Source organism: Coptis chinensis, chromosome 5 (genome assembly GCF_015680905.1).
Source record: "Coptis chinensis isolate HL-2020 chromosome 5, ASM1568090v1, whole genome shotgun sequence".
Classification (NCBI taxonomy): domain Eukaryota; kingdom Viridiplantae; phylum Streptophyta; class Magnoliopsida; order Ranunculales; family Ranunculaceae; genus Coptis; species Coptis chinensis.
In genome coordinates this window covers 65,276,624-65,348,410 of record NC_141460.1, presented here as the reverse complement: position 1 = coordinate 65,348,410, position 71,787 = coordinate 65,276,624, and the positions used below count along the sequence as shown (strand labels likewise).

The following is a 71,787-nucleotide window of genomic DNA, read 5'->3' as shown; positions in this document are numbered from 1 at the left end:
ATAGTAGCCAATGTCTAGAAAATAAGTTCGTAACGTTAGGATGGAAACCATATTTCCCAAAGCATATAGAGAAGGTTATATGACAGGGACACAGGTGAGACAAGAACTGTGAATGCGTAAAAGAAAGATTGCATCCATACTATTACAACGGGTATAAAGGGCTTTACAATCCATTCTCGCAGGGAAGTGGTTTCACCTTATTTGATCAAACTTCGCTGATGAAATCAATAGGATACTAGAAAATGCTTCATTCTTTATTATTTTTGACATCTCTCTCTCGTCATCCAGTTTTCCATCCAAGTTCTCTATTCGTTGGGTCAAATGTCTCTTAGCTGCCTGAGCAACAGATAGAAAATTATGAGATGCAACAGAAATTCCAAAAATACTATTACATATTTGTAAAGGAGTGTTTTGGTTTCCTTTACATACAGGAGAGGAAGGAGAATGGAATTGGATTTAGGTAAAGGTTTAGACTGAGTTTGTTGTTGAGCGAACTGCCTACGTATCTTCTCTTGATTCTGGGGGGAGAGAAGAATTAGGTCTCACGTAGTTCATATAAGTGGTATTTATAGGCATTGGAAGGTCCAGATCTCCGAGACACGTGCACATATGTAGGGCGGAGATTGAGTATGAGTGTTAGGTTGGTTTTGGTTGAAATTGTGTGATGATTGGGAGTGGGTGCAATAGTTCATATATCACGGTGATTGGAAGTACAGGTATGGCTACTGTGATGATTGCACCTGGATAAGGGATGGTGTCCTTATTCGAAGCGTTCTGCTTTAGGTCGCTCATTCGCCTTGAGGTATTCTTGAGCGAGCTGAAGTGTACCACCTACATGAAGCGAGCTGCTCACGAATCGATCTTGAAGGTTGGTGTCATGAGTTCGCTACGATCTCTGCTTATGCTTAACGCGTGCTTAATATTCTTTAATGAGAATATTACTCCCTTACACAGCCCCCTCTCAGTAGATTGTGTTGTACATTAAAGCGATTTGCTGAGAGAAAACAGCCGTACGTGTTGAGTATGAGTGGAAGAGCGGGCTGGCGTGAAGGGAGCTGACTGCTTTGCCATAAGGGTCGAGTCGTGTTGTATAACGAGTTAATGTGAACATGGAGGTTGGCATGCGGTTGGCACGTGACAGAATCATAGCAGTTAACAAGGAAACGTGTGCGGGCTAGGGTGTAGGTTGTAATCATAACCTCTTGGGAACTGAACAGGCGGTTGCACAAAATCAAAATTGGGGGAACTTAAAAGTTATTTTCTGTTTTCTTCTTCAGCAAAACTGCAAGCTAGGGTTTCTCAGGTGAGTGTTTCTGCTACCGCTGCCTTTCCATTTTCAGTTTTCTTTCTTCTTGTTCAAGTGCAATGTGTTTATTAGGTAGGTCGGTGTTAGGTTTTATTGTTTAAACTTGGGTATTTGATAAAAAGAAAACGTAAAAAATGTCTGACTCTGATGATACTCGATTTGAAGAGGTCGAGAGGTCTCTTTAAGTTGTGGTGTGTATGAGGAAGATAAGGAAGAGTTGGTGAGTCTTGGCAGTCGGTCTGAGCATGGTGAGGTTGAAATTAGGGAAGATGAAGGTAGTATACGATCTGGCTCTGTTGGTGCTGTGGCTAGCACGTCAGGTCGTGATGAGGGGTCGTCTTCGAGTGGGTTGCCCCCTAGGACGGTGGACCGGCTCGCGGCAGGTGCGTTCCCCGAACTGAGGGCAGCTTACGGGATAAATGTACCCGACCTGGAGATATAAGAACCAGGGCAGCATGAAAATGTGCGGAGTGAGGAATATAACCCTCCAAACGGTAGGACTATAATCTACGAGGGTCAGCTGAGAGCGCATATGCAAATACCGTTCTCGAAGCTAGTTTGTGATTTTTTTAGCTGAATGTTGGAAATCCCCTTGTCAGTTTGTTTGTAACACTTGGCGGCTGTTCAAGGTGTTCGACCTACTGAATGCGATTGGTGAATACCACATAGGAGTATCTGACATTACTGAGCACTTCGTTGTAAGGCGATTTGGTAATTTCAATTTCAGCTTGCAAACTATGATGAAGCGTTCCAGTGTGATAAACGGTGTAAGCAATGAGGCTTGGAAAAAAAGGCCATTGCTGCTAGTTGGCAATTACTGTGCTAGCAGATGTAGGTTACAAACTAGGATTTGCAATATCTCCGATGGGTGGGAACGTTTTGCTCATGTTGCTTTAATGGGTGGTCTATTGTTATTTTAGCTGACCCGTACTTTTATGTTGTTTGTAGATTTCTCTGTAAAGACATGAACAAATCGGCAGGAGATAGAGAGGTTCGCACGGTTGACTCGAGCGCAAAAACGAGCGAAGCTGCATGAAGTAGCTCATTTCTTTGTAGAAAAGGGGGGTCCAACAATCAGAGAGAAAAGAAGAGTTCAGAAGGACCGGGCTCGAGGTCATGCTAGGGGAGGAGTGATGGAGAAACGGACAAGCGACTTGGTAACCTGGGAGGATAGAAACCGAGGTCGTGGTAATTCTAGATGACCCTCCGGAGGTGCTGGTGCCTCGGGGGTTAGTGGGTCGAGCTGGCGACTTGAAGGGGTCGATGGACGCGCCTGTAGAGCTGGAGAGGGTGGTCTTCAACCCTCGCGCGCGAAGCAGTTCGATGAAGAGGAAAGCAGACATGTCCGAGCAAGATGTTGCAAAGGCTGCCAAAGCTGCGAAGCATGCGCTTGGGGACAACTCTAGCATGGGGGGCGGTTCTGGTTGTGGTCGAAGTTGGCAGTACAGCCACTCGCAGTACTCGGTCGAGGTCGGAACAAGTTTTGGACCTGGCAACTTTTGGGGCTAGACCGAGCTCGTCCCCTCTGTTGCGGGAGCCTAGCCCGCTGGCGAAGGGTCAAAGTAAGGATAGTGGGAAGTCGCCTGTGACTACTAATGACTTGGAGTCGCAGCTAGTGTACTTGGATGACCAGGGGGTGCAGCGGACTGTAAGGCGAACTGATTGCAGCTTCAGGTCGAGTAAGGTATATGCTTGTTTAGTTGAACATATAGCTCTGGATGGCAACCATAAGGAGCTGGATGCTAAGGGGCTGGCTGATAACCTGAAGCGAATGGAGATCGCGCAATGTCTAGTACGTGAAATTGTCCAGGTTTGGTTTACTTGTTCGCTTATGAAAATTGCTGCGAACTGATTGTTAATATATGTGTGCGATTGTAGCTTGTGAGTGGATTTTAGAAGTTGAAGGAGATTGCACAGTTCACTGAGTCAGATAGAGAGACTATGGTGAATTTGACAGACGAGCTAAAGAATGTTCAAGACGCCGCTAGTATGGAACACGAGGAGCTTGAGGAGCTGAAGAAGACGCATCAAGCTCTTAGTTTGGCGAAACTGTTGAAGGATATTGAGGCGGACGAACCGAAGTTGAAACTACAGGCTGCTGAAGAGAACGTTCATACGGCTACTTTGGAAATTCGTAGATTGAATGAGTACGCCCTGCACTGCAAAGGGGTTGCTCAGGATGCTATGAAAGCTTATGACGTTCTGGATGCTGAGTTTGTTGATCTGGAGGCCGCTTACAATGCCTTGAAAGAGGAGCATGAACACGGGGCTCCTTGTACCTCAGTGGTACAGGTATAGGGAGGTACGAGTGATGTTCCTACTTCTGCGGTCGTTGCCCAAAAGGTTGTTGCACCTCAAACTGAAGCTGATATGTCTGATGTACTTGTGAGTCTAGATGTGGATGGTGTGTCCATTGTGGTCGAGGGGAGGGATGCTGAAGTTGAAGACTCGCTGGTGGCTGGAGATTTGGTTGTCCTTCCTAGAGCTGGCGAGTTGTGAGATTAGTTTGTTGATTTTAAGGTTTGTAAGTTGTGATACAATAGAGCTGGTTTCCCGGGGTGACCTGGGCAGTTCGTTTTTCTTGTTTCTGTTTATTAACACGTTGAACGTCTTGGCGCCTCGTATTGGTCTGGGTGCCAATATGATGATGAATGGTGGTTAGCCGAGCTGGATTTCCTAAGTAGACTCAACAACTCGGATAAAATGCGAACTGTGGTCTGGGTTTGTCCGAATAGTTCGTCTTTTCCTTATATGTTATGTTTACTACTTGCTTCTCTGCTTTGTATAACTCTTGCATGGTTGAATGTATGAATGGCGATATTGCTATATCTGTGTGGTTGCGTAGACGACTCCTTGTGAAAATAGTTGACTTTAAGTAACCTGCGGTCTTGAGTGAGCGTCCTGTCTTTAATGTGGCCTTAGCATTATGGGTCGCATGTAACGAGGGTTAGTGACCCATTACGAACTTGCGTATATAGTAGGACGCATGCTGTGCTCTTTAATCTGGAGGGCTGGAGTATTTCTGCACATGTGTGACACGTGTAGGAAAATGAGCGGTTAGAGATGTGTAATGATAGCTGTCAGGTGGCCTGACGTTTGGCGTCTCGATGCAATTATGGCATGCCTTGGGAAGATACGTTATTTGAGAGTTAGTAGAACTGTTCCTAGAAAACCAAAAACATTTGCTCTTCTTCTTGCTGCCTCTCGTCTTCTCTAGACTGTTGTGTGCCATTTTCTTTGTTGCTTACTCAGGTACGTTTGTTTCCATTTTTGGTTATACCTTTTGAACAGAAACATGTGTCTTGGTTGATGTCTCACGTAAAGTCAGCCTTGCTTGTAGATTTCCCTATGGCCAGGTGCCGCAAATACACTAAAGGGGAAGGGAGTTTGAGGGAAACCTCCCCTCTAATAATGGAGGAGATGGAGTTCCGCCCTCATGTGCATGGTGATCGTGGGAAGAGAAAAGCTGCTGATTTAGTAGGTAAGGGAACTAAGCGACCCAAGAGTTTAGGTCGCTCGACTAGTGGCATTGTATTCAGGTCACCTCGGCGGATAAATGAGACTGATCTGGCTAATGAGGAATGCAGCGACCAGGGTCAAGGCCATCACGTCGCTAGTGAGAATTCGCCCCAGCGTCTAGGGGATGTGGGGAGCGAATTCTTCTATGTGGGGAAGACGGGGAAGAAGCGTGCTGTGAAACGTTCTGACTGTAGCTTCCACTCAGCACCCATAGCGACCAGTCTTCTGAAAGGGATCGTACTGGATGGTGATAAGACCGAAGTTGAAGATGAATATATGGAGACGCTGTTGGGGACCATGGATATGGTTACTTGCTTGGTAAGTGCTCATTTGTTATGTGTTTCTATTTGTTTATTGAGCGACTTTAACTTTGGTATTGTGCTTGCAGTTTCTTGCGGGGTATGATAAATTGAAAAATGTTGTGCAGCACACTGGGACTGATGTTAACTCGCACGACGAGCTGGGATGTATGCGAGCTGCATGGGGAGTTGACAAGAAGAAACTGGAAGTGATGACCAAGAAGTATTGGGATGCTGCTGACGAGAACGCTGTGCTAGTTAACGCTATGTCTAATCTGTAGGGGAAGCTAGCTGAAGTGACCGAGTATGCCAAACAATGTCAGGGGGTGGCACGCAAAGCGCAGGATGCGTATACCATGGCATGTGCCCAATATGCCTAATTGGATGAGAAATATCGCCAGCTGAAAAAAGCGAGTGATGGCGGGGAGCAGGGTACAGGCATGCGTGTGGTGCTGAGATCTGCTAGGCACACTCCCTCGACTAGTGCTGCCTCGAAAGATAAGCATGTTATGGCTGGTCCTTGATGGTGATTTCTACTCTTGTCTTTGTCAGTTTGTTTTGAAAATTTGTAAGTATTTGTCTTTTCTCCTCTCTGTATGAGAGTTTAAACAATAGATCTGAGTTTTCAGGCTTGCCTGATCAGGTCGTCTTTTTGGTACGGAGACACAGTGAACTGGTTCCCACGAAAGTGGCAGTTCGATGTTTTGCTAAATTGTAAGAAATGCCGATCTAGATTTCCTAGGTAGACCCAGCAGATCGGTGGAACTAGTTTCCTGGCCTTGGCCGGGCAATTCTATTGAATGTGTATGAAATGCGTGTTTTTGCTTGATTGCTTATAGCTAGTATTCTGTTTATAATGCTTATGGTGTGAAGTGGCTAAGGAGCCTGAGACTTAGCTTAAGAAAGCGTTTCGCTCGTAATTATCGTTCTCCTTTGTGGGCTGACCACAAATTAAGACAGTATAGGCAGGTTAGTATCATTTTGATATGTGAATTGCCCATATGTAATAACCATATAGAGTTTTAAGCCTAGTAGCTTAGTTGAGCGTGCCGCTCATGGAGAGCGTGTTAGCTTATGAAAGCGTATTGCTCACTGAGAGCGTTCTTGCTGAGTCAATCCTAGAAGTATAGGTCCTCAACTAGCGAGACTCGGAGAGGCTATAGAGCATGTAAGCAGCTCAAGAGAGCGTTCTATTCATGGAGAGCGTGTTGGCTTATGAAAGCGTTCTCGCTGAGTTGATCCTAGAAGTATAGGTCCTCAACTAGCGAGACTCGGAGAGGCTATGGAGTCTGTAAGCTCAAGAGAGCGTTCTGCTCACGGAGAGCGTGTTGGCTTATGAAAGTGCATTGCTCACTGAGAGCGTTCTCGCTGAGTCGATCCTAGAAGTATAAGTCCTCAACTATTTTATTGATAAGACTTCGGAGAGGCTATAGAGCCTATAAGCTCCAAGAGAGTTCTATGTATGGGCCATGGAGAGTGTGGTAGCTTATGAAAGTGTATTGCTCAGGATCGAGAGCTTGTTTGAAACTTCCGAATTTGTTGAAAGTGTCGGCATAGGCAAGTGTCGAATGGTCATGCTTGTCGGGCGAGTTCGCGAATAGACTTGTCGACTTTGCAAGTAAATGGAGTAGATTGTAATAACAAACATAAGTAAATTAACCTTGAATTTATAGCAAATGAAAACATTCTCCTTCATGAATCTCAGCAAAAATCAATTGACCTTTGTTCGGGCTTATGCCGACCCACTTAGTGAAACCTCGATTGCCTAAACAAAGCGGAAACCGGTGCTTACGTGGGTGAGGCTAGTTGTATGATGTTGTGGCGAGCGTCCGGCATTTGACGCTTTGAGTACATATGCCGATGGACTTTCTAAACAACTTGTTATTGACCATGCAGTAACGGCGCGCCTGATATGAGATTTACCTGGCTTTGGTATGCTATTCTGGGAGCGTGCCTTGTTGGATGTACTCTATGATGGGCTGCATCCATGTTTGACTCATCTGATTTCCAGAGAGTGGGTATAGGTCGCTGATTTCTAAGACATGCTCCACTTGGTAAGCAGGTCGGTCAACTACCTCAATAAGTAATTGTCTAGGGGCGCAGTTCGGTGTTTGAGTAGCCAAGTAAGCTAAAATGTTTGCGTGATAGTTCTCGTCACGCAAGAAGTGGTGTATAGTGGCTTTCTTGAAAAAAGAAAGTAATTGATTTATGACTTGAAGGTATTTAGAAAGGTTACCTTCATGAGTAGTGTACTTTTTTGCAATCTGGCAAACAACCAGTTGCGAGTCACTAAAGACCTGAAGTTCCGTTACACCGAGTTGCAGTGCCATGCGAAGCCCCATAATTAACGCCTCGTACTCCGCTTCGTTGTTGGAGGTCGCGAAGTCGATGAAACTGATTTCTCCATTATTGTTCCATCTAGCGATACTAGGACAACTCCGATTCCACTTCCTCCAGGATTGCTTGATCCATCAACAAAGAGAGACCAGATTGTCTTGTCATTCTTCTTTGTGGATGGAATATCAGTTTCTGGTTCCCAATTTAGGTCATCGATAGGGAAATCTGCAATGACTTGTCCTTTTTGTGAGGTACGTATGGGACGAACTCAATGTGGTGCTCGCTAAGCTCTTCGGCCCATACTGCCATGCGAGTTGTCTTGTTTTCCTTGTGAAGAATTTTCGTCAGGGGAAGGTCGGTGAGTACTTTGATTGGATGCACTTGAAAGTAGGGCTTGAATTTTCTTGCCGAGTATAACAATGCGAGTACTACTCTTTCAATGTACAAATAATTCTTTTCAGCTGAAGTAAGCGTCTTACTTGTCAAATAGATTGGCTTCTCTGAGTTGTTTTCCTCTTTGAAGAGAACCGAGCTAATGGCGAAGTCTGATATTGCTAGATACAGCCCCAGCGTTTCACCATCTGTTGGTTTTGCCAGGACGGGAGGTGTAGTCAGGTACTCCTTGAGGGTGGAGAACGCTTGGTGGCATTGATCGTTCCACGAGAACTGCTCACCTTTTTTAAGAAGTTGCAAGAATAGTCGGCATTTGTCTGACGCCCTGGATATAAATCGGTTTAGTGCTGCCACCATTCCTGATAGCTTATGTATTTGCTTCTTTGTCTAAGGGTCGGGCATGTCCAAGAATGCTCGGATTTGGTCTGGATTAGCCTCGATCCCACACTATAATACTTGGTACCCTAAGAACTTCCCGGAGGACGCTCCAAAAAGGCACTTATCCGGATTCAACTTCATTTGAGTTCGGCGTAATCTGGAGAACGCTTGTTCAAGGTGAGTGAGGTGGTCACCTGCTTTCTTGCTTTTGATGACCATGTCGTCAATATGGACTTCCATAGTATCCCCTAACATGTCGTGGAACATGTCGGTGACCAGCCGTTGATACGTCGCTCCAGCGTTTTTGAGGCCAAACGGGAGGACGTTGTAGCAGTAAATTCCTTGTTCAGTGATGAATGATGTTTTCTCCTGGTCTTCTTCAGTGAGTGGGATCTGGTTGTATCCACTATACGCATCCATGAAGGAGAGGAGCTTATGGCCACAGGTTTGGTCCACATGTCGGTCGATGTGAGGTAAAGGGAAGCTATCCTTTGGTGTTTCCTAATTGACGTTCGTGAAGTCGACGCAAAGGTGAACTGTGCCATTCTTTTTTGGGACTGCGATGATGTTAGCGATCTAGTTTGGATAGTCTACCTTTCTAATGAAACTGACTTATTTGAGTTTGTCGACCTCATCATTGATGGCTTTTTGAAATCACAGGGATAATCGGCGAGGTCGTTGACAAACTGGTCTAGCGTTAGGGTTTACATTTAATCTGTGACATGCAACATTAGGATCGATTCCAGGTACATCGACGTACGATCAAGCGAAAACATTTTTTTTCATGGATAAAAAATTTACAAGATGGGCCCTAAGTGTAGGGTCCAGATTGGCCCCTATAGACGAATTTAGGATCTTCTTCTGTTCCTAAGTTCACTCGCTCTTTTTCTACAGGTGGGGTGTTGCTTTTGACGCTGATGCGTCCTCAGGTGAATTGAGTTATGGAAATGCTTTGTCAACCTGAAGAGGAGTTGAGTTGGCAGCAGGAGCTGGAGCGACCTCTGTGGTGACGACAACAGGGGCTGGGATGGTTTCTGTGGTCATGACAACAAGGGCTGGAGTGACCTTTGGAATCGGTGCTGGTTGTGTGACACATGATGGTGCGACCTCTGGGGTCCTGACTGGTGGGGCAACAACGACTGAAGCGACTTGTGTGGTCCTGAGTGGTGGATCAACGACAACTGAAGCGACCTCTGGGGTCCTGACTGGTGGAGCAACAATAGATTGAGTGACTTCTGGGGTCTGAACAGACGAATAGACCTTCTTGCTGGAGCCCCCAGCGTTCTGTGTTGGTGCTTTGGCTCTGACCTCAACGACTAGGTCTTTGGCCATTGTGTAGCTGGTGGGCTCATTCCTTGTGTGGGTATGTAAGTCGGCGGTCTTGTTCGCTGAGAGGATTTGATTACAATGATAAGCCTCGAGCTGATTGCTTTGAAGCTCCATCATGCCCCTTGGGCCTGGGAAGCGGAGAACTTGATGCAATGTGGATGGTATAACTTGCATTTGATGAATCCACCGTCGTCCTAGGATGGCATTGTAAGACGACTTGATGTCCAGGACTCTGAACCGCGTATTGAAGATGACTTTGTCTTCTCGTGACCCCACCGAGACTGGGAGTATAATATTGCCAATTGGGTCGGCTCTGGAGCCATTGAACCCGTAAAGAGGAGCGATGGGGTCTATGAAGACTGACTTGGGTAAATTCATCTCTTGAATGGTATAGTAGAACAAAATGTCACATGAACTACCGGGGTCAATCAAAACACGCTTGACGGTCCAGTCGCTAATTTTGACATGGACTACTAGTGCATCAGTGTGGGGGAGGCAAACCTTGTTGAGGTCGGCCTCCGTAAAAGTGATTTCGCCTGAACTGCGACCGGAACTGCGTGGGGCAGGTGCGGCCTGGGAAGAAAAATAATAAACTTCTTGAAGGGCGCCTACGCGCCGTCTTTTCTCTATGGACGATGTTACTGAATCATCAGGAAATGTTATCATGTGAATGGTTCTATCATTGTCTCGATCTGATGAGTGCTGACGACCCTCGTGGCAAGAGCGATCTCTGGACTGCCCTCTGTTGCAAGAGCGAGCTTGGACATTGTGGCGTTCATGGCGAGGTGGAGATCGACTGCGCACTCTGCGAGCCATGAGCTTATGGCGCAAATCGACATCAGCAATGTTGGTGTACTACTTGATATGTCCTGCTTCGATGAGGTCTTGAAGGTAATGCTTTATCCCCCAGCACGCATCAGTCTCGTGACATTTGGCTTTGTGAAAGGCACAATAAGGTTTGTCTGATCGATCTTCAAGTTGTCGTACTGTAGGTCGGTAATAGATATCTTTCTTGATTTTCTCCAGTATGTAACTGGGAGATCGTGTGAGAACAGCGAACTCACGGTCATTGTTCGTTCTGTTTGTCGGCTTCCGTTCTTGCTGTCGAGGTCGCTTTTTGGAGACTGGGGGGTCGTCGGATATTGCTACGACCTCCTCTTCTTCTGGTAGGCCTTGGCGCTTCAGGCCTTCTTGTAGCTTAATGTACTTGTCGACTCGAGCATATAACTCAGATAAAGTGTCAGGGCGTTCTTTCATCAGCGATCTGGCGAGTGCCGTGTTGCGCTCACGGCAGGCGTTAGAGAATGCCAGGGTGGCAAAAGACTCTTTCAGACCTGTTTCCATGCACAGTAGTTCGGCTTTGAACCGACATAGAAATTCACGAATTGTTTCGTCTTCGCCAAGTGAGAGTTGGAACAGCGAATCCAGATCAGCTTTCTTACGCCTGTTATGGACGTACTGACTAGCAAATGAATTGGTAAGCTGCTCGAAGGTCTTTATCGAGTCTCGCTCGAGTGAGAAAAACCAATCGAGTGCACTATCTTTGAGACTGGCGGGAAACAAACGGCAGTGGAGGTGATTGAACTCTGGTGCACTATATAGTGCCAGGCTTTGAATATAACGAGCCACGTGTTGACCATGGCACGTGCTGCCATCGTACATCGGAAAACGTGGCTGAATGAAATCTTGAGGAGAGGGTTTATTGAGTACCTCCGTAGTGAACAGCGATGCGCAGTACGTCTTGAGCATTTTATGAACGATCTGGGTTGCGTTTTTTCTTACTGCACTCTGGCCAATCCTTTGCGACAGTTCGTTAATATGTTGATTAACTTCGTTGATGTCATTCTCAATGACGTTCCCAACTGGCTGTTGTTGTGCGGCTACTTGTGCAAGTAGAGCAGCATTTTCCTGCCTGAGCAAGGAAATGCTCTCATTCGTTAAACCTAGCTGGTTTGCGAGGCTTTGAACTTGAGCTTCGAGGCTTGCCATGCTTCGTGGGCTTGAGGTTTTTGGTTTTTGGTTTTCGATTTGTGTGAAAGCGGTTTCTCAAGTAATCGAGACCACAGACGGCGCCAATGTAAATGAGCGTTTTGGTTTCCTTTACATACAGGGGAGGAAAGAGAATGGAATTGGATTTAGGAAAAGGTTTAGATTGAGTTCGTTGTTGAGCGAACTGCCTACGTATCTTCTCTTGATTCTAGGGGGAGAGAAGAATTAGGTCTCACGTAGTTTATATAGGTGGTATTTATAGGCATTGGAAGGTCCAGATCTTCGAGACATGTATACTGTCATGCACATACGTAGGGCGGAGATTGAGTATGAGTGTTAGGTTGATTTTGGTTGGAATTGTGTGATGATTGGGAATGGGTGTAGTAGTTCATATATCACGGTGATTGGAAGTACAGATATGGCTACTGTGATGATTGCACCTAGATCAGGGATGATGTCCTTATTCGAAGCGTTCTGCTTTAGGTCGCTCATACCACCTACATGAAGCGAGCTGCTCACAAATCGATCTTAGAGGTCGGTGTCATGAGTTTGCTACGATCTCTGTTTATGCTTAACGCGTGTTAGTATTCTTTAATGAGTATATTACTCCCTTACAATATTGAACAAACTTTTACGTACACAATCAATCATTTCGTAGTGAGGAATGCTGTTAAAATTGGTCAGATATATATATGCATTTGGTAAAAGTAAAAATCATTACCAGGTGTTAGACTACACGTACAGATTCGAACCACTACCTAAAATTGGTTAACCCTCTTGAGTCTTGAGATATGATGATAGGCGGTTAGGAACACTCCATTTGCCTAAGGACAGTGATAAGATTAAAAATACTTACAGCAAGAGCAGTAGATAATTCATCCAGATGTTTCTTCATGTTTGATACAGCATTTGCCATATTACGCTTGGTTACAATGTTACATACTTACATACATAAGATCCGATATTGAAATACCCTGGACAGTGACAGTGACACTGACAGTGACAGTGAAAGTTATAGCTTTCCGAAATTTACCAAGTGAGTAACTGACCTCTGCATTCAAGAAAATAGTGAATTGCTTATTTATAGAAAAGACATATATTAGAGAAATATAAGATTTCGATGTGCTATTGAATTGCACATATTTGGACACACCAAACAACAAGTGAGAGAGAATAAATGATAATTTAATTAAGGCTCTACTTTGAACTAGAAGTCACAGCTTCTGGTACTTATTTCATGTCTATGCTCTATGTTCCTCATCCGACACCATTGCAAGTGTTTTTGAAATCTAAACTCCCTGATTTTTAGTGTTTCAACTCCTACACTAATGGTTGAGAGGTATAATTGAGCAACATTCCACCTAGAAGTGATCGAATACTACTATAAAATACGATTTAGAAAGGAACCCTCAATACTAAAAAAAATTCATAAAATCTACTGGTGTGGAATCTGTTGTTTGATACAAAGGAAGGTCTTACATACGTCCTCGATTTTTTTTCATGCAAATAAAAAATGGTTGTAGATAGCAAGAGTTTAGAAGCGCAAACTATCGAAGTGTACTCGTGTGCAGCAGTTAGCTAGATATGGAGGGAGATTAATATTTGACGCTTCAGAAATAAAAAGCAGCCGAGGGATATGCTTAGGGACAGATTATGAATGACAAGAAGACGTACCAGCAGGGTTTGCTAAGTTCAGTCACAGATACAGGACAGGCCAGATAATTGATTGGGAAACTTGGGTTATTGGTGGAGTTCAAGCTTAGAAAATTATACAATGTAGATGGATTAATATCCCTGTTAATAGATCTAAACTTAGCAGCAATGGGGCAAATATCCAATACAAGATGTGGAATTATGGACGGGGTACTATTAAGAATCATGAAGGTGAAGTCTTGTTGGATTTTGCAAGTGGAGGAGGCATGATAAGGATATTCTAGGAATATTTGGAGGGGTCATCAGGGATGCCTAATGATCAACAAGCAGATGATCACGGTCAGATTTGACTCTCTCAGGGAAGTGCAGATCTTAATTGATAAAGGGAAGCCTCCATGGTAGCTGCTATATTACTGTTGGCTGGGATTTCTTTACTGTATAGGAATTCCGTACATGTTTTTAACGAAAAGTAATAGGGCTGCACACTATATATCTCGCATGTCTATTGATCTAGTGTTGATTCTTGTATCTCCTTTGTACCTCCTCATTGTCATCATGTGTTATCTACTGTCGAGGATAACAAAAGCAGTAAGACTACTACTTCAGATTTTAACTAGATTTTGGACCGGGAATACGTCCGGAATCTATTAAATATTTTGTGTACTAAAAAAGTTTTTCAAAATGTCTTACACAAATTTTCAAATCAGAATATATTTTTATTGAAAATAAACCGAAATACGTTAATGAGTAGCGATTATGGTGCATAAATACTTAGAAACTAAGGGATCAAATTGAGATAGCCTCTTCACTTTGTGGTTTAGAATATTAATCCGTAATTTTCAAATGAAATTATCTTAAATTCGATTTAGCTTGTATAATAGTTTCCTTAGATTTATGTTGATTTAGTGGATAATCATCATTGCTCGACTTACGTACTAATGTGTACAAATCACTAAAATATCTATCAAATCACTAAAACAAATTGATTGTTTTCATATTCTCAAAGAATACACTACTCCCACTTTAAAAGATTTATCATATGAATGTGTTCTATGAAGAATTGATGAATACAAAAAATTATCTTTCAAAAAAATGCGTTTACCTACTTAGAATACTTCTCCAAGTATTTTCTCTTTTTCTAGGTGATTATTTGTATACATGCAAAATATACTTATTCAATTACAACATGAATAACATAAAAGATCATGTCGTTCTATGTCTTTCGTCAATGTGAACATGTCAAAGTGTTAACGTAAGATTGGGTGGGTAAAATAAATAATGGTCATTAATTTTCATATTTGAACAATCTAATAATCAAATGGATGGAAGAAAAGTGTGCTTTTCAAATAACATTCCCTTTCCAAACTTGAAGTTTTTAACACACGCCTTGAACTTACAATAAAATGCTCAAATATTCCATTTTATTCCATCTTTTTCTTTATTTCTTATAATAGATTTATCTATTCTCAATGTTTCTGCAAGCACATTGCAAAACAAAGTTCGGATGAATAAATAGTACCACAAAGTTTTTCAAATATTGCACTAATGTTGAAAGGGTTAAGTTTGATAGTATCAATAAAGTGCCACAAAAATAAATATAACAATAATTCACACAAACACTCTTCACTCTTTTGGACCAAAGAATTATCATCCATCAATTATCAATAGAACACTCGTAAGAATTTTTAAGTTTCGATATATTTTACTCCAAAATTATTAAAATTTCTATAACCAAAAAATATTTAGGTAGCCCTTTTTGCAACTAAAGTTTGTTGCGTATTGAATAAAGGTTGTTGAGCTATTGCAAGTTCAACTGTAGTTCCATCTATTTGAAGTGCTCATCACAATGCAAATTCAATAATAGCTTTCTTATACAATTCCAAAAGTATCACTACTACAGAAATGGCTATTTACCACGGTTGGTCAACTGGTATATACCACTATTCCTCTAATAACAGTGGTTTATAGTCATTTACCACGATACAAAACACTTTTCTAGTTTTGGAACAATCAAATACCACTTTTTTTGAAAAACAGTGGTACATAGCAAGACATATACCACGGTACTATCAATATTAGCCTAATTATTTTTTAGTATATGTATACCCCATGTTTTCTTAAAACCAGTGGCGTATATTTTGTGCATAATTACACTTACCATGAGCAAAAGCAAACAATCGGAGAAAGTTAAAAAAATAATAATTAAGGGTCGAAAATTAAACACGAAAAATAGAAAGAAAAAGAACAAATGGGGAAAGAAAACACGTACGATAGAAAACCCAATTTCTCCATCTTCACTGCTCTCTCTCTCTTCCCCTTCCCAAAGATTTCTGCCACTAGGGTTCGGCGAGTTGAGAAAAATCAATCTCCACCTCTACATCAAATTGCATCATGATGCATTAGAAAGTAATCATGTCTCAGAGCAAATTCATCATTGGATAGATATCACTTTTGGGTATAAGATGTCAGGCCAAGTTGCTGTTGCTGTAAAGAATGTCATGCTTCCTTCATCCGAACCCACTATGCTAAGGGCAGTAGGACACCGTCAACTCTTTACCCTCCCACATCCTACGCGGCGAGTAAAGAAGACAGAGTACCAGGAATCTCTTCGTTTCCTAGCTGGTGATTTGCAGTACTTGGAAGAAGAGCGTCATTTTGTGAAGATGCTTCGTACTTGAGTCCCATCTATCACTACCATCAAGAAACTATTGTGGATAATGTCAAATCTGTAGAAAAACCATGCATCCGTCTTTTTATTCCTAAAATATTAGAAGAAAATGGCAGTGCGAAAGGGTTTTCTAAGTCATCTGATACTGACTCAAGTAATCTTGTTGAATATTTTGAGGTGGAGGACAGTGGTTCCTTGGGTTTCCAAGAGTTATCTTTTTGGAAGCAAAAATTATCTGAGTTCGACCCATTCTCTGAAGATATCAATGCGGACATATTTTCAGTTGGTTGCATTCTCACAAAGCTTCACTTGAAGAGACCTCTATTTAATATGACCTCATTTATCGTGATATCCGAGACTGGTATATTACCTGGGTTAGTGCAAGAACTTCCTCTACTTGTTGAAGCATGTATATAGAGGGAGTGGAGGAGGTATAAAGTTTCCCTATCCAGTAACTCTTGTTTCATATTTAGTTTTCTAGATATGTCAGTCGGTAGGGAAACAACAAAGTATCAAGTTAATTTAATCGATAATTTAATTTATCTGCAATTTCGTTGGGTGCTTGGTTTTTCGCTTGATTTGTTTTTCTTTGTTATTAGGAGGCCTTCAGTAAAATGTCTTTTGGAATCACCATATTTCACTGCAACAATCAAGTCATTGTATTTGTTTATTGCGCCTCTGCATCTTTTAGTGGAAGTTGGGTATCAGCTTTAGTATGCAACAAAGTTTGCCAGACAAGGAAGCTTGAATGCAATGGGAGCCTCTACTACCGAGCTGTGTGCTCCTCATTGCTTGTGTCTCCGTTGTCGGATACCAAAGCTGAGTGGGCTTATATCTTGCTGAAGGAATTCTTGAAATGCTTGAAGCCTCAGGCAGTAAAGTCATTAGTCTTGCCTGCCATCCAGAAGATTCTACAGGTGAGTTGCTAGCTTAGTCCATAAGTTTGTTAGTTGTAGTTAAACACAAACACACGTTAGGGAGTTCATATGTAAAAAAAAACAAAAAAAACATCATCCCTTTTCTCATGTGGGCCCAAGGTGCATATGTCAGTTTTCATGTGTCATAGTATCACTCCCTATATTGTAGTGGGCACCCAGGCCTCAAACTCGTGATGTACGTCCTCTAGACAAAAGGCCTGACTGGGGGCTTAATCGATAGGCCGGAGGTAGAGCATTATAGCATCCGTTTTTTGAATTTTGAACTGATTGGTGAAGTAAAAAATTGTCCCACACCATCACAAGAAGACTTCCTAAATGTAAAAGACAAGGAGAAAGGTGTGTGGTTTCACAAACACAAATACATAGCTATTTATATGTGTGTTTGTGTATGTGTGCTTACACATATATTAGGTCACTCCCTCACCGTTCCTCCGGCAAGCTCATACTTGTTTTTGGTAAGACTCTACTCTCCAGCATGCACTTGAACTTCTTGCCTTCAGCAGATACTTGAGGGCCTCTTGCATATCCTATGAAACATGCGATAACATGTATGCTATATATATAAAGTTAAAATTTTCACCATGTCGTTGGTTGCCTAATGTTTGGTTCTAGTCTTCTAGAATATTTCAGTCCTCATAAATGTTTATACCCCTATACTAGTTTTCAACCATACAATATCTTTTCTTGCCTCACATCTAGAAAACTCCGGAAATTTTTTATATAGATACTTGGGGGTAAAAAATGGGGTTTTACACGACTTCTAGTTTTCTTACTAGCTATGAATTTGTCTTAGGCGGCAGACTACTCGCATTTAAAGGTGTCTCTTCTCCAAGACTCGTTTATGCGTGAGATATGGACCAAAATTGGTAAGGAAGCATATTTGGAGATGATACATCCATTAGTCATCTTCAATCTGTCAATAGCACCTCATACACATTCTAGCTCTACTGGTTCTGTGCTTCTGATGGGCTGTTGTGACGAGTTTGGAGTACCTATGACGGTTCATCAGCTTAAGTTCTTTTCATCTTTTTTTTTTTCACTTAATTTGGTTCAATGCTATCAAGATCATGTGTCCTCAAATGGAAATAGAGGTTAAGAAGTGCTTTCTTTATGGTTTACTAACCTTTGAGTCTTGATCCAGACACTTTTACCCCTGATTCACAGTTTTGGGAAAGGACTTTGTGTCAATGGAATTGATGTACTGGTTAGAATTGGTATCCCACGGCTTATTGAGTTGTCTTAAGCACCAATTATAATGGAATATTCATCCCTGTAAGGTAGTTTTCTTTGGTTTTCTCGTGCAGTTTAATGGGGACAGGTTTCATCGCGGAAACACATCCTACCATTCCTAAGGAATCTTGTTCTTTCCAAAGATTGATGTTTCAAATTTGGACAAACCCGAACCTATACAGAGCTGGAATGCTTTGGCTGTTATTGATAGTCTTGTTACGTTAGATGGTCTGGCTGCAGTTTTACCAAGGGAGGTGGTCATCAAGGAGCTACTTCAAGTAATAGGTTCCCCCATCCCCTTCTTATCTCCCTTTTTTTCTTTGAACTTTTCTGTGAGTGCTACATGTTCAAACGGCTAGAAGAATTTTAACTTTGTTTAATGTGGAAAAATCGTAGGATAGAGGTTGCCTCCATGTTAAAGTTCTCATGCAAACCAATTTGGAGCTTCCTGTTCTTCAGGTACTTCTCACACTGTTTACATTTTCCCTTTCGCATTTGGTAGTGCTTGTCGCATTTTATAGACCTATATGTTTGCACCTTGTAATTATCGTTAATGAAATACTATGTGTAGAAGCAAAGTTGCCTATTGGTTTCTTGTTAATAGTCAACAAAACAATATTTGTAAATTGGTTTCTGCAGTAGATAACTTTCCCTCCTAGGGTGGAATTTTCATGCACATCTTTTACATTTTCTAGTTGCTACCCCTGTCTCTTTTATTTTTAGCTGCTTTTATTGGTCAGTGATCCCTACTTTAGTTTCTGATAGAGGGATGAGATGTGGTATTAATATAAAATATTGTTTTGTTGATAATAATAATAATAATAATAATAATAATAATAATAATAATAACAATAATTATAATAATAAAAAGGATGAGATGGTATCTCATGGAAATTCCTTTGAATTTGCCACTAGTTAAACAGAGCCGTATGTCCTTGTATATTTAGTTCTGCCCCATATAAAATTCAGGTTTTGCCTGACATGATAAGAGTAAAAGACAGCCAGGAAAGGGTACGAAAATTGTCTCTTTTTGCCACATGAGATCGTTTTCTGTTAAACCATGTGTCAGTGGTGGTTGAAATTGTCTATATAGCTCATATAGGACATCATATTATTATATAACTTGGCAAAATCCATAATGATATGGACATTCTATAAGCATCCACACCCATTTATGAAGTTAGAGAGGTGAAACATACTTGGCAGGATCCTACTCCATGATATGGACATTCTATAAACATCATGACCCATATCTTTTAGCACTATCACATCTTCCTACACTTATAATGAGCACAAATTTTGAAAATTTATTTTTAGCACTATCTCATCTTCCTGTACTCGGGAAAAAAAAGAACAAAACTTAGGAAACCAAAGACAGCTGCCTCGATCAGTTAATTTAATCCTCACTCCTGAATGAAGTGATTTTACTCACCGTATCTTATATTTGTTGTAAGAGTCAGTTCCACTTTCTATTCCAGGAGCTGAAATGAAATGTAAGAAGGTTGTATATATCCAGTTCAAAGAAAGCCAATGTATTGTTTATAAATGAAATCAGTTAAGTACATATACTTTAAGGTTTTGCTTACCATTTGGGCCCTAAAGGAAACCGTCCCAAGTGCCAAATATAATTTTTCTTTTGAGTTCATTTGTGTTTCCCGATGATATCTGAATACAAAATCTAGATTATTATAGTCAGCTCTTATTGTGATGGAAGAAGCTCTATGGATTCACATGCAAACATACTCTATTGCTCTATATACATTGAATAGAAAAACAACATCACATGCATAACCATGCATTATATTAACCTGTCTTCCAAATATAATTACCGGTGATCATTCGATCCTTTTACAGTGTTCTTAAACTGATAGAAGCACAATTCTCTACATTAATGAGAAAGAACTTGGAAGAGTTTGCACCTTGGCATTTGATCTCGTGTTAACTTTGTCATTTTCTTAATTGAGTGTTAGAGTGTATGTATGTGAGAGGTTGTGTTTGGATGATTATTAGATATATCATTAGATTGTCTAAAAAAACAATGTCATACAAAGAAGCATAAATCAAATGTGCAAATAAAAGCACCCTTTCATAATAAGCCTGTGTTCTTTTTACAGGTCTAAACTTTCAATATGTATTATCATATTATAGCCTGCATGTGTTTGAAAATCATAATGAGATCCAAGAAAGAAAAACGAAAAGGTAAAAAAGTGCATATGTTAAAAATGTGAGAGTGCGTGATAAGTATTCAGGCGCTTACTTGGGAAGTATATTGGTCTACTTCTTAAGAAGTTAATAACCAACAACAAATGCAAATTCTAGGTATATGAAAGGGTTATGCAAATAACATTTTGAGTGTCCTAATTCGATATATCTCACATAATCCTTAGAGAATGTGGGGAACCGTCGAAAGCTGATTTTACACTCTATAATAAGTTATTAACTGAAGAATATGTAGTGTTTTTTAAGCCGCGTTAAGGATATATTCGAAATAAGTCGGTGTTTTATCATAGACACTAAAAGTGTATGATTTGTAATAGGGAATTGCTTATACAAATTACCTATTTTTTAGCAATTTTTTTATTTGATTAAATATATAAGAATTGGAACACTAAAAGTATTTGATTCGCAATAGGAAATTACCTTACACAAATCACCTATTTTTTAGCATTTTTTATTTATTTGATTAAATATATAAGAATTAGAAATACACTCAAACTCTCCAAAGAGGTTCCATGTACGTGGGATTGTAAGTTATTAGAAAAGACTATCATTCATATTAGAGTGCCACATAGGAGAGAGAAAATATTATCTCTCATATTAGAGTGGCACATAGGAGAGAGAAAAATCTCTTAGATGTCTCTACTTTAGTATATAGATAGTAGATGCAGGTATCCCACTACCTAACCTAAGATTCACCTAAAACAAAAAGTGTATAATCTATCTTGTGTCGAACGTAAAAGCATCTTAAAAATACAAAAAAGTGATCAATGCTTCACAACTAAGACATGAGTACATTTTTGTAAGCTTAACCTGGCAGCACTCAAAGGCGTCTTTGAGTTGAACTCACAAAAATTAAGAAATTTCAGGGATTTTACCTTGTCAATAATTAATTTAAAAAAATTTGAGTATTGCATCTAAAAACCCATCATTTTTGGAAGTTGGAACTTGTTATTTTATTTGTGAGAAGTTGTGATTCCTAAAGTACAGGAAGTAGGAAGAGTAATGTATCATTTTTGGAAGGTAGAACTTATTGTTTTAGCCTAAACTTGATATATATTGAATATATGCTAGATCAAAGACAGCTTGTAGATGTTGAACTATTCATTTTAAAAAATCCCTAAAACTAGACCTCATAGAAGTTACAATTTTCTATTCCAAAGAGAGCATATATTATATTTATGAAGCAGTTCCCATCCTAAACAAGACTATATGAGGGAGTCCTAGGCTCAAATGTGAAAAATATGTATGCATTATAACAAATTAATTAATGTTACATGTTTAAAAACAATTTCAACTCCTGACCTTCCACCGCATGTATCCATAACCAAATAGCCCCAGCCCCCTACAGTTAACAACCCGCCTAAAAGAAAGGGGAAAAAAAAAGAAAAACCCAATACTTCAGTTACTAGTTCAAAAATTGTCATTTGATTTTGTTAAGAACACAAATAAGAAATACCACAGAATATAATATTCATAACAAAATTGCAAATTTAACCAAACATGGTAGATTAGATACGGTATATATGTACCAATTCCGCTACATTGTCCATCTCTACTAGTAGTATCTCCTATAACTAACCTGGACACTTAAATTCATCTGGGTACTTAGTATTTGCCCGTGCTGTACGACACAGATATGCGTGCCTTCGGTGCCCCTGACGCGCATCTCCTCCCCCCGTACAACATAGATATGCGCGCCTTTGGCACCCCCCCCGACACGCATCTGCCCCTTTGTATGGGCAGATATCTGGCGTGCCTCGCCGGCACACCCGGCGACGCAAGATCCCCGTTACAACACAGATACGCCCGCCTCCCCCCGCCCCCCCAATTTAAGCCCATACTCATGTTTTTAGAGGTCCAACAACCCATAAAAGTTCAGCCCAAAAATAGTCCAAGCCTTTTTTTTTGTGGGGTGGGTGAGGTGAGAAAAACTTTTAAACTCACCCCAAAAAAACATTTAGTGGCTATGGTAAGGAGGTGGCATGACCACGTATCACCTTATGAGGTGGAATTCAATTCGTCAACCCACTCCACCTTTCTTTGTTATATAGATTTTTCTTACGCATAAGAGCATCTCTAGGTGGTAGTATCACCTGTAGTTTTTCAAATTTGCGTCGGAATTTCGTTGATTTCCAACAATAGGTGGCAGCAAACACAGCCGCATCACCTGTCTAGCTGTATCCTTGGAAGCAAATTTGGGATTTGGGATGAGGATGCAGATGTGGCACGACAGTGCAAATGTCGCGTGGGGGTTTTTTTTTTGTTTACTTCTTCAATTTAGCGCGACATTCGTGCACAGTGGGAATGTCGCATCGGTTTTTTTTTTAAAACGTTTTTCAACTTGGGGCGACATTGGGAGTGTCGCGATACAGTACCAATGGCACGCAGAGTGAAATTTGCAGCCACCTAGAGTTGGTCAAAATTTGCGTCCAATTTCTTCAAATTTTGACTTCAAATTTGGAGGTGATACTACCACCACCTAGAGATGTTCTAATACCCCAAATGAATAATTAATTCAAACACTTAAATACTATTAAGAATGACTATTTGGTCTTTTTACACTCATGTAAATTTGTAGTATAGATATTGTCCTTCACTTAAGGTGTTGCTTAACACTATTTAATATGGGTAATCGGTCATATCATGTAATGGTTAATTAAAAAACCAAATCCACCCCATTTTTTGAATTGTACGCCCACACAATAAATGTCCGTCTAATTTAGGCCCTTAATTAGTAACTTAATAACTAGACGTTAAAAAAATGGAAAGTCTTGGAAGACAGCATGAAAAGAATATGAAGGGAAGGAAACCCATGTTTGATTATTCTCTTGTCTCAAATTTGATTATTCTCGCCCATGTTTTGGAAGTTCAGGAATTCATTTTTAATTGTGGCAAAAAAGAAATCCCGCAACATATTCACTTCAAGGTCTACTCTTTTTCAAGTAACTTTACTTTACTTTGTTTATTTATTGGTTCTTTGTGATTATAAAAAAAGAGAAGTTAGATTTCCATTTTTTTAATTTCAGGTTTTGAAGAAAACAAATTCTTTGATTGAATCTAAAAGATTTTAGTTCCTTTATCAAGTTTTAAAAAAATTAAATTAAGCCAGTCTAATATTTTGCTCGGTTTTTTTAATTTGGGATTCAACGGTTATGTTTTGATGTGATTCAAATGATTCTTTATAAATTTGGTTCAAAGAGAGTTTTTCCATCATTTTTTGTACGTGAAACCATTGTTTGGGTTATTCAATACCATATATTCTCTCCCTCTCCCTCCAAGTTCATAAATTTAGATAAAATTTGATCAGACACATAGAATTGGATGTTAGGTTGTGGTTGCAGTTTTTATATCTAGAGTTTTTGTCTATTTTTCAGGTTCTACTTTTGTTTTTGAAATAATGTATATGAATTCAAATTTATCGTTGAAAAGTTCATACAATTAGTATGCACCATGCACTGTAAAGTTCATACCATTATTTATCACTAAAATAGATTTTGGTTACTTATTATTATTATTATTTGTTTGAATTCATATTAAGTTTGTATGTTGAGAAATTCAAGTCTTTCAAGTTATTTAGCATTAGTTGTGAAAGAATTGGATCCATAGAAATTGGTCTATCTTAAAAAAACTATATATTCAAAGGTTTTACAAGTGTTATTTACTTTTAGGGATTTATTTGAATTCCTTGATCATGGTTGGTTTTTTTTCTACAAGGAGTTGGGACTTTAATTTGGTATTCTAATCGAGGACTTTTCGTTATTTGGTATTCAAAATATTAGGTTGATGATGATGAAAGTTGCACATAAGCAGAAGAATCATTATTGCTAGCAACCTCTAATCAAAAGAAGGAAAGAGGTTAGTTTTAGACTACCAGTTTCCATCAAACTATCACTTGCAACCTTATTGATTTGTTTTGCATCTTAGTATGATTTTTTGAAGTTTGAAATTGAAATTACATACAACGCCTAATTTCAACATCATTAATTTAATTTGATGTCCTTAGGTTTAGTACTAATCCTATATCGTGTTTTTCCTTTTTAATTGATGCCTCTTTGTCAGGTTATTATTATTTATTTAGACAATTTCAGAACCATTAGAGTCATATACACATACTATTGCATTACTTTCATGTGTTATAAAGTTATTTGTGTATCTTAGATATCCAAAAGAGAATATGGTAATAACATTTACTCTATGAATGAACTATTCTGTATGCAACTGTGTTCCATCATTCAAAGCGGGCATGTCTAGATATCAAGCATGTTTTAGGTCTAGGTGATTCATAGATTATTGGTACTATAACTCTATGAACATCCATCATAGAAAGTTGTCAATCAATTTGTATGTGTGACTTAGCTCACTTCCATGCTGCTATTAAAGTGTATGTTGTCAAGAGGACTGAAGGAAACTGAAGATGTACCTCATGAACGCACTTGTCTTATCAACACCTGTGCAGGCCGGAAGGCCTCTGCTCCTTTATATTTCTATCACTGAAACAATGCTAGGGGCAGTTCTAACTCAACATGACAATAAAAAGAGTACCTATAATCACATGAAAACCATGAAAGCTAGTTACTAAGGAAAATGTATAACCATAAATACTATCTGAAATAGTGGAGTCTTAGGTTATCAATCCTATATTGTTAAAGCAGTTCGCATGGTAATAAAGTGTTGCTAATGTGTGTTATGGCAGTTGGGCTATTGTATTTCTTTTTGCACTAAGTGATCAAAAACTTAAACCTATTAGGTCAGGGCATCTAGACCAATCTACCATAAGGGTCGGGACTACAGTCATGGCTTAAATAGGCCGATCAATTACGTGGGCATGCTATGGCGTTTGTGAAATCAGTTTAACGATGTAGAAGCTTGCCAATGTGAGTTACAACTCAACTGAGCTTGAAACTATTTATCGTACACTTAGCATATGCCTTGAACTTGAAAAGTTTCACTCACAATAGCTATTGCTTCATGGCATTTGTGAAATCAATTTAACGATGTAGAAACTTGCCAATGTGAGTCACATTAGCATATGGCTCTGTTTGGACGAGGCTCTGTTTGTGATTGACTTTATTTTGAAATAGGTTTTGGTGCTTAAGTGGGGAGTTTTTTTTAACATTAAGGTATGCAAGGTTTTCGACTTTTGTTGCGATTATAGCTTTATAACTATTTTGGGTGTGAAACCGAGGACTTTGATAAGCAAAGTATGTGGGTTTTATTGTTTGTGATCTATTTTGTTCTCGTGATTCACTAGGATTAGTTGTCTCAATCAGGGTGAAAAACTTAGCATCTTATTCTTTTCATTTTTATCTTCTGTAAAAGCCCTATTATAAAGTATGTTTGAAGGCATGAATTTCGAATGACCGGTTGGTGACTCCTACTAATCCATTAAATTACTTTTTCCAAGACAAGCTGAATGAAAAAAGGACTGGACCAGAGTTGTGGTTCCTCAACACGTCGTAGGGTTGATGCAGTCTCTTTTGATTAAGCGGTTGATAGCGATCTTTTAAATATGCTCTTATAGATTCATACGATAATGAGTTATACGTTCCATAAAACTTTTTATCATCTCTCCATCTTCCCACAAGTTCAGGGGCTAAAAAATGTCAATGTTTGACTCGATTCAAAATTCCAATGAGTTGAGTGATACTGTGGTTTCTTTAATTGGTTTGTACTGTTTCTACTTATATCGGATTAATTATAACTCTTTTGAGTAGATAACCCTTAGAAATGAGATATACCCCGACTTCATGGGAATACATTGGACAAAACTTACGCCTTTGTGAGTTATGGGTTTCAATTTTCAACTAGACTTTTCGTACACCTTTTTATCATCTCTCCATCATCCCACAAGTTCAGGGGATCAAAATGTGAATGTTTGACTCGATTCAAAATTCCTTTGAGTTGAGTCGATTGTGTTAGATGATAATGATTAGGTTGGTTTCTCCCACAATACGTTCTACGTACGTGAACTCTTAAAGTTGTCGTGCTTACCAACGTTGTGGCTCAACTTTTTATTTACATGATGTATTAAGTCATGCCCTTTTATACCTTTTGTGCAGCAGATTTGAAGGAAACTCTTTTGAAGGTTCAAAACTATCAAGGCTTTCAAAATTGACATTATTGAATGATCTGTAAGTGGTCCAATGCCAAAAACTTGACATCTTTGAATTTTAGTATGCTCTTTATGTAGTATTTGATGCTTAGTTTTGCCTTTGATGGCATAACCCCTCAAAAAACATAAGAAAGGTGATAAATTTTTTTAAATCATATTATGTGATTTATACGTCGCATGTTATATTAGTGCCTTACACAACTTTACACAACCATGTAATTGAGGATGCTCAAGGGCTAATTCATGTAAGATTTTTAATCTTTAATAATGGGTTTGGCCTTCCTTAACCCAATAACTTTCTTCAAAAAAACAAAGTAATGGCCATGTTAGAAATCATGGTTCAAATAATGACTAACATGAGTAATACGTTAATGATTTATACTTTGAACCTTGGCTCTTTGTCTAGCTTGGAAAGCCCTGATGGTGTTAGTCTTATTTAATTAGCAAAGAGAAGTTGACCCAAGGCCAACGGTTGAAGTTGATCTATGGGAGTATGTGACAATAATTCAAGTACAAGACAAAAAGTACATCCACAAGACAATGATCCAAGAACCCTTGATCTACAGGGTTATGTATTCTTAGCTCATTTTTTTGTCTGATCTTGCTATTCATCCGATTAAGTATGCACTGTGTTAACCTTAAGAAGGCACATCTGTTACATAATGTCTTGATCTGTTTTTCTTTTGTATATGCCATTGTTATTTGCAAACTGTGTAATGTCATTAACTTTGGAACTGTTTGGTGTCTAACATTGTGTCTCTACAATATTATTATATTGATATCAATATATCAAATTATCAATGTTTGCTTTTCCGCTTCATTGCTTTCTTCCTTGAATGCCTAAGCTTTGACACTTCAATTTTTTATCAGTTAAGGAAATTGTTCCAAGCCATCTCTCCACCCAGTCTCCCAATAGGCCTTTCCTTCATTACCCTATTCTTTTTTTTTTTTAAATGTCTTGCAAATAAGTGCATCCAATCTTTGCAAGGTACGCGTGCTAGATCTACTCCTTCTCCCAATAGGCCTTTCTTTTGCCATCCACGTGCTAGATCTACTCCTTCTCCATCTATTGTGCTTCCTTATCGAAGATCTACTCCTTCTCTATCTATTGTGCCTCCTAATCAAAGATCTAATGCAGCTCCCAATAGGCTATCTGCTATGCCTCCTAATCAAAAATTTATTGCAGCTCCCAATAGGTTATCTGTTGTACCTCCTAATCGAAGATCTATTGCAGCTCTCACTAGGAACATAGCACCTAAAGATGGCTTTTGCAATGGGCCATGACATATGGTGCTTCAATGTGCGAGGAAAGTCCTTCAAGCCAAAATTTTGACTGGAGATCGAGAGAGCTGAAAATCTAGTACTCATCCCAAGAATATCTCTGGCTCCCTCAAATTTGGAGTTGCCTTTTAAACTATCAAGGCGACAATTTCCAGCTCAACTAGCTTATGCTATGAAAATTAATAAGTCACAAGGCCAGTCAGTGAAATATATTGGCATTGATTTGAGGGCATTGGTTTACAGTCATGGACAACTCTATGTGGCCATATCCAGATGTACTTCTTCAAAAAGAATATTTGTGTGTTTATTTCTTCCACCTAATGCAAGAAATTGTACCACAAATGTCGTAATGTCGTATACCTAGAAGTTCTACTCTAAGGACATCGATATCAATGAGAAAAGACGAGTGAGAAATTAAAGAATGTTACTTTTATTGGTTTAGAAATGAAAGAATATGTTGTATCCATATATGCTATGTAAGTTTTTATGAAAGTTTTTTATTTTTGATGATAGCGTGGATACTTGAAAGTAAGAATAGAGATTATTTCCTTTTGAGAACCATCTCTTTTGTAAACAAAATGCTAAATGTATCAAGTCTGAAAAAATCATGTGTATGTGGTTTGCTTGCAGGTACCAAGTTAAATTGCCAAAAAAATTCAGCGACATGCTTGCAGTCATTGCTCCATGGCACATTTATCTATGGGTAGCAGAATGGTGTGCAACCATCTAAAGTTGTTCTAGGAGCTCCTAATCAATTTCAAGTTGGTGTGAGTAGTATGCATAGAGGGGAGAATGAGAGAAATGAAGAACGCGATGAGTGGGCTTGGAATATTTATTTTATTTTATTTTTCCCTTTCGTTAATAGAATTAGTCCCAGGTGAAAAATTATGTAGAGTCTTCTTTAATGTTTAATGAGTTGTATTTTAGTTTTAGAAGTAATTTGTGTTATGTATAAATATGAAGTTATATATCTTGGTATGGTTGATCTATGAGAATTGTATTGTTTTGATTTTCAACTTATGATAGGATTTAGGTTTTTGAAATGTTGAAAATACAAAGGAGGTTTTGCTGGATTTCTTTTTTAAAAAAAATTTAATAAAAAAATGATGATGCTCTTAATTGAAGGCTCTCTCCCCTTATTTTACTCATTTTCATTCTGATATGTGTTGAATTAATGAATGTGTAAGGGGTATGTGTAATGAGTTGGTTTGTGAGAAATAAAATGCATAGAATTTCCATAATTAATTAAGCTCACTTGAGTATGCGCATAAAATGATTATGAAGTGTAAAACTGCTAGAAATAGTTATATCAGTGCTACCATAGAGATGGTCTCTTGGGGTGTTGTTCAAAAGCAATGGTTATATCATCTGCTGCTTGCCAAATTTTACTTACAGATTGACTAGGACATGGAGGTCTTATTGTCCTACAACTTTGTATTCAGCGTATTACTACGATCCCATCTATTTGATATAAGAGGAATGCTCAGAGGGAACTCAGTTGTGAGTTCACACATACAACTTTGGTAGAATATGCATTGGGTCTATTTAAGAGTGCACTGGAAAGTTCAATTATATATACAAAGTGTGCCTTTAGTAAGTGGTCTTATGTATGCAACTCACATATTAGTTGTTTTGTAGACTTGTATTGGATTGCATAGACACGCGCTGATATGGTGTGTTTTTAGTAGGTGTCTTATTTACGGTTTTCACCTATTAGTTGTTTTGTATAGTTGCTACTTATTAGATAAGTTGCACGCTAACATTGAACAAACACATCCCCAAGACTTTGAGATTTTGACTCCCAGAGGGGCATGCATATTAGCTAGTGACAATTAAAGCCTGAGGCTTTAGCCGTTCAATTTCTCTAGATAATTGTTCTAGCTACACATACAAGGCAACAATAAAAACTTCCACAATAAAGTTTAATTTAACAAAGACTATAAAAACTAAATAAGTGCCTGCACATAAAGGTAATAGTTTAAAAAAATCAAATAAAACTTACTAATTTCTTAGTAGAATTAGAATTGCCCTGGCGGTTTCTCCCAAGTTGCAGCTAATTTCTAATTAAACAAATTGAATATACGATAACAAAGTTTAAAAAAAAAACAAAAGTCCTAATAAGTATTTCACTTAAATTGTACGTGTTCTAAACACACGTAAAACACGAACTTGAAGATCACCCAATAAATCTGATGCGCGATCATTAATGATCAACTAGCTAAGATCAAAAGAAAGGAAAAAAAAAGTATAATATAACAACTAATAAAATCAAAACATACTAAGATGCATGCATGATACAATAACGAAAATGAAGTAAAAAAAAAAAAAACTCTTACATGTTCAACCGACTAAGAAGATGATCCTAGAAAGCCCTAAACCTGCTTGCATTACCATTGCTGGAAGAAAAGAAAGTCTTCGAGAGAAGTTTCGGTAAATAGAGAGAGACCACGTAGTGGAGTTGTGAGAGAAGATCGAGCTGTGTCCTATTTTTCTTGACACTCAAGACTTGAAGTTGTTGGGTTTGGGAATCTTAAATGGATCGAAATTGTTGTTGGGCTCTTTTGAAACAAAAAAACCCACAAATTTAGTCAGCTAGTTTAGGACTGCTACTAGACTAGTGACTCTAAATTGGACCGTTTTAGAAAACCTATATTTGACAAATAAGAAATTGGGTTAGGGAGCCTCTTTTAGAATAATTTACACATAAAAGATTGAGGAATATTATTTTATAGATTTACTACTACTTACCTTTTTTATATAGTGAAAACTATTTGTACAAGGAAAAAAACAATATTCAAAGGTGTTATCTATAACTATCCATGTTTTTTTTTATCGGTAAGCCTGTTTTAAATGAGATCAGTAACTCTTTGATGCTGGCGGGGTTCGATCCCCTGACCTCTGGTATCATCACCCAAAGGTTTCGACTTTGCTAGTCGGCACCTGCACTATCCACGTTTTTTGGAAGTGGACAATTTAGTTATTGAGATCTGTAACCATTTTATTCTCTTTTTTACCCTTATATAACTACCATATTAAATGTTTGCACTAAAAACAATATAATTCAATTATAACCACCTATTTTGCATTTTTAAATGCATATGCACAAATATAAACCACCAACGCAATAAACTTATTTTAAAATACTAATGCATTTTAAAATGTATATGTATAATGATATACATTTAAAAATGATGAATACACAAAATGCATTTGATTATTTAGTAGTTTCGACCAACTACTGTGAAATGCAATGAGTTGGTTTAGGGTTTAGTGTATAGAGGTTTAGGGTTTAGGCTTAGGGTCTAGTTTTTAGGGGTTTAGAATTCGGTGTCTAGGTTTAGGATTTACGCACTTAGGGTTTAGTGTCTAGAGGTTTTTAAGGTTTAGGCTTATGGTAGTTTCTTAGGGTTTAAAGTTTATTCTTAGAATCTAGTTTATAGGGATTTAGAGTTTAGTGTGTAGAGGTTTAGGGTTTAGACTTAGGTAGGGCTGGTCATCAAGCTACCCGAGTCGAGTTTTGTTATACTCGAGCTTGACTCGCACATGCAGAAGCTCGACTCGAACTCGCATTCAAGCTTAATATTGAAGCTCAAGCTCGACTCGGCTCGACTTGTTTTACACTTCGAGCTCGAGCTCAGGTTTGAACTCAAGTTCAATTATGCTCGTTTGAACTCGAACTCAAGCTCAAACTCGAAAAAAATGCATATAAAACATTAAAACTAGTATAAATTGTAAATTATAGTTAGGTATAAAGTATAAAATGATGTATAAATTATAAATTATATACTACGTATGGGCTTATAAAACGAGTAGCTCGCGAGTTACTCGAACTCGAACTACTCGCTATCTAGAATGAGCTTTAAATTAAGCTCAAGCTCGATTCATACTTTTGTGCGGGGGAGTTTGAGTTGAGCCTTCGATGAGTTGAGCTCAAGTTACTCACAAACAGCTTGACTCGATAATCATATATATTTTAAAATGCAAAGTAGGTGGTTGGTTATAATTGAATTATAACATTTTAAAATGTATTGTAAAACATTGAGATCAAAAAGACTTAATGCATTTTAAAATGTCGAGTTTAAGTGCAATAGTAAGTGGGTGTTTGGGTTTCATTTTTTCATAAAAAACATTTTTATGAAAAAATATTTATTCTAAAAACAGTTTTTGAATAAACATGTTTGGTTGTGATTTTTCTTAAAAGCTATTTTATCAAACCAGATTTCGCACTATATTTCTCGACATATTTTGGCATATCGTGACATAAAGTACTAAAGTTTAAAATATGGGCAGTTAATTTGCCTTGAGCGCCAAAGTGTTTCCCTTAAAAAAAATAATTTTTTAATTTGAAAAACAAGTTTTATCTAATTATCATAAAACTAGTTTTTGGGACCAAAAAATATTTTTTGGATGAAAAACTATTTTTTTAAAATAGAGACCAAACGTATTTATTTTTTCAAAAAATATTTTTTCACTAATAAACACTTTTTGACAATAAATAAATAGGATCCAAACACTACTTTCAAATGCATTTTAAAATTTATGAAATTTTTAGAGATTATGGGAGATGAAATATAGTTGTTTAGTAGGTGCAAATAATTAAAAGATGATATTTTTGGCAATTGCATTCGAAAATGGATTAACATGTGTTAAGTTATGGTTTTGGTGTAGAAAATAAAAATATTATGCCTCTGATTTTGGAGTCCAAACAATTCTTAACCGACTTCCTTAAACTAATTTTGTGTGACAAATTTGGGAACAATAGTTGGTTGGGTTGTTTAAACTTTAAAGATTAAAAATAATGATTTGCGAATAATTGGTTGAATTGCTGATGAAACACTTTTGGACCGAGCCCGACCCAACTCAAAAGGCCCAATTTGACTAGAAACAAATTTAAACTCAGAAACCATCTAAAAACCCTAATTTTGAAAAGTGGTGTGGGGAGAGATGGAAGATTCTTCTTGGAGATTCAATAATAATAACATGTGCCCAACTTGTTCAATTTATCACTTTCCATTTTGCACTCCCTTAGTTAATAATAACAATTCACCCCAGTTTCCCCAACCTTATTTTAATAATAATAATACCAGTCCAATTAGGCCAATGATGAGGGGCAATGTTTATAACAATAATTACGCTGATCGAAGTGTTAAAAGAATGAGAATTGGTGAAGTGGGTGGTTATAATAATGGAACAAGATTAACAATTGAGGATGAAAGAAGATTGAGCTTGATTCGGGATCACGGGGCGCCTTGGAAACCAAGGGGTGTAAGTAACAGTTTTTATGATTCGAGTGTTAGTGGATATAATGATGGTTTTCGTTTCGATAGGGAAGGAAATGGGAAAAGTTTGCGGAATGAATTTGGTTACCCTCAGAATGATTATCCCTATGGACCTGCTACTGCTTCATCAGGTGCTTGTAATTATGCTCAAGATTCTCGTCAGCTACATGGTAACGGTTTTAACCAAGGAAATGAGTTCCAACATACTACTAGTGTGCTTAATTCACCACTATCAAGTACACCAAATTTTGAAAACAATCAGAGTTTTCATATTCACGGACCGCCCCAAAATGACGTGAGACAATATGTTGCACCAATGGTGAAAGAACAAGGATCTTACTTACCTGTATCAACTGGCAATAGTATGGCTTCATCTGTGCCGGTTCAAGGGATGGCTTCGGGTGTCTATCCTCCTCTGCCCCCTTTGCCACCCCCTGGAACATTGGGTGTTTATCCTCCTCTCCCTCCTTTGCCACCACCACCTATTCCAATGGAGCCACCCGGACCCCCTCCATCCCACCTGCAAGCTAGAGTTTCACCACCACAACCGACCTCGTCATTGTATACTATTCCAGTTACTACCACAGATGCGCCACCTTTATTACATCCATCAGCTCGTGAAGGCCAGCCTTTTAAACTGAAGTCTATATCACCCGATAGACCAAAGATCATTGATGCTTCTTCCTTATTTAAGAGGCCAAATCGAGATACTCGTCCTGATCATATCGTGATCATTCTTCGAGGGCTTCCAGGTAACTTCTTTTCCTTTTCACTATTAAATTCATGTTGCATCTAAACACTAGGTTTTATGTTTTTTTTTTCATGTGCATCCAATTTTTTGTACCTGCTTCTTGTAATACTTTGTTAAGAATTTGCTTTGGGATCTAAAATCTAGCCCCCATGTCAATGGGTTGTACATCGATCTCTACATTGACAGGCAGTCCCTTTCCTTCCTTTCCATATGGTTCACATGTAGTAGCATCTGAAATATGTTTTGAAGCCCAAGAAGCCTATTTGCTGCATCAATAGATTTTTATTTGTTTATATTATTTTTTTCCCCCAAAGACATCCTTAATCAAACCTAATGGTGTCCCACGCTTATTGAAAGGAACTTCTCCACTCTTTCAGACCTTGGCTGAAGTTGGGCATTCAAGTCGTAACTTGTCAGTGTCTAATTGTTGCATAAGTATATAAGTTCAAGTAAGCGAAAAATCAACTCTGTATTGGAAGTTCTCCAAGATTTCTTTACTCTGCAGCACCCAAGTAGCATGCTTCTTAACAAGCACATCACATACAAGATTGCGAAAAGATTACAAATTTGATCAAGAGAATGTTGCTAGGTTACATTGACACGCCGCTTTGGACACAGATACGAATTGTCGGACACGGCAAAATATCAAAATTCGAGGTAAATTACATGCAATATGTGTCCGACACGGACACGTGGATACGTATCCGACACGGATTTTTTTTCAAAATATGGCGTGTCCATATAAGCTAGAAATGTTGCCACTTTTAAGAAAAGATATTACGTTTTAGAATGACATCTACATAAACATTGAGGAGTATATTTTGTTTGAGCTAAGACGACTCAATTCGGGAGAATGTTGTGTTTCAATCTATGTTACATGGACACGCCATATTTTAAGAATAATTAGTGTCGGATATGTATCCGCATGTCCGTGTCGGACACAATGTTGATACGTATTGTATGTGATATACCTCAATTTTTTTATATTCTGCCATGTCAGACACTTTGCATCCGTGTTGGATGCGGACACATTGTATCCTTGTCAATGGAACTTAGGTTTTACTCAGGCTGGTGTGTTTTAGAAGGGGATAGTTGCCTAGTTGCCTTTGGTAGCTCTGTTATATTTGCTACTACGTCCGCTCCCATAACTAGTTGAACTTTTCGACAGGTATCAGTATAATGACCTTATTTATGTATTTATATAGGAATTTAGAAAAATTATTTTGATATCAAGATGGTAGATTTTTGTAGTAGTCTTTATCAGTATTTATGCATTTTTATTATTTTCTATAAGAAGAATCTAGTAATATCTTTACTTGACCAACACGTCATATTCTGATCTAAGTTTTAGTAGTCAAACAAATAATTCAAACAATGACAAACCGGTCATATTCTTTGCTGGACTGGAAATTGACTCTTTTTGTATCACTTTTAGGTGGTGGAAAGAGCTACTTAGCAAAGATGTTACGTGATCTTGAGGTTGAGAATGGTGGTAATGCACCACGAATTCATTCCATGGATGACTATTTCATGACTGAAGTTGAAAAGGTAAGCGATAGTTCTCAATTTGGTAATGCACCACAAATTCATTCCCGTTTTTTTACTTGTCTTCTTGGGTACTATTTTGGCCATGTACTCGTTCAAAATATTGTGAAGGTTGAGGAGAGTGAAGGTTCTAAATCTTCTGGTTTAGTCAAAGGCAAGAAACGAGTCACAAAGAAGGTGATGGAGTACTGCTATGAACCTGAAATGGAGGAGGTGATGCTGGTCTTCCTTTCTTGCACTTTTTATTGAAAGTTTTTTGTATCTGAATTTGTTGGAGATGTCTACTATCCTTTGTATTCTTTATGTATAAATGTTCATTTGGGTGAGAGTTGTTATCATATCCTTTACCAGCCCTATATTATACCTTTCTCTGCGTGTTGTGGAAAAAAAATTGAAAAAATTGTTACAAGTCTTACACTGAGGTTTTTATTTATCTACTCTTTTATCAAAAAGAAAAAGAAAAAGCAAAGAATGAAACTCCCTTTTTCTTAGGTGTTCTATTATCTCCAGTTATTGGGTGTTTGCAAGTTTGATTACAGGCTTGTTTAACTGACATTCCTTCAAGTAAATTTCCTTAGCTTCTTATTATGCATCTATCAGTCGGTCAATTTTGTATTTAAAAGTAACTTCTTTCAAAATATATAGCTGGACTGAAGTCTAATTCATGAATATGCAAGAATCATGTTTACTTGTGTAAAATGGACTAATTTATCCTATTTGCTACGGAGGGATTATCTTTATGAAATGGAATATCTTTATGAAATGAATGAAGTATCTCTTTTATCGTTCAAAAAAAAAAAAAAAAAAAACTTATCCTAATTGACACAAAATAGTTTTGAGAAAGGCCAAGGCATCTAATTTTCCGAAATTTTGTAGCCACTATTGCAATTTCAAATAACAATATGAGCAACCTTGGGTTAAACTTTTATTCGTCAAGATACATATCTTGTCTTTTGAGCTACATACTTATTTAGTTATTTCCATGTGTAGTTACAAGTTTTCTGCAACATCTTGCAAAATAGTCATTTATGATTAATATCTATTGCATTACTTTGAACCCTGATTGTGTATAATTTTGTCAGGCTTATCGGTCCAGTATGTTGAAAGCATTCAAGAAGACTATGGAGGATGATACATTCACCTTTATAATCGGTATGCATTCTTAAATAGCTGGTAAACTTATTGAAAGCAGAAAGTCCTTGAATCCCAGCACAATGTGTTGCATATTGTATTCGACGTCTTAATACTTGCTATTTTTTTGCTCACGTTTTATTGCTCATATGTGATAGTTCTTGTCTCTCTGTTAAGTTATTTAATACCCTTGGAGTCCCGGAAACTCTTTTAACCTGAGATAAAGTGGTTAAAATATTTGGGGTGGTGTGTTCTTGCCTTCTTGGTGTTTAATTGCATCTGATTTAACATGTACCCAGAGTCACAAAATTTTATGACAGACAGAATGCATGTGAACAAGCTTGTATTCTCTTTTGGTTTTAGAAAAGTGAATCAAAATCTGATTTTTGAAAGTCAAACCTGAGCTGCACATAGTGAAAAAAATAATGAAAGGTTACGGATTAGGGTGGTCAATTGCACTGTTCAGCAAATTCAATGTTCTAAGCAATGATATAGATCAAGTGGTGGGATGCAGTGCATGGGCACTGGTTTCATTTTCACTAACTCCAGATGCAGTTTTATTTGACAATTGACCTATTTGTTGCTGGTATGTGTGCCTCGTCTTAGTGGATGACCGCAATCTGCGGGTAGCCGATTTTGCTCAGTTTTGGGCAACTGCAAAGGTATACCCTCAATTCTCTCTTTTTACAACTCTTGAGTATTTGTGAGTATATCTGTTCACAAATTTTAGGGACTAGAAAATTTGTTATCATATGATTTTCAGGCTTCTCATCGTCATTTTAAACTCTCTTATGGTTGGACAAAGATCGATCTTGTCTGTTGCATTTCCTTTCCGTTTTTTCTAGGGTACCATAGTTTGAACATGTTATCACCCATTGTGTTCCAGTTGCTGTAGTCTCTGCCTCCCCTCCTTTTTGTGTTTGTGTCCTTTGAGGCTGGTTATATTTTGCATTCTAAGGTTGTTGATGTAGCACTGCATGTAAAAAATCCAAAGTTTTTCCCGGATGCGGACCATTTTCTGGGATATTGATTTAGAAATAGAATGTTTGTTCAATAAGATATAGAATTGTGTTAAGTTACGCTTTTTTGCATCTTTTTATAGTGTTTGATGGTAAATATATTTAGTGATTCATAGTACTATGACTTGGATTAAATGGCATGGAAATGCTAATAATGTGGTGGCCTACTTTTTTGTTTTCCTAATTTGAATAACTCAACCAGGTCCATATAGTGCTGTTTATATCAGTTTCTTTGTCAACATATTTTAATACCTTATGTCATAACTTTCACCTAGATTGCTGCTTAGCTTTTTTATTTTAGCAAATCCTTTGATGGGTTATAAACTTATTCCGAGTTCTTCCTAAAGCATTGACAATTTGGTTATTCGAATTTGATACTACCACGTTAAAAGACAGTATGTAGAATTGATAAACATTCCTTTATTTAGGTTTTTTGGTCTATGTCCAGTATTTTAAAGTTTATATATTCATCCTGTTTCTTCTATTTATAATTTGTTTCCTATAGGTTGTTTTGTATTTATAACTTGGATTGTTTTGATATCAAGATTATTGCTACTTTATATCTTAATACACACTGATCTAAAACTGGATAAGAGCAATTGATTTGGATATAGCGTATAATGTCTATCATGGTTTGCAAACTTATCCATAGAAAGTTATTACAATTGGTGAACTGTGAAGTTGTCATATCTGCATGATTTCTTTCTTTTGGCATGATCAATTTTTTTAACCTATTAGCATTTGTTTTATGCCATACATTTCAAGTCCATATATTGGTTTCTTCTTCTCTTGCTGATTATTTCAATTTCTTCTGTCAGAGGTCCGGTTATGAAGTTTACTTGATGGAAGCTATCTACAAGGATCCTGTGGTAATTTTTCATGTTCCTCTTCTCTTTTGTGTCACATAATTTTGACCTAAGAATGTCTACACGTAGACAATTCCTTCTAACATATGATAAAAATGTGAGCAACTCATTAGTTAAAATTCAATATAGTATTCAATTTTATGTGGATACTGATTTCCTCATCCGACAAACAGGGTTGTGCTGCTAGAAACATACATGGTTTTACTTCAGATGACATAAAGAAAATGGCAGAACTGTGGGAAGAAGCTCCATCTTTGTATCTGCGTCTAGACATCCAGGTTTGTTATACATTGCACTGTTTTTCTGTTTGTGTCATTTAATTTTCTGCCTTTGATGTTCTGTTTCTATGATCATCTTGTAATGTTATGTCTCTTAACATGACAGTCGTTATTCCATGGAGATGATCTGGAAGAGCATGGGATCCAGGAGGTAATTCAATCTGAAATAGCACCTCTAACGCTTCTCCCATCGTTTCAAAATTTTCATTGATTTAATGGAGCCTGTGAACTTTGATTTGTGATGATTTTCTGAGGATATTTGTGCTATTATGTTTAACAAGAAAAGCTATTTCCACGAATCACGATTCTCTCTTTTCTTTTCTTTTTTGTTCTAGTAAAGCTGTTAATTATGGGCACCTATCAGTTTTCCTCCTATATACATTATATTGTAGAAAACATGCATTGCGGGCTTCTGTCGCTTCTTCTTCCTGATACCAGTCAATGCTACATTTTCCAGTAGCAAAAAATTAAAAATTAAAATTGAATGGAATTGTTTATGCGGACCTTTAATATTCCCTGGTCATAAATAACAGTTAGAAGTGCAAAATGTCAATTGAGGAAATATTTCTGGTCTCTCTAGAAAATATTTACATATTTGGCTTACTTAAAGATTTTAATATAAACTAATCTCATGAACATGATAGGTTTCCTTTGTTTTCTTTCCCTGAACAATGTTGAGTGAGAAAATGAGAAATACCTTTCTAGTAGAAGAAAAAAGAGCAAATTAATATGATTTAGATTTATTGGGTTCACACCAAATAGAAACAGTCTTTAGCCTCTCTTGGAGGTTTAAAATATGTAATTTCTAGAAAGTTTACTGCTTGATTTATGTTGAACTTGTATAGGTGGGAAAAATAAAGAAAGAATTACGACAACAACAATAATAATTGATGAAAAAAAGATATAAATATAAGATTATTTGCGTTGTAGACATTTTGACACTCAGTTTGTTACACTGCATTTCAGGTGGACATGGATATGGAAGACGTGGCCTGTGATGAAGGTCCATCTGCACTGCAGAACAGAAACTCTCAGAAGACAACTGAAACATCTGCAGGAGTCTGTGCATCCAATGGTATGATTTGTATTAACCAGGGTGTTCTAATAGCTCCTGTGATCAAGTTGATGTTGTTTTTGCTAGAAATCTTATTCATTCGCATGTTTCCATGATTATGTTTGGCTTCAGTTTTGGCTCACCATAGGGCCTTCAAATAGAGGAGTGAAGGACTGTAATTGATTAAATAAGTTGATCTCGACATTCTATCCTTGGAAAATGAATGAATAACTAGTAAAAGAAATAAGTGTTTTCATCAGATTTGAACTTCTCTTAGATCTTTCTGATTGGGTTGATAGTCTTTACTTATTGGCCCATGAGCTAATTCAGTTCTGTATATATATTTTTATTTCTGGTAATGATAAAATTGAATGAACCTCAAAGCTATATGACTAGGTTTTTTTTTGTGCTGTTGGCCCTTCTAATATGCTGCACAATTTTAATAAAATTCCTTTTTGTCTTTAGACTCCAACTCTATCAAGGATGAAGAGAGATGGCATGCTGAAGTGGATGATGCAGGAGTCAAAGAACTAGGAAGAAGTAAATGGTCACAGGATGCTGACGAGGAGGACATAGAAAGGTCTGAACAATCTAAAAAGGGTGCAAATGCTCTTTCTGGTCTGATTCAAGCATATACCAAGGGTGACAAAGCTGTTCATTGGGGTGACCAGGTCTGCTTTGTATAAACTATAAATATTAGCGATGACTATGCATTTTGAGATTTATTGAACTGTTAATTATCCATTTGATCGTATTTTAAAGTCTGTGTGTGTTTGTTCCTTCTCACGCCCACTTACGCTTTGCTGACCTACTGTGTATGCGTGTGTGCACACTCGCTTGGTCTGTTTTCCAATTCAGTCCCAATTCAGCTAGAATATACCGTGGAATAAAAACTATCAAGGATAGTTGGAAAGCCAAACTCGCAAGATATTTGTGAGCACAGGATTTGGCAATTAGTGCTTTTGCGTTAACATTTTTAGGCAGTCTTAATTTTCTTTTCTCATAGGTCAATTGCTCATATTTCCATAGGTTATGTATTAGAAATAAGTATGCATTATGGAAAAATAAGAAATAGTGGACTATCAGACTATGTTGAGATGTTTTATTCTGTCCCACATGGGACATTGAAAGGCTTGCATAACACTATATAAGATCTTGGTTCCACTCAACTGGTTTTGGGTCGGATGCTCCAAATTTGTTATGGTATGATAGCAGGCTTATAGTATTTGGCCTCGACTCTGCATCAAGTATGTTAGTCCACATGTTAAGCTCAAGTAACACCACACGTGAGGGGGCATGTTGAGCAGTTTAGTTTAGGATTGGCTTCTAACATGTTGGTACTACGTAATAATGGTTATGTTGCATTGCTATTTTTTCTAGAATACGTATTGTAGGCGCATATTAATTTATAATTAATCTGACCCTATTTTGTTTATCTTTTTTCCAGATTGGCAAGACTGGCTTTTCAATAGGCACAAGTAAAAGAGCACATGTGTTATCGTTAGTAATTGGTCCTGGTGTTGGCTACAACCTGGTTAGTAACTTGGTTGTTGCTGTTGCTGTTGCTTGTTCAAATTCTCTCAGCCCAGATAAATATACCCGTTTGTTTCAAATATCCTTCCGTATAGATGATGAAATGGGAACAAGGTGCTGTGTACCTTATTGACCGGATACTTCAATTAGTATCACTTCTTACCTGCACTAGTAATTCAAACGTATACTTTTTACTGAACTTGTCCATGTGCCATTCATTAGCCCCTATGTTGTCAGGGGCGAGGCAATGGCATTAGGTTTCTCAAATGACGCCTCGGCACCGCCTTAGGAACACCTTTGACAATGACCTGCACCTATTGTCACTAAAAATGGCCACTTTAGCCTGGGGATTCCTAGGCTTCCTTGGGCCGCCTTCGCACCACCTTGGTGACATAGATCAGACTCAAGTGACCTAGGACGGAATGAACTATTTTTATACACAAACTTAAAAATAAGTTCGTATATTAAGTCAGTTCTATCCTTATTGCAGAAATCTAACCCATTAACACAAGAAGTTAGTGAGGGTTTAAGTGATACTACTTGGGAGTCAAAGAAACGGAGTGTGTTCGAACAACAACTTCGTGCAGAGCGTGCATCTGAGCGTGAATCCTTTAAAACTGTTATTGACAGAAGACGTCAACGAATTGGGGGACTTGAGATGGAGGATGAGTTGCAACACTAGAAAGTTGTTTGTGCCATTTTTTTATTTTTTTGTTGTCATGGAACAGCTCGTAAAAGCTGTATCATTCTTTTGTTGTGACTGTATGCTCCAAGCACATCATAAGTTGTTGTATCATAACATTGAAGGACCCCATTTGGGTGTGTTTCCAATAACAAAAGAACTGTTGTAACCAGTGCCCATTTATATACTTTTCCTCCTGCAACCCTGGATTAATGTGTGCAAATTTTGATGCATTACTTTGTTATATTCATTCAGTGATGTAATGGGATACGATCGGGTAAGATAGACAACGTTGTAATGAGGAGAAATTAGTAAGCAACTGCATAACGTGAATTGTAATGCCTGTCATGTGAGTGGACATTTGAAAGACCTGAAACTGTGTTTAATACTTCGTTCCGGTTTTAAAGTTGTCCTTTTGGTTGTTATTTAATTAGAAATAAGAGCATTTCCAATGCAAGTCACTCTTATTCATTTCCACGTCAACTCTATTTCCCCTCTTTTCTACCGTTTTGGTGAAAAGCAAGATGAGGCTGTCCAATATAAATGTGACTATTATTTTCCGACGGGATGTTTGATTCCGTCTGAATGTAAAAATCGAAAAAATGCGTCGGACGGAATGATCCGTCTGAAGTTAAAAAAAAAAACTGAAAAAACACACGAGACAACATCTCCCGAAGTTCCCAAAACTCAGCTACTATCATCCCGTCGTCCGAAGTTCCCAACTCAGCTACTATCTGGGTTGAAGAGCATTGGACAAAGGTTTTTAACCATTTGGAGGTGAATATTGTCACATCCTCTTGATATTCATCTGCATTGGGAATGCTCTAAGAGAAAATACAACGTATCTTCTAAAACGCGTAACTTCTCTTTACCTTTCTTCATATAAAATCACTATCTAGATCTTCGGACCTTTCCCTTCCTTTGGTCGAGTGTTTCTTTGGAGTTGTATCATGTGGAGGGAGAAGAAAAAGGTTTGTTTCTTTGATTAGGGTTTGTAAAAATGTCAATGCCTAGCATCATTTGTGTTTTACCTTTTCTATCAACTTAGAATACATGGGATGCGTCTTTGTCTTGGTGCTTTTTGTAGTTGTTCTTTCTTCCGTTTGTTCCTTGGATAGCCAATTTCTTTTTAACCTTAGGCCTCCCTCTCCCTTTGGTGGAGCAATAGGTTTTGCTATTATAACCATATTCTCTGCTTTAAGGGGTTTGGTTCAGTGCTTGAGGCACAGTTACAAAGTATGACTTCTTTCAAGTTATTGTTTGTGTTGGTTTGTAACCTTTTGGTTGCTTAGAACTTTAGGACTTGGATTTCAGGGGATTGTTTATTGGATTACTTTACACTTTTGCTTGAGCTTGTGGTAGTCAGCTGTCTATATGAGGACTTTGTTTTCAAACATGCTTTTAGACCTGATTAGTTTTTTATTTATTTTGTTATGGCTCTTTCTATTTTTTTTGTTGGTGGAGTCTTTTTTTGTAAGAGGTTCATCCCTCAGATTGGATGCTTAAGCAAAGATTGATGGTGCTCGTCTGTTGTTTGAGGTTTTATCAACCAGTTTTAATCTGAAGGCCTTTTTGGCTCATTTGTTGCAAGGGTTCATTGCCCATATTGGAGGCTTTAACAACAAATTAAGTTGCATGTGTGTTCCTGGGTGTCTTTGGCGCGAAAACATAGAGGAAACTTGGATCCTCTAGCCTTGCCACATTTAGAGAGTTGGTTGGCAGCCTCCATACCAGCTGATAAAATCTGGCTTGAGGCAGTATAGTGTTCTCTCTCTCTCTCAGGTCGTTGCTTGAATAATTTTTATTCCATGGAACTTCACAGTTTGATTTTGAGTTGCAAAGTCATCTCGAGAGAGAGAAAGTAAACACAACATCAATAAATGAACCAATGAGATTACCCAGGAAAAGAGAAAAGGTTAAGAACAAAGGAAGAAATAATCTATTCGTCTCTCCTTTCTTCAGATCTTCTTATAGAAAATAAAACATTTCCCACAACAATAAAAGCAGGAACAATAGGAAAAAATTTATCGTACTGCCATTCTGGCTCAAATAAACTGGTTCAATCTTGTTAGCTATAATCAAGTTATGAGGCCATAAAAACACTTAACAAGCCTTCTTATCATAGCAATCAAGGGCACCAGCGAAACGGGTGAGCCTGGTTACAAAAGACCCAGGTTTAGCACTGATCATCTCTTTCTTTGAGAATCCTCTGTTCTTGCTTGGGTCTCCTGCTTGAACAAAGAAGGCACCATTCATCATCAGATCACCCTCAGATCTCCATGTCCATTGCTTCCACACGCTCTCCTCTGCATAGTCCCTCTTGGTCACCTGCACCACCCCAAAAAATTGTGTAAGTGATTGAGTATGTTGAATGTTTTTTTTTTTTTGTTTTTTTGGCTTGGTAAGTTGAAAATCTATTAAAATGCAGAAAGAGAAAAAGTACAAAAGGATTAGAGGGAGCAACAACCTGCTCCCTTCTAAGGTTCAAGCTAAAAACACACTAGCGACTCCCATTTATAAGAACGGGGTAGAGACAATCACTCAAACCTAAAGAACCTCTGGAAAGGCACTTCGTATCTGTGTAACTAAGAAGGTTTGCGAATTGCGAGTATGTTTTATGTAACTTGCATCATGTACTGCATTTAGCATTGTTTTAATAATAGTCGTGGATTACTTTAAGCATGCATTTATGGAAGAGAAAAGTTAAAAGTGCGTTTGAACTGAAGTCGACATCAAAAGAGGTGATCATTACATAGTAGAAAATCCAATAAAAATAGGAAAAAAATAAAGAGGAGAAGCATGCATATATAGCTTGATACTTACTTCCTTGGCATTGCGATCTGGAGGGGCGATATACCGATTACCCTGGCTAATGATGGTAGGTTGTTGGCTACCACCAACTGCATACATGAGCCAATGAGTATAGTCATTGTTAACCACATGAAAGAACCCCCATCTGCACCTTGGCATTCTCTGCACTAATCCTCTTCCAAAGTGATTAAATGCAAGTGTCACTTGCATAATCTTATCTTCAGAGTAGCTGTCACTTGCACCAAACAACATCACCTGCATCCACAACTCTCGTTTATCATAATGCACAAATATAAAATTTCAAAAGGCATCCCAAGGAAAATATTATGAGGACACAGTACAAGACTTCGGAAAACAAATGACCATGTCCATTGCTGGAAAATGGTTTGCGGTCATACAGGCGATCTTGACTGTTCATCCATCACATAAGAATGGCCTAACTCAATTACTTAGTCAAGCGTCAGGCTTCACACAGCCAAACCTAGGGGTCCAAGAGTGGTGCCAAACCTAGCTGGCAAGCTAGCCTGATAATGACCATGACCTTGGCCACCATTGTGCGCCAACGGCAGCTACACCATCTGCATGGTGCACGGCGTAGTTTTAACTGAAAATTTCTCGATCACTACTATTATGGAGTGAGAGTACGGATATGCGAGTGTGAGACCACCCAATGTGAGACTTTACAGAGTTCCTGTCACAACCTCACATTGTTAGGAAGGTGATGAGAGTTTTAGCGTAATGATACCTCATTATGGTGGGTCATGTGGCAATTGGAGATAGTAATTGCAGTAGATCCTTGAACAACATCAACAAGACCATCTTTGCAATTTGACATAGAAATGTGATCAATCCAAACATTTGTTGATCCAAAGACAGTTATAGCATCACCATCACTTGCTGTACGTAGCCCAAGATGATCTATGGAGTCTCTAATCATACCACCATTACCAGCGTGTATATCATGAATATGAAGACCATGAATAATAACATTCTTCACAAATTGTATAGTAAGTCCTGCACCATGAGCAATGTGTACGTTAGCTCCACGACCATCGATTGTTTTGTGACTTGTCACGATCAATTCCTCACTGAGCCTAATCACCATGTCACGTGCAAATATGATCCAAAGTGGCTCTCTTTGGATGACGGCGTGACGCAATGTCCCTGGCTTTGGGTTCACGAGATCATTATCTGATGAGTCGGTCACGATGTAGTACTTGCCGTGCTTGCCACCAGTAGTTTTGCGACCAAAGCCAAGTACACAACTAGCAAGTCTTTTGCGGTTGGCAGCCCAATGTTTTCTGCACCTCCAGCAACGGTCTATCGGATTTGTTGCCTTGCATGGGCCTTTATTTTTCCTTAAGCCCCTTCTGGTGCTGTTGGTTCCCTCTAGAGTCCTGCGCCACAAAATAATGTAGGGTACCCAATAATGTAATAAGAGCGAAATCATAAACATGGTAATTTTTGGCCGGTTTTTTTCTAATTATTTTGTATTGTCACATACTAGCTGCTAGACTAGTTTGTTCATAAAATGTTACTACAGTAATGTGTCGTTTCGCAATTTTCAGTGTCTAATGCTTACAGATGATCAAATATTGTTGTTTCACTTGTAGGTGGATTATATTAATGCAACCGATCGTGGCATTCGAAGTTGCAGAGTAAACATACTTTTTGTCTTAAGGCTATCGGACAACCATTAAAGTTTAATAGATGTTGAGAGTAAACTCACATTCGAACGTGATGGTTCAAATGTTGGGTGACTTCCTCAGGATCAGGATGATAAGCATCCAATGCATTCTTCTTAGCTTCCTTGGCTCTTTCTAGCCACACCTCATCAAAATCAGCAATATTGGCCCTAACCATCTGGGCCATTACAGCCAACGAGAATAAAAATAACAGACTAGGCTTGATTATCATCATAATTCCTTCTTTCTAATGTCTTTTGTTTGTTTCCTAAAGGATGGTGATGGTCAAGGTCTTGGGGTTTTAGGATAGCCCTTTTATTCTACAATAAAAAGGAAAATTAGACCCTGCCAAACCAACCTATAAAACCACACACCAAATTGGTTTGTTTGGCTCAATAGAATTTTCACTCCTATTTGAAGATTTTTTTTAATAGAATAGTTGAGAGGTTAAGAGAAGAAAAAGGTTGAGAGAAGAGCGAGGAGAGTGGAGTTCCATTTGGGATTAACGGTCATGTATATATACATTATTTTTAGTTCCATTCCAGTTCACCTAATTTTGGACGTTTTACTATTGATCGAGTTGAATAGTTCAATTTTCTAGATCACCTCTATATATATAAAAAAAAACAGAAGTAGATTACCTCTATATTTGGCCATGTCCCACATTTGTTTGGAGTCCATCAAATACAGATTCATTGGCAAATTTCGTTAGTTATGTACTTATGTTCTTGTTGTTTTTCAGATCGAAGATTAGGTCTTAACAGTTAACACTGGGTCATTGTTGACCCCTTTTTTTTTTGTGGAGAAATCAGTGACCACTTTTTTTTTGCACACGACTAGTTTTAGACAAAAAAATTTATCAAAGTTAGCTGCTTAATTGTGTAAAAAATATCCTTGTGAACATCTTACTTATGAGTCTTCGACGAGACTATGGCAACGATGGTGATGCAATGTGTCATCTACCATTGTCTGCACAAATTATAAATAATCATCTCCATCCATTATCTCAATCACAAACATTTATCACATACAACCTTCTAGACACACGAAAATATAAATATAAAAGCTCATCACTAAATCTATAAAATGCCGGACCTTCTACACACACTAAGGAACAAGCTTTTGATTCACGCATTTCCGTAAGAATGAAAATTTTCGTTCTAAATAGAGTGAACGAAGTTCGGATTGGGTTGGTTAGTCATTGTGTCATACGATAATGTGATTTAGATCCAAGCCGATCAATATACCAGGCCATAGCGTATGGATGATGTGGTGGAGTTTGTAGAGGAAGCACAAAATTAATTAGGAACTGTCTCAAAAACCCTACATACAAAAAGCTTAACTTCATTAGATAGGATGGTGTCTCCTAATATCCTGCAATCAACAACAGTCAACAGCTCATCTCATAGACAAGAGGCTCATGCACCTTTCGATATAAAGTTGCATAAACTTTTCTTTTGAAGAGCGTGCAAATGTGGTCTTATGTTAGTTTTACTACATCGGTTAAGAGGTGTATATTTAATTTAGATGATAAATCTTATTACAGAAATCCATTTACTCTGCGATTTACAGTGCTAAGCGCGCTCCATCAAGAAAGGTGCCCAAGGTTATGATGAGCCTAATTGTGTATTTTCGCAAGTTGATTTGTGCAAACAAAATTTATGTTACTGCATGGTTAATACCAAAATGATAGTCTTTTGCAAATGCATTTGTGATTACGGGTGATTTTTTTTTTTTAATATATGGATAATCGCATATATCATGTTGTGATTTGAAAAATAAAACAAGAGTAATATTTACTGTTAAATCTTCCGCAATATAAGGTGTGGGGTCATAGTATCACCTTGCTTCTTAATGTAACTTCAAAAGCTTGGGAAAAGCATATAGCAATATGCATAAGAACGTATGGTTGAGAAAAGTGGAGACTGAGGTACTTTATTGAAATTGTGGTTTTGCTTTTGACAAAAGGGGGCCGTTGAATCATATACCATTTCGAGCATCTTCGCTGTGTCTCTACTCTGTTTCAGTTTCTATGTTCATAAATATGGATGTGACTGGCATTTCCCTATATATTGCTTTGGTCCACAACCCTAAAGTGAGTCTCCATTGCGGATGATTTTGACAGTGGTGAATGACAAATTCAGGGTAGAAGTGGTACTCACTAAAAATAAAAATAATGAAACAAAGATTCATATATTGTCGAATATAAAGCATAAAACAGGTAGCGTAACATGTGCTGACTAGCAAAGTCGGTAAAACCTTTAGATGATGATACTAGAAATATGGGGCTTGAACCCCGTTAGCATCAAAGAGTTGCAACTAAACTATATTTTGTTAGACGTATACGTGCACAAGTGAAAACATTTTTTACCGAAATTTGTATCCCCACACTGGAAGTCTGGAACGGAGCCCTTGAAGGCTCAAGTGAAATGTGACCTAAATGCTAGATCATCCGGGTCATTGTCTCCATTTCATTATAAACAGACATTTATCAGTATGAAGACTTGCTTTCCCTTTAGTGATATAAGCAGCCAAGCACATCATCTCCACAGCACAATATCACCAGCCCTAATAGGTATCAAACAAGGAATCATCACTGCCTATAGACTCTTAAAAAACCAGACATCAAAGTTAGCTAACTATAAGAGAATTTTGCGCCATGAATTGAATGTTGGAATTTCCATGAGTATTTCTAAATACTACTGTGTGTGTGTGCAAAGTAGAGGAGATAAACAAAGTGTGTTTTCTCCACTTTAGTGCATTGTAGATATTCCCACATTGGTTATCCACCACTAGCAAGTGAAGTATATGAGACATTCCTCTACCATAAGGGCATGCCCTTAGGGTACAAATGCTTTTGTGTTAGGAGGGAGGACTCACCTAGAGCCACACACGTGCGCCCGCGCCGAGCCGAGTCGGGCTTGGGCTTAGAAACTATAAACTGCCCTATTCTTCTTCTCTTCTTTCTGTAGCTCTCATAGAGAGTTATATCGTTGTTCTAGAGGGTAGTCTGTTCTAGTGCAAAGTCAGACTGCTGTTAACCATTGAATCCGCGCCTTGGTTGTTACCTGTGATTTTTGTCCTTGTCTCTTTATTGTTTTATTTATTCACATACAATATTAAACGATCGAGTAACACCACTAATTACATGTCTAAGTAGATTGATTATAGCTGGAAACGCATCACATAACATTTTCATTCATTTTTAGCATTATAGCTTTGCTCAATCCAAAATATTCATAATAGTACAATCAATCACCCTATATACAAACTTAGTGGAATTCTAGTTACGACCATGTAAAGTTAGATCACTACATAAACTTGAACCACTGCACGCTATAAATTGTACCTGTACTTAATCATATTCACTTTATGTAACAAAAGCAAATATGAATCTGATGATATACTGATACTAGAAACATGCTTTACAGTTCGGATGTTATAAATGAAGATCATCTTCAAGACATTAGATTCTTCTTCATGTGACTAGGTGAGAATTCGTCTAGGATATGTTCTATTCCAAAACATACTTTTGATGTCAAAATGGAACAAAGGCTTAAGAATTGAAAAGAGGAATACAACAACGGTCACGAAAAGGGATGCCTTTCTCATCTTCGATGTTGGTCCTTTCTTCATTTTTGACTAAGCCGTGGAATCATGAATAGTCCCATTATATTTTTAAGTGGCTTAAATAAATCCACAAAATCTTCAAAGTTTTAGTTGCTTGATGAATAATGATGACTAGGCTCGGCAGTCGGCTCAATTGCTCAATTACCATTTTACTGTTGCAAATTGTTAAATCCTTAGGCTATGCTCGACCTCGTATTGTAGTTTGCTTGTAACGTAAATTGGAAAAAACGAAAAAACAAAAACGAAAATGAGTATAAAGGTTGTTGCTTACAATCCAAGCAACTAAGTGTTATGGACTCTGAATTGAACTCAGTATAGACCAAACTTAAACATGCTAAAGAACGACTCGCTCGACTGGAAGACATCTGACACTAAGTAGTCTCAGCACTGACTGTACCCACTTCCCACACTAACCCAAATGACTAGGCCATATCCTTGATACTCAATTAAAAACACTAAAAAAGCTCAAATTCAATGATAAAGTATGGATTTTATTCCAGTTAGAGTATATTTAACAAATATTTAGTGTTAATCAAACGCATTTGAACACGTAATTACCCAGAAAGGAAAAGGAACAAACTAGAAACCAAGCAAAGCCAAGAAAACCCACCCCACCACCAAGCAAACTTCCCATGAACGAATAGAATCCAATTCTCTAATTTCTCCCAACATGTTAATTTCCAAAAAGAAATAATATAAAATCGGAAAATAATTTTCACAAAAAGCAAACCCCCTAACATAAAAAAACAACCACTTCGTCATTCTCCCTCCTTTTTTTTCCTTTCCCTTCTCTTCACTCCACCTGGAAAAAAAAATGCGACAAAAATGACAACATCACCACAAACAGCACCTCAACCTGAAACAACAACGACAAAAATACGAAAGCTAGTCGTGGAAGTAATTGATGGAAGAGATATTTTACCAAAAGATGGACAAGGAAGTTCAAGTCCATATGTAGTAGCAGATTTCGATGGACAACGAAAACGAACTTCGACAATACATCGAGATTTGAATCCAGTATGGAACGAAAAGTTGGAGTTTACAGTAACAGATCCAAAGAACATGGAATATGAAGAACTAGAGATTGAAGTTTACAATGACAAGAGAATGGGAAATGGATCAAGTTCAAAGAAGAACCATTTTCTTGGAAGAGTTAAAATATATGGAAGTCAGTTTTGGAAAAAAGGTGATGAAGGTTTGATTTATTTTCCTTTAGAAAAGAAAAGTGTTTTCAGTTGGATTCGTGGTGAACTTGGTCTTAAAATATACTACTTGGACGATTTCATTGAAGAAGGAACATTGCAGTCAGAGAAAGAACCAGACCCACCACCTGCGACGACGGAGGTCGTAAAATCTCCGCTTGAGCTACCACCAACTGAAGCAGCTCAAGAAGAAGTGATTACTCATTATTATCCACAGATGGTTACGGTTGAAGAATCACCACCGCAACCGGTACCAGTGCCGGAATTTCAACCGGAGAATTTTAGTCATCACGTGCCAATGGGAAATCAGTTTCCTGCGGACGTTAGAAAGATGCAAAGTGGAAACACAGAGAGGGTTAGAGTTTTGAGGAAACCATATAATGATTACGCGCCAAGAATCATTCCAGGAAAATTTACAAGTGAGTCATTTTTCTATTTTATTTTTCATAGGCAGTACTAGGAAGAGTGGCCTCGAGTTACAGTTGTTACTCGTTTTTTGTTTTAATTTACAGGTGAGACTGAAAGAATTCAAAATTATGACCTGGTAGAACCGATGCAGTATCTCTTTGTTCGAATTGTGAAAGCTCGAAATCTCACAACGAATGAGTCTCCTTACGTTAAAATTCGGACCGGAAGTCACTCTGTCCGGTCTAAACCAGCGGTTCACCGGCCCGGTGAGACAATTGGGAATCCAGAGTGGCATCAGGTCTTTGCGCTCGGTCAAAATAAGTCGGAGTCTGGCCAAAATCAGTTGGAGATTTCGGTATGGGACGGACTGCCATCGTCGCAATTTCTCGGTGGAGTTTGTTTCGATTTATCAGATGTTCCAGTACGAGATCAACCGGATAGTCCGTTAGCGCCGCAATGGTATCGGCTTGAAGGCGGGGATGATCATCGAGTTACGGGTGACATTCAACTCAGTGTTTGGATCGGTACTCAAGCTGATGACTCGTTTCCTGAGTCATGGAGTTCAGATTCACCTTATGTGGCTCATACTCGGTCTAAAGTTTATCAATCACCTAAACTTTGGTATTTAAAACTTAATGTTATTGAAGCTCAAGATCTTCATGTTGCACCAAATTTTGCTACGGATGTTCGTATCAAAGCACAAGTAGGTTTTCAATCTGCTAGAACTAGAAGAGGTGTTGTGAATAATCATAGCTCATCATTTTTCTGGAATGAAGATCTAATTTTTGTCGCTGGTGAGCCACTCGAGGATCAATTAATTGTATTAGTCGAGGACCGTGGGAGTAAAGATGTAGTACTACTTGGCCACATTGCTATTCCATTGAGTTCAATTGAGCAACGATTGGATGAACGACATGTTGGCTGCAAATGGCTACCATTGGGGGACGGTAGTGGTGGTAGTAGTCCGTATAGTGGACGCGTTCTTCTTCGCTTATGTTTGGAAGCCGGTTACCATGTGTTAGATGAAGCGGCCCACTTGTGTAGTGATTTTCGTCCCACCGCAAAGCAGCTTTGGAAGCCGGCAATTGGTGTATTGGAGCTTGGGATACTTGGAGCTAGAGGTTTGTTACCGATGAAAACTAAAGGTGGAGGAAAAGGAGCTACTGATGCTTATTGCGTCGCCAAGTATGGAAAAAAATGGGTTCGGACGAGGACTATTACGGACAGTTTTGATCCACGGTGGAATGAGCAGTACACTTGGCAGGTTTATGATCCGTCGACTGTGCTCACTTTAGGTGTATTCGACAATTGGCGGATGTTTGCTGATGTGTCAGAAGAAAAACCAGATTACCGCATTGGAAAGGTACGTATACGCGTATCTACATTAGAGAGTAACAAAGTGTACACGAATTCGTACCCACTGCTGGTCCTTTCAAGATCCGGGTTGAAGAAAATGGGTGAAATTGAGTTAGCGGTGCGTTTTGCTTGCCCGATTCTGTTGCCTGATACATGTGCTGTTTATGGGCAACCGACGTTGCCCAGAATGCATTACCTACGCCCACTTGGTGTGGCGCAGCAGGAAGCATTGCGTGTTGCTGCAACTAAAATGGTTGCAGCGTGGCTAGTGCGTTCTGAGCCGCCACTAGGACCAGAAGTAATTCGGTACATGCTTGATGCGGACACGTATACATGGAGTATGCGTAGAAGTAAGGCTAATTGGTTCAGAATTTTGGCTGTGCTGTCTTGGGTTATTGGACTTGGAAAATGGTTAGACGATATTAGAAGATGGAAGAATCCAGTTACCACAGTACTAGTTCATGTGTTATACTTGGTGCTTGTTTGGTACCCAGAATTGATAGTCCCAACTGGGTTCTTGTATGTATTTATGATTGGAGTTTGGTACTATAGATTCAGACCTAAGGTCCCAGCTGGAATGGATATAAAGCTCTCACAAGCTGAGAAGATTGATCCAGATGAACTCGACGAAGAGTTTGATACAATACCAAGTTCAAGACCACCTGAAATTATCCGAATGCGATATGATCGCTTAAGGATTTTGGCTGCAAGAGTACAGACTGTGTTGGGGGATTTTGCGACGCAAGGGGAGAGAGTGCAAGCTTTGATAAGCTGGAGGGATCCAAGGGCAACGAGATTGTTTATCGGAGTGTGCTTACTAGTTGCTTTGTTGTTGTATGTGGTGCCTCCTAAAATGGTAGCAGTGGCTCTTGGATTTTATTTTTTGAGACACCCAATGTTTAGAGAGCCAATGCCACCAGCTAGTTTGAACTTTTTTAGGAGGCTTCCAAGCTTAACTGATAGATTGATGTAGGGTAGAAGAGAGTGGGAGAGAAGTTCTTACTTTTTCACTTACAAAATCAGGGGAGTGTATGTGCTAGCTGTTCTGTTCAAAATGTAAAATGACACGCCTTTGTGAAAGCGCTTCCCTGTATTACTTTTCACTTTGTTTTTGTAACTTGATTAGTCAATAAAATGAGAAAGGAGGGTGAGGGAACTTATTGGTTCAGCATTTGAGAGAAATAAGTCTTCATCAATGTTAAGCTACAAATTGTGCATTTTGTTTTAGATATTCCAAATCGTCGTAATCCACAAAACTGATAAATTAAACGTAAGATATTCTAGTTTAGAAGGCAGAATGTTTGAATTGAGCATTTCTAAGATGTTTTCCAGTCCTAATAAACAAAATTGCATGCATATAGTTCCAACACCCAACATGCAGCCAGCAGAGGTCTTTTTCTCGATAATTACCCATCACATTAATATTAAGCCGAAACCAAACAATTTACACCATTTAGAGCTTAGTAACCAGATCGTTGAGCGGGAATGAAAGTGTGAAATCGCTTAACTTGAGAAGCTCCCATTTTAAGAGGCGGGAGCGGAGCGCTTGTATATGGGAATGGATCGGTTTACTATATAATGTTTACTCACTTTTGTACTCTCAATAATAGCCATCAGATGGTTGGAATCAACGTTTGAAAATCTGCTGATGTGTCACTCTAAAAAAGTAAGAAAATAGATAAGCTGACAGCTAGAGCCGAGCCATTTACACACCAAAATCATTACCACTACTTTCTAAACATGTGTCCGACTTTTCTCACACCTTTTCGGTCAATACTAAAAATTTCCGGAGTTTTCTTTTTCAGTGAAAACATTATTTTTTACAAACAAACACGAAAGGAAAAAAGCATGAAGTTGCCTCTATTTTTGCAAAGAAAGCATCTTTTAGAAAAAGAAGACACAAAACACATTCTTTAGCTTTTCTCTTTCCCTTTCTCTAACAATACAATTCGATTGTGCTTTATTGCAAGTTGTCGTTTGCACCGTTTACCGGTGTAAACCACCATTTCCAAACAATACAATTCGGTTGTGCTTTACTGCAAGATGAGACTAAAGATAGTTTTAGGTGGTTATTTGAAATTTGGAAAGAAGCTGTTGACTTTATCCCTCACATGAGGAGGAAAGGAATTCATTATGCATTAAGATGTCAGAGCGCGACCCGCGCCCATGTCGTAGAAGACCTCCAGTACTTTCAGCGTGACCCGCGCTCAAGTCTATTTTCGTGGGCTTTGCTACAATAACCGTGAAATTTGTTTTTTCCTATAAAAACAAAATCAAGGTTTTAGAAAACCGGGACTAATGCAAGCAAACAACCAGAGAGAGAAAACCCAATCTTGAAAGCTATCAAGATTGAGAGAGATAACCTTTATAGAGAGATAAACCTGTAAAGAGATAAGAGTGATCTAATAAGATGAGAGACTGAAATGAGAGATTGTAATCTTCCTTCCCACTTTATAAAGAACTAGCTCTTGTGGAAGTAGATATCATTAGCCGAACCACGGTATATCTTTGTGTTGTGGTTTGTTTTTACTGCTTTACATTATTATCTGTTGTTAATAGTTGTTTAGCGAGTTAGGCATGTTAGTATAGATCGTAGTTGATATTTAGAATTTGTCTGGAGTTGAATTGAATTCAAATACAAGTTATTTGTGTAGTGGGGGAATCGATTGGTATTAGTATAAACCCCAACAAGTGGTATCAGAGCCTTTGGTTGGATTAGCCTAGGGTGTTATCCAAATTTTGGTCGGAAGGTGTTTGACAAAATTCCTGAGAGAAGATTTGAGTTTAAATAACTTGTAGAAATGGACAATTCTGTGAACACTCGCATGATGACGAGTCTGAATAGGAAGAATTACACCATCTGGAAAACCAAGATGGAAGACTTGCTATACTGCAAGGACTTGACACTTCCCATTGAGAATGAGGGAGTAAAACCAGAAAAGATTGATGAGGCTGAGTGGAAAAAGCTTGACAGAAAAACGATAGGATACATTCGACAGTGGATTGACGACAGTGTCTTTCATCATGTGTCCCAAGAGACTACAACCTTTAGTTTGTGGAAGAAACTCGAAGACCTCTACGAGAGGAAGTCGGGCGAAAACAAAGTGCTGGTTGTTAAGAAGTTTGCCGACACGAAGTACCAAGAAGGTTCTTCAATGTCTGAGCATCTTAACGAATTACAGAATACCATCAATCAGATGCATTTGATGAAGATCAATTTGGGAGACGAAGTTGAGGCTTTGTTTCTATTAGGCTTTTTATCCGAAAGTTGGGAGATGTTAGCAGTTTCTCTACACGGAGCAGCCAAGGATGGAATAGTTACCATGGAGATGGCTACTGCGTCTTTGTTGAATGAGGAGACTAGAAGGAGTTCAAAAGGCAGCTCCTCACACTCAAAGATCCTTGTCACAGAAAAATGGGGCAGAGGAAGATATAGAAAACCATCTCGTTCTAGAGGTGATGACAGAAGTAAATCTAGGGGTGAAGCTAGAACTCCTAAGGCAGAGAGGCAATGTTACTATTGTGCCACCAATAGCCACTTCAGATATGAGTGCAGAACACTGAAGAGAGATGAGAAGAATAACTGTGTATATGAAGATATGGTGCAGAGGAACGGAAACACAGGCAGAGATACTACTGCACTAGTCGACGGCCTAGTGGGAATTGTGTCGATTGTGGTGTGTCTTTGCCTTAGTACCTCATGTCAGGATACAAAGTGGGTGATAGATACAGGAGCATCCTATCATGTCATTACACAGCATAGGGGATTCTTCACTACCTACAGCTGTGGTGAATATGGTGAAGTAAGGATGGATAATAGTGGCGTCTCAAAGATTATAGGCTTTGGAGATATTCATGTAGAAACAAATGTCGGCTACACCTTGACACTCAAGGATGTAAGACATGCCCCTGACATACGGTTAAGCCTAATTTCGGCTGGGAAATTAGATAACGATGGTTTTGTAAACTCGTTTGGTAATGGGGTATGGAAACTGAGCACAGGTTCCATTGTAGCAGCTAGAGGGAAGAAAACTTGCTCTCTTTACAAAACACAGGCTAGTTTGTGTAAAGTAGAAGTGAATGCGGCAGAAGAAGAAGCTTCCTCCGAACTGTGGCACAAGAGACTATGTCACATGGGCATAAAAGGGATGGAAGTTCTTGCTAAGAAAAAGGCCTTGCCAGACATCAAATGTACACATTTAAATACATGTACTTATTGTTTGGTAGGAAAGCAACATAGGGTGTCTTTCCAAAGATTCCCGTCTCACAGAAAGGACAATGTCCTTGAACTAGTGCACACTGATTTATGTGGTCCTATGAGAGTAAAGTCCCACCAGGGAGCTTTGTACTTCTTGACATTCATTGATGATACATCAAGAAAGATATGGGCCTATAGTCTGAAGACCAATGATGAAGTACTTGGCGTGTTTGAGAAATTCCATAGCATGATAGAAAGAGAGACTGGGAAGTTGTTGAAGTGTATTCACTCAGATAATGGGGGTGAGTACATTGGGCCATTTGAAGAGTATTGCTAGTGTCATGGGATTCATCATGAGCAGACCGTTCTCAAGACACCGCAACAGAATGGAAAAGCAGAGAGAATGAACCGTACCATTGTAGAGAGGATGAGATGCATGCTATCTTACTCTAAGCTACCTAGAAGCTACTGGATAGAAGCAATGCGTACAGCCGTGCATGTGATCAACCTATCGCCGTCAAAGCCTCTAAATAGTGACTATCCAGAGAGAGTATGGTCAGGCAGAGATGTTGATTATGGATACTTAAGGGTATTTGGGTGTAGGGCATTTGTGCATATTCCGAAGGATGAGAGATCCAAGCTTGATGACAAAGCCAAGCAGTGCATTTTTCTGGGTTATGGAGATGAAAAGTTCGGTTACAAACTCTATGATCCGATTAACAAGAAGGTAATCCGAAGTCGAGATGTTGTGTTCCTGGAGGACCAAACCATAGCAGACTTTGAGGAGAGTGAGAAGCTACAGGCTTTCACTAATGATCTTGTTGATTCAGAACCAGAAGTTGTTCCTACTGTGGAACGTGCAGAAGGCATTGAGAATGCAGAGAACCATGAGTTTGAAGCTCATGATGAGAATTCTATTGCTCATGATGGGATAGAACCTATTGGTATAGAAGATGCAAATGAGATGCATGAACCACCACCAGAGCAAGCAGAAGTGCATCCTCTTGAGGCACCAACAGATGGGGCAAGAAGGTCAGACAGAGAGAGACTAGCTTAAACCAGGTATCCACCACATACGTACGTGCTACAATCGGATGGTGGAGAACCTATGTACTATCAAGAGGTACTTGAATGTACAGAAAAAGAAAAGTGGTTGAAGGTCATACATGACGAGATGTATTCTTTCTATAAGAATCATACTTATGAGTTAGTTGAGAAACTGCAAGGATGAAAAATTCTCAAAAATAAGTGGATATACAAAGTTAAGCATGAGGAGAACAATCCTCACCCAAGGAACAAAGCTCACCTTGTTGTGAAGGGATTCGGTCAAAGGAAAGAGATTGACTTTGATGAGATTTTCTCTCCTGTAGTGAAGATGACTTCTATCCGGGTGGTATTGGGTATGACCGCAAGTATGAACCTAGAGGTTGAGCAGCTAGATGTTAAGACAACTTTTCTTCATGGATACCTTGAAGAAGATGTCTACATGGACCAGCCAGAGGGGTTTGAGGTCAAAGGCAAGGAGCACCTAGTATGCAAGTTGATAAAGAGCTTGTATGGGTTGAAGCAAGCACCAAGGCAGTGGTACATAAAATTTGATTCCTTTATGACGAAGCAAGGATACAAGAAGTCTGCTTCTGATTATTATGTGTTTATTCAGAGATTTCCAGATGGAGATTTTATAGTGCTAATGCTGTATGTGGATGATATGTTGATAGTTGGCCCAAACATCAACAAGATATCCAAGCTGAAGAAAGACTTGAGCAAGTCCTTTGAGATGAAGGATTTGGGTCAAGCAAAGCAGATACTTGGGATGCGGATCACTCGTGATAGAAAGAGAAAGAGTGGGAAGTTGTGGCTTTCTCAAGAAAGCTACATTAAGAAGGTGTTGAAGAGATTCAACATGGATTAAGCGAAGCCAGTTAGTTGTTCGCTTGGTGGCTAGTTCCACATGACTAAAGAGATGTGTCCAAAGGGTGAGCATGAGCAGAGTCAGATGGAAAAGATTCCTTATGCATCGGCAGTGGGCAGCTTGATGTACGCAATGGTGTGTATACGATCGGATATAGCTTTCGCCGTGGGCGTTGTAAGCCGCTTTCTATCAAATCCGGGGAAAGAGCATTGGGAAGGTGTTAAGTGGATATTGAGATATCTCAAGGGCACTTCCAAATCGTGTTTGTGCTTTGGTGGAAGTAAGCCCTTACTTGAAGGCTACACTGATGCAGACATGGTAGGTGATGTTGACTTGATGAAGTCCACCTCCGGTTATCTGGTTACTTTTGCAGGGGGAGTTGTTTCTTGGGAATCAAAGTTGCAAAAGTGTCTTGCTCTCTCCACTATAGAAGCCGAGTATATTGCAGTCACTGAGTGTTGTAAAGAGTTGCTTTGGATGAAGAGGTTCTTCAACAAACTAGGGCTAAAGCAGAAACAATTTGTGGTTCTATGTGACAGTCAGAGCGCCATACATTTAAGTAAGAATCCGAGTTTTCATTCTAGATCCAAGCACATACACGTATGTTATCATTGGATTGGAGAAGTACTCGAAAACAAGCATTTGTGTATCGAAAAGATCCATACCGACAAGAACGGGTCAGATATGATGACCAAAGTCTTACCGAAAGGTAAGTTTGATGTTTGTTGTGCTATTGCCGGAATGGCAGCAAATTCCTCCTATTGATTTGGAAATTGCATGGAGGTATCCCCCCTCACTATTCGGGAGGGGGAGATTGTTGGCTTTATCCCTCACATGAGGAAGAAAGGAATTCATTCTGCATTGAGATGTTAGAGTGCAACCCGCGCCCATGCCGTAGAAGACCTCCAGTACTTTCAGCACGACCTGCGCTCAGATTGGTCTTGACCCGAGCGCGACCCGCGCCCAAGTCTATTTTTGTGGGCTTCGCTATAGTAACCGCAAAATTTGTTTTTTCCTATAAAAACAAAATCAAGGTTTTGGAAAACCAGGACTAATGCAAGCAAGCAACCAGAGAGAGAAAACCCAATCTTGAAAGCTATCAAGATTTAGAGAGATAACCTTTACAGAGAGATAACCATGTAAAGAGATAAGAGTGATCTAGTAAGGTGAGAGACTGAAAGGAGATATTGTAATCTTCATTCCCACTTTATAAAGAACTAGCTCTTGTGGAAGTAGGCATCATTGGCCGAACCACGGTATATCTTTGTGTTGTGGTTTGCTTTTACTACTTTACATTATTATATGTTATTAATAGTTGTTTAGCGAGTTGGGCATGTTAGTATAGATTGTAGTTGATATTTATAATTTGTCTGGAGTTGAATTGAGTTCAAATACAAGTTATCTGTGTAGTGGGGGAATCGATTGGTATTGGTATAAACCCCAACAGAAGCAATGGGGGGAACTCCTCCAGTTGCCTTGATTACAGACCAAGATTATTTGGCTATGAGAGCAGCAATACCCTGGCGTTTAAGCTTCTTAAGATGATGTTTTGCAAAGTAAAGTCTGTTGCAATTCGTTTAACTGTTTGAAGCTTGTCGTCGTGATTGATAATTGTTTTTTTTATGTAGATAGAGTTTTGTAAAAGTTATCGATACAGTGTATGGTAGGAGTTGTAATCAGAAAAGTCTATCATTTTGTCGGAAATTGATGAGTTTATGTATTAAACATGATCTTAATCTAAGAGCATCAATTCTCCAACTTGTTTTGTTCATTCGATAATTGTTTTCCAAATTGTTCTCATATCATTTCACCCAGATCATTTGAAAATGTGTGTTATAATAAAGTTTAATGCCCAAGTTTAATCAGGTTTTCTTTTAAACGTTTGCGGACATGTTATATAGTGTCTTGAGCAGCTTATACAGTGTCTTGTACAGCTTATATACTGTCATACATAAGCTGCCCATGAACAAGTTAAGAAGCGTAAATTAAAAAGTTGTTCAAGACACTATATATAAGCTATTCAAGACACTATATAAGTTGTCCCACGAAATATACATGTCTATTTAAGAGAAAGCCAACAAGTTTAATAGCAAATGGTTTGCAAACTCATGGTGAAATAAAAGACTAAACATTACATTTTTTTTTCCGATGATAAGCTTAAACACTGCATTGGTGGTGTGGTTATGCCAGTAGCCAAAATGTTAATAGAAGAAAAATGGAAGTATAGGAATTAGGAACACCAGTAACAAGTGAAGTTACATGCTCTTTGAATTGAAAAGTAGTCCATGCTTTCTCTTAAACGTATTGTCCATTTATGGACATGTTATATAGCGTATTGAGAAGCTTATATAGTGTCTTTCGCAGCTTATATAGTGTCATATATAACCTTGCCCATGAACAAGTTAATAAGTGTAAATTAAAAAGTTGTTCAAGACACTATATAAGCTGTTCAAGACCCTATATAAGCTGCCCCATGAACATATCCGTTAACGGACATGTTCGTTTAAGAGAAAGCCGCCAAGGCTGTATAATCTCATTCTGAGACAATCATGGACTCATGGGTGGATTTGAAGGGTAGTATATTATTGAAAAACTCTTATTGGTAAACTTTTGGCTAATTAGAAACAAGAAAAAACAAAATGATATGGCACCACAAATCATCTGTTAATGGCAATAAGAACTTCCCAATATCCAAAATTGATATATCTAGTTTCCATCTCCACAAAAAAAAAATATAATAATTAAAAAATAATAAAAATAAAGTAAGTAAAATGGATGGGGAAAGAGATGATTTGCATGTTCTTGTTCGAAATTCATCAAACTCGATCATTGGCTTTAACTTGCACAATCGAATGATTGTGAGTCGACTTCTTGACGAAATCAAAGGTCACGATACATCTTGTATATAGGGACTCGAAGGTCTTTGTTTCTCCAAATTGCAAATATATTTGTTGAGAAAGAGAGAGAGAAAACACAAAATTGTCTCTGGAAAGTTTTGTGTTTTGACTGAAAATGTGAGAGAAACATGGGACACGTGTTTAGAAAGTAGTGGTAATAATTTTGGTGTGTAAATGACTCGGCTTTAGCCGGGTAAGATTATCTATTTTCTTACTTTTTTAGAGGGACACATCAGCAAATTTTCAAACGTTATTTCTAACCATCCTATCTGATGACTATTATTGAGAGTACAAAAGTGAATAAATATTAGAGAGTAAACCAATCCCTTCCCCTTGTATATATATGTATATATACTAGTAATTTACATTAATTAAATTAATACTAAGTTAAAATCTTAACTATTTTAAAGATTCTATCTCCCACCTACACTACTGCCATAGTACTATAATATTTTTTTTATGTGACTCTTGGACCAGTTTTTATGACGATTTTGCCCCTAATTTGTTTAATTCAATAACTATTTTGCTCTTATTTTTTTTATGACTGTTTTGCCCTTCTATTGATCATTAAGTTTTAGTGATTTCAGATGACGTGTGTTTAAGCCAAGGTGCCACATGCATTAGACTAGTTATTAGTAATAGTTAAAACATTAAATCCTACTTGGGAAATTCTAATTTTTTAAGTTGACGACCTTGACGCCCTAGAGTAAAATCTGAGTATTTTACTGAAGCAGTAATCATATTTTGAGATAGGGAGTACTGATAGTGGTCCTAGTCTTCTTCTTTAAAACTTATTTAAGGTCAGAACTCACAAATTTCAACCAAACACTCCTGACCATATGAATTTATCTAGCTCAATCTAATCAAATATGTTCTCCTTTCTTCCAATTTGGTCTCAAAATATTTATTCTTTATTCCATATTTCTTTCCTCTCAATCAGATTCATAATATCTATTAGTTTTCTTCATATCTGTTAATGCTTTGTAAAAAAAAAACTAAGATTGGATTTTAGTTTAGCGGAAAACTTACACAAACTAGCTAATTTTTCCGTCCTATGGCCGGGCTTGCTAGTTTTCTTTTTATTGTAGGCCCTTTATTTTATCTTTCCCCCCCTCCATTCACAGTAGAAATAAAAAATAAAATTAAAAACCATCGGTAAATGCCCTTTTAAGCTTATCTGCATCAATGCTGCCGGTGCCTGATGTATTGATAACTTTCATGTATTAGAAAAAGTAAGTGTTATTATCGGGTAAGTAAGAACAATCAAACTTTCAATAAAAAAAAAATGGATTCTAGTGTACATATGATATTTACACATAATATTTCATTTTTTTAGCTTAGCTTTGTAAAGTTGGCACTGAACCAATCAACGTTTTCTTTATCTAAAGCAGATTTTTAATTCTCACAAATTGATCCTCATCTCCAAACGTGTTTCACGTCTGATAAGTACGGTTGAATAGATGTAAAAACTGGTGTTTAAACAATACTAAAACATGCTAATCAATTTATATAATACTCTCTAAACATGTGTTGAAGAGGAGAGTAGTCGTGTTTGAACCACTCTTGCTTGCACGTACTTGACACGAATTTAGACTAAACAACTATTAAATAATGAGAGAGTAATATGAGATGATAAAAATAGTAAATAAAGATGCTAAAACAGTGATTTATATTATGAGAAAGATAATAGAAAAAGTAATAAATCCACATAATAATTAGTTTCAAGCAAAAATCGAATTATTCATTGAAAAGAGATCGTCTTTAGGGTTTCATGCAATGATCCAATCTAAAGTCTCAAACTTTATCATCCATAGTAACAACCTACTTCTCTATAGTCATTATTACTAGCATGTAAGATTATTACAACCAAATCTCTCGACTTAATTATAACAATCCATAGTTTAATTTACTATATGCTTATTTTGGAAGTCATACAATAAACTAAACTCATTGAAACACATACACAATTAAATAATTCTACTAAGCAATATATTACTCATTAGGCTTCATAATCACTCCCTCTAATGAGGGGATTGACCTACTATCATTGGATTACTTAAACTAAAGCAAGAAGAAGAAGACATAATCATAAAAACAAGAATTGAATTAATAACTACAACTTTTATTGAAAGGTTCTAATAGAGGCTATACTACAACTAATTACTTAACTAAACCTAACTAAACTAAAGAAAGGGGGGGAGAGAGAGAACCCTAATTACAACTAAACTAATAGGGGAGTAGCCAAGTTTTATTTAGCCTTAACCCTCTTTATATAGGAGAGGGTTAGGGTTATATTTTTGTGCATGGGCAAAAAATGGAGACTTTTGGCCTCTAATGTGAGCCCAAAGTCCATTAGGTTAAGTCTAAAGTGGCCACAGCTTTGTTGAAATTACTTCAGTGCCCTTTTCATCCTCTTTTAAAATTCTGATTGGGACAAAACTAGGTTCATTGAAAATTTTATTCCGAGTCGGTCGTTTTGACATAAAGTAGGCCCAATTTAGAGGTCCAAGTCCAAAGATACGCCATTTAAAGTTCTGTTGTCTTTTCTGTTTTTTTCTTCTCGAATTGACTTTGACTGGGCTTGAAAATGTTTTTTCTTCTTGATTCTTGGGCTTTAAAGATAGAACTCTACTAGAAATCATCTTGATTCATTTTCCATGCAAAAATGGCGTTTTTAAGCACATAAACAGCTTCAAAACCTGAAATACACAAAAACACATAAACAATACTAACTCTTATTTATTATAAATATAATTGGCCTAAATGTAATACTATTAAGGGGTTTAAACTACACTTTTAGGTGCTTATCAACGTCCATAGTATCCTTTCACCATTTGCTTATATCCATTTCATTGAAGTTGTTACACATGCTTTAAGCACCAAAACGTTTACTCTAGCATCATTATCCATTGCAACAAATCAGCTCCCAAATGTGCGTTTTATTACCCTTACAATATTGCATTACAACCTTCTTTATGTTTAATGAAAAGACAACTCATAACTTTTATTGCCTTTTTTAGGTTATAGAGAAATTCAGACCATTTATCATAAAAGATGCGTCTTAGCACCAAAAGGAGCCTTAATCACACTTATTGTAAAGACCAGAAGCTGATATGAAAAAGTGTTAAAAAAGTCAAAGTCAAAGGTCAAAGTCAAGGGTTAAAGCCCTAAACTCAGAAGACCAGAGATGGAGGTCCTTAACACAAAATATGGCATTCTCTAAACCTATCTTGGTCAAGAAGAAAAGCATAAAGGGAAAAAACATAAAGTAAAAGCAAGTTGTGAGGTGTCATGAATCTATAGGAGAGGGGTAGTTTTGTAATGGTGTCATATATAAGCCAAAGAGATGTAGAGAATTAGGTATCCATTGTATTTAGGGTCAAAACCAATTGGTTTGTAAGAGTAATGAATGCACTTAGACTTAATCTAGTATCATGTATGATTTATTTTTCTAGTATTTTTTTCATTTAAGTCTTTTTACTTTATTGTTCTTCATTTCAATATTGTTATTTTGCTTTGTTATTCAATCAATCAATCTTCTCTTTGTTGTTCTTTGTTCCAAAATTTCATTTCAATCATTTCTTTCAATGTTTGTGTTATTTCAATCTTCAAAACAACTTAAGCTTTCAATGTTCTTCATTCAACTAGAAACTAAACAAGTCATAAAAAGAAACTACCTGCCTTTCTTCTAAAACTCCCAATCATTTAACTCCAAAAAATCTATGGTGAACCTCACTTCTTATCTTTTGAAGACTTCTACAACTACTACAACTTCAAATAGCGCCGCCATCATGGACTGAAGGAGCAAAAATGAGTGGTTGAGCATCTAAGAAGGGAAACATCTTTCTCATCTTTTTCACTTCTTGTTTTTTATTTTCGTTGATTTATTTCGTTATTTTTCATTACTGACTTATTTTTTTACAATACCAGTTTCAATAATCAACAGACGGAGAGGAGCTGAACCTGTTGACAGAAGACGACACCGCTTGGTTGGAGTCACGGATGCATCAAGGCCAGCGTCCACACCTACCATCAGGCTTGACCGCCCATCCACGCCAAACACAAATTGTCTAGTTTTTTCCAGTTTCATATGTTTTTTCATGTTGAGTTGATCTAAGAGCCTGGATTTAGTAATAAAGTGGGATAAATCAGTAGAACTTGTTTGTAATAGTTAGAGATAAAAATAAAAACGTAAAAAAAAAATAGGAAAAATGATTTTTGATTGATTTTTGTGGATGAACATGAGTTGAAACTTGGTTGAAGTTGTAAATTTACTAAGAGATTAGAGTTTTCACTGCCTTGGGAAGTTCAAGTATGCGAGGCAAGTCGTGAATCATCGCTCGCACACTTTGAATCAACTTGGTAATCAACACTCTAAGTCCATTTAACTCTAGTTAATCTACATAATCAATCTAAACTAGTTAATCTATTATATTAGTTTAGTATTAGTTTAGTTTTATGTTTTGGGCCCTTCAAGGCAAAGTTGTTTAATTATCAAAAACCCAAATTGTAGGCTTTTTAAGTGGACTTTTATTGTAACTTAAAATAGGAAAAAAGCTCGAATGGTTAGGCCTGATTCTCGGATCATGCACCAACCAACGTCGCCTTCTCCTCAAACAGCATATAAGTAGGGCTTGAGAGGTAACTTCTAAACCTCCTTGAAGCCCATGTAAGAGTATACCTTGTGTGTTCAAGCATGCTTACGTGATTGTTTGAAATTTAATTTTTGCACTACAATTTACATTAACGCATAAGGCTGAACTTGAGCCACATAACAACCATTGGGAAGTCATTCCCCAATGTAGATAAAATCCGACATTGCTTGATTCTTGAAGCCCTAGACCAAAAAAATAAAATCAATTAAAATCAATAAACTAGAGCCCAAAGTAGTCATGCTCCTCCAGAAAAGGAGAAAAATATAGCTATGAGGATTTAGAGTAATCAGTTACCAGATTCCGGTGGACCAACTACCTTCCTCACTCCCCTCCCCCAGATTCATTGTGAGTGAGATTCTTGGTAGCACACCATTTGGTGAAATGACTGTCTACTCTTTTGAGACGTGTAGTAGATCCACCCTAGTCTTGCACCCAATTGTTCCTTTGAACATGGTATAATAATTTATAGACCAAGCAAATATTTTCAAAAATCCAAAAAAAAAAAAAAAATGAATTTCTATTGTTTGTGCATCATCATTGATTGAGCATTCATGTCTTATCAATATGCATCACAACCGTCATGTAATTACAATGCAAATCTAGAACCTTGTTCTTTTTGTAGTAGTCCTTATCACTGGTTATCCCATTGTCCATCACATACTGAATTCGAGTCTACTACGGAAAATCCTTACGATTATGAACCTCAATTTTCAAACTTCTCGAGTATTCCATACAATCAAGAGTTTTCTAGTCATGCCGACAATTTATGGAGTTCCACCACAAATAGTCAACCACTATTCCAATATCCATATGGTCAGTCAGAATACGATTTCACCCAAAGCCCATTACCATTCACATCACCATCCATCACATACCAACTCTACCAAGTGATAAGCACCAAAAGTGTAGTTTAAACCCCCTTAATAGTACTATATTTAGGTCAATTATGTTTATAATAAATGAGAGTTAGTACTGTTTACGTGTTTTTGTGCATTTCAGGACTTGAACTTGATTAGGTGACTAAAAGCACCACTTTTGCATGGAAAATGAGTCAAGATGATTGCAAAGGCAGTTCTACATTTAAAACCCAAGAATCATGAAGAAAAGCCTTTTTCAAGCCCAGTCAAAGATGGGAAGTCAAAGTTAATATGGGTAGAAAAAGGATAGAAAAGGCAACATAACTTCAATAGACCGTATATTTGGACTCGGGTCTTGGAATAGGGCCCACTTTATGTCAAAATGACCAAATCGGAATCGGCTTTCCAATGGATCTAGCCTTGCCCTAATCAGAGCTATAAAAGTGGACGAAAAGAGTATGGAAGTAATTTCCAGCAGCTGTGGCCTATTTAGGTTTAACCTAATGGACTTTGGGCTCACATTAGAGGCCCAAAGTCCCCTTTTTTGGCCCATGCACGAAAATATAACCTTAACCCTCTCTTATATAAAGAGGGTTAAGGCTAAACACTAAATCTCTCTTCTTGCAAACCTTTAGTTTAATTTAGGTTTATGTTTCTTTAGTTTATAATTGGGTTTAACATTGTAGCCTCCATTATTTCCCATAAATAAAAAGCTTTAGTTTAATTTCAATAATTGTTCTTTACATTATGTCTTATTATTATTGTTTAATTAGCATGATTCCTATGACAGTAGGCTAAACCTCCATTAGAGGAGATTTATGAAGCCATGTGAGGATGATTAATCATTAGTAATTATTGTTTTGCAATTAAGAACTTCAAGTTCTTTGTTATGAGTAACTAGAGATAGAGCTCATAATGGAGAACTAGAGTATAGAGCCACCACCAAAGAAATTTGTGGTGGAGCTACACTCTCATGCTAGTGAAACCTCAATCTGAGAGGACTTGGTATTCACTAGGGATCAATATAAGTGATTCGATACTAACTAATAGTTAATCGAATCGCGTGGTGGATTAAACCCCTTCTAATTATTTTATTCATTCTCTAAATTCACTAGTTTTTACTTCATATCTACTGTTTTAACTCTCATTAGTGAAGCATACTTCTAATTTAGACTCACATTCAAGTAGTGTACAACTAGAGTTTGGCGAACACGACTCTTCCTTTTATCTCACATGATTTAGAGAGTATTTATCTACTATTTTTCCACCATAATTTACTGTTCACGATCTCTTTTATCTACTATTCATCAAGTTAAATACTCACCACCATTATTATCAATGGCGCCGCTTGCCATCTAGTTCGTTTACGTTACGCGTATTTAGTTTATAAAACAATGTTTTCACTATTCACAAAACATACACTATAACACTGTTCGTACTTTTTTCAAATTTTTCTGCTACTGTAAAAGAGCATACGAGTTGCTCAACCAACTCCCTACCCTCCCGTGACCTGACCCTGAAAATTTGAAACCCTAGTTTTAAGTCATGAGCATGTGCGCGCCCTCAATTTGCCTTCACTGAGCGCGACCCACCTTCCACATATCAAGCGCGACCCGTGCCCAACATAACTAAATTATAAGCATGCACGCGCCCTAGGTTTATTACAGTTAATCAAGTTTTTAATATTATTTGTAATATTATCTCAAGAGTACAATACAGTACTCGTATGCTAAAAATTTAAATTTTTTTAAAAAATTAATTTTCTTCATTCTAAATGGTGTCTAGAAAATTGAAAGAATTTGCGGTTCTCTAATTAAGGAACATACACGCACGGACAACCTCCCTCAAATTCCTAAGTGACCTGGCACTTGGTTTGATAAAAAATACAAAAAAATTAATTAAATATTAATTAGAAAGCCCACCCGCTACTAAAGCCCGTTTCATAGGCCTAATATGAAGGCCCAACATGAAGCCCATAGTAAAAATCCTTTTCCTAATTCTTAAAATTTTAAAAAAACTAATAAGGTAAATCTTTTTACAGGACTTCACAATCCACACCGTGTACGAGGACTACTCATAATTATTCAAGTAACGTAGACTTGCTTCAAGGCTGTTGAAGACGCTATTTATACGCGTAGCAAGGACGCTCCAGGAAACACCTCTTTACATCCTCGAATTACTGTCAGAGTATTATATTTCTAGCAATAATCAGGCTTATTTTTGCATGTTCATTAGGATGTGCCTATTAGACTTAAAACTTGCATGAGATTAAGATCTGGTACGCATAAACCTGCTATATTAGTTTATCGTAGATGCAAAAATCAATGCCTATCTAGAAATTCACCAATCACAACACACACACCACTTACACCCACCAACACTACATCTGTAGTAATGGGTGAAGAAATAGCATAGAGACCTCTCTATGATTTCTATAAGGTTTTAAACGATGGACCTGAGTCCTGCATAATTCTTGTAGATACTACGGGAGATTTTAGAATCCTCCCCAATATATTTAATCTGCTACCTGTTTCCATGGGTCAGACCATGAGAAGCCTTATTAACACTTACGTAGGATACAACAAGTTCTTACTACATTTCATCATCTTAACGTAAGACCTGAACAAATAAAGCTTAGGGTGTTTCCTTTCACCCTAGTTGACAAAGCGGCTGCTTGGCTAACAGCACAAAAGCCGAACTCTGTCGATACATAGGAAAAACTAGTAGAATTATTTATGGAACAATTTTACCCACCACAGAAGACTGATGAGATACTACAAAATATTTATTTCTTTCGCCAAAAGCCTCAAGAATCTTTTTATGAGGCTTGGAATCGTTTCACTGATCTTCTAGTAGAATGTCCACATTATAATATTGGTAAAGACACTAGTTCATGCCTTCTTCAAATGCCTATCCCAACATCATAAAGAGACTTTAGATATCATGAATGGAAGTAATTTCCTAGGTAAAGGAGCCACAGATGCATATATTTTCTTAGATAATCAATCCAAGAAAAGTAATAACTGGGGAGGTAACGATTACTCTAGCTCCATTCCTTCTTCTACCGCTAAGGCAGCCAATATGTTTGAGATTAAACAAGATCTTGAACTAAAAAATTTAATTGAATCCTTCACTCATAAGGTAGATGCCTTTTCTGTTAATAAACAAGAAGAAAAACCAACTCCCGTCATGAATATAAACTTTCTTCGCTATAATTTTTATTATAGTCTTGAACATTCTGATCATTATTGTCCTCTTGCTTATGAACAACCACAACCACAGACAGAAGATGTATGTGCTTTTAATTATATACCTAACGTACCTTGGAGACAAAATCCTCATTTTAGTTGGCGTAGTAATCAACATCAAGGAGCACCTCCAGGTTTTAATAATCAAACCGTTAGGCTTACCAATAACTATAATCAATATCAACAAAGGCAAGGACAAGGGCAAGGTAATTATAATAATAATAATAGAAGTTTAGTCCCGGTAAATAACAACTATCAAAATCCACCTGTTAATAATCAACGTGAGATAGTTCTTGTTACGCAACCCGTGGCAACTCAACCTTCCCAAACTGATAGATTCGATGCATACATGCAAGCTCAACAACAGATATTACTAGCAATCCAACAATCCATCCAACAATTAGCCCAAGAAAAACCACAACAAAAAGGCATGTTTTCAGGTCAACCCGTACCTAATCCAAAATCAACAAACATAGCCTTTGAATTAAATGGTAGTTCTAGTAATGAAAATATAATACAAGGAGAACTAAAGACCGTAACTACTTTCCATTTAGGGAAAGTGGTTGACAACAAAGTAATAATGCTTAAGGATTCCCCTCAACAAGATAAAAAAAACTTACTAGATACCATAGTTGAAACTGAAATCTTACCACGGTAGAAGTACTAGTTAAACCTCAACCTAAAGGGAAATTGACAACACTTAAAGAAAAAGGAAATATTCATACTGACCCTTATGCTAAATATAGAGAAAAATCACCGTTTCTCCAGAGACTAGTTATGCTAAAGAAGGATGATAATTTTGATGAGATTAGGGAAGTTTTTAAAAATTTAACTATAAACCTACCTTTCCTCGAAGCCATAAAACATCTTCCAACATACGCTAAGTTTCTTAAAGATTTGTGCACCACAAAGAGGAAAACAAACATACCTAAAGAAGCCTTCTTAACAGAACAATTGCCCTCTTTATCTGAGTACAATAGAATCGTTAAGTACAAGGACCATGGTCATCCCACTGTACAATGCACCTTAGGTGATTCTTTCACAACAACTACTCTTCTAGATCAAGGGGAGAGTGCTAACTTACTCTCATTTTACCTTTATAAACAACTAGGTATACACGATCTAAAACCGACTAAAC

General features: G+C 37.8%; 4 protein-coding genes and 1 long non-coding RNA gene across 6 annotated transcripts; 4 read left to right on the top strand and 1 right to left on the bottom strand.

The window, feature by feature from the left end:
- Window positions 1-16,225: 16,225 nt before the first annotated feature.
- On the top strand, window positions 16,226-17,957 carry LOC147498373 (protein GFS12-like). Its single transcript, XM_086559045.1, has 3 exons — window positions 16,226-16,302; window positions 16,471-16,788; window positions 17,603-17,957. The coding sequence occupies exons 1-3, from the start codon at window positions 16,279-16,281 to the stop codon at window positions 17,903-17,905; spliced, it is 645 nt and encodes a 214-aa protein (XP_086415171.1). The 5' UTR covers window positions 16,226-16,278; the 3' UTR covers window positions 17,906-17,957.
- Window positions 17,958-23,059: 5,102 nt separating this feature from the next.
- On the top strand, window positions 23,060-28,551 carry LOC147498372 (uncharacterized). Its single transcript, XR_015194288.1, has 4 exons — window positions 23,060-23,185; window positions 24,039-24,114; window positions 26,322-26,390; window positions 28,283-28,551. It is a non-coding gene; the product is annotated as an uncharacterized LOC147498372 (long non-coding RNA).
- A 4,006-nt stretch (window positions 28,552-32,557) lies between these two features.
- LOC147498371 (P-loop containing nucleoside triphosphate hydrolases superfamily protein) lies at window positions 32,558-41,962 on the top strand. 2 transcript variants are annotated; one of them, XM_086560378.1, is made up of 12 exons: window positions 32,558-33,683; window positions 35,118-35,230; window positions 35,339-35,440; window positions 36,310-36,379; window positions 36,965-37,020; window positions 38,196-38,246; window positions 38,417-38,521; window positions 38,628-38,672; window positions 39,488-39,596; window positions 40,041-40,246; window positions 41,023-41,222; window positions 41,599-41,755. In XM_086560378.1, exons 1-12 carry the CDS (start codon window positions 32,597-32,599, stop codon window positions 41,612-41,614), a joined length of 2,160 nt encoding a protein of 719 aa, XP_086416504.1. In that variant the 5' UTR covers window positions 32,558-32,596; the 3' UTR covers window positions 41,615-41,755. The 2 variants fall into 2 exon arrangements, with proteins under 2 accessions (XP_086416504.1, XP_086416503.1); XM_086560377.1 differs by having other exon boundaries at window positions 32,562-33,683; window positions 41,023-41,109; window positions 41,599-41,962.
- Window positions 41,963-43,663: 1,701 nt separating this feature from the next.
- On the bottom strand, window positions 43,664-46,675 carry LOC147498370 (pectate lyase-like). The gene is made up of 4 exons (XM_086560376.1): window positions 46,331-46,675; window positions 45,347-45,998; window positions 44,614-44,856; window positions 43,664-44,118 (listed from the first exon to the last, which is right to left on the bottom strand). The coding sequence occupies exons 1-4, from the start codon at window positions 46,519-46,521 to the stop codon at window positions 43,894-43,896; spliced, it is 1,311 nt and encodes a 436-aa protein (XP_086416502.1). The 5' UTR covers window positions 46,522-46,675; the 3' UTR covers window positions 43,664-43,893.
- A 3,982-nt stretch (window positions 46,676-50,657) lies between these two features.
- QKY (C2 calcium/lipid-binding plant phosphoribosyltransferase family protein) lies at window positions 50,658-54,064 on the top strand. Its single transcript, XM_086560375.1, has 2 exons — window positions 50,658-51,537; window positions 51,631-54,064. The coding sequence occupies exons 1-2, from the start codon at window positions 50,742-50,744 to the stop codon at window positions 53,853-53,855; spliced, it is 3,021 nt and encodes a 1,006-aa protein (XP_086416501.1). The 5' UTR covers window positions 50,658-50,741; the 3' UTR covers window positions 53,856-54,064.
- Window positions 54,065-71,787: the final 17,723 nt, after the last annotated feature.

Excerpts from the sequence above, each read along its gene's own strand:
- LOC147498373 (XM_086559045.1), top strand. The coding sequence starts at position 16,279 with ATGTATATAGAGGGAGTGGAGGAG. Across the intron at positions 16,303-16,470 it reads ATATAGAGGGAGTGGAGGAG|GAGGCCTTCAGTAAAATGTC; the intron begins GTATAAAGTTTC and ends CTTTGTTATTAG. Across the intron at positions 16,789-17,602 it reads CCATCCAGAAGATTCTACAG|GCGGCAGACTACTCGCATTT; the intron begins GTGAGTTGCTAG and ends AATTTGTCTTAG.
- LOC147498371 (XM_086560377.1), top strand. The coding sequence starts at position 32,597 with ATGGAAGATTCTTCTTGGAGATTCAATAATAATAACATGTGCCCAACT. Across the intron at positions 37,021-38,195 it reads AGTTTTGGGCAACTGCAAAG|AGGTCCGGTTATGAAGTTTA; the intron begins GTATACCCTCAA and ends TTCTTCTGTCAG. Across the intron at positions 38,247-38,416 it reads CTATCTACAAGGATCCTGTG|GGTTGTGCTGCTAGAAACAT; the intron begins GTAATTTTTCAT and ends TCCGACAAACAG.
- LOC147498370 (XM_086560376.1), bottom strand. The coding sequence starts at position 46,521 with ATGATGATAATCAAGCCTAGTCTGTTATTTTTATTCTCGTTGGCTGTA. Across the intron at positions 45,999-46,330 it reads TTGAACCATCACGTTCGAAT|GACTCTAGAGGGAACCAACA; the intron begins GTGAGTTTACTC and ends TTTGTGGCGCAG. Across the intron at positions 44,857-45,346 it reads ACATGACCCACCATAATGAG|GTGATGTTGTTTGGTGCAAG; the intron begins GTATCATTACGC and ends TTGTGGATGCAG.
- QKY (XM_086560375.1), top strand. The coding sequence starts at position 50,742 with ATGACAACATCACCACAAACAGCACCTCAACCTGAAACAACAACGACA. Across the intron at positions 51,538-51,630 it reads CATTCCAGGAAAATTTACAA|GTGAGACTGAAAGAATTCAA; the intron begins GTGAGTCATTTT and ends TTTAATTTACAG.